The sequence below is a fragment of the Dasypus novemcinctus genome, chromosome 10 (genome assembly GCF_030445035.2).
Source record: "Dasypus novemcinctus isolate mDasNov1 chromosome 10, mDasNov1.1.hap2, whole genome shotgun sequence".
Lineage (NCBI taxonomy): Eukaryota > Metazoa > Chordata > Mammalia > Cingulata > Dasypodidae > Dasypus > Dasypus novemcinctus.
This window is the reverse complement of record NC_080682.1, coordinates 29,359,493-29,431,581: the sequence shown is the minus strand read 5'-3', so window position 1 is coordinate 29,431,581 and position 72,089 is coordinate 29,359,493. Positions and strand designations below refer to the sequence as shown.

At 37.5% G+C, this 72,089-nt stretch overlaps 5 pseudogenes; 1 reads left to right on the top strand and 4 right to left on the bottom strand.

The window, feature by feature from the left end:
* Positions 1-1,586: 1,586 nt before the first annotated feature.
* Positions 1,587-2,566, bottom strand: LOC105746903 (olfactory receptor 10AG1-like; annotated as a pseudogene).
* Positions 2,567-35,782: 33,216 nt separating this feature from the next.
* On the bottom strand, positions 35,783-37,026 carry LOC111766097 (olfactory receptor 5F1-like; annotated as a pseudogene).
* Positions 37,027-41,912: 4,886 nt separating this feature from the next.
* Positions 41,913-42,379, top strand: LOC101438763 (small ribosomal subunit protein eS19 pseudogene; annotated as a pseudogene).
* Positions 42,380-44,769: 2,390 nt separating this feature from the next.
* Positions 44,770-45,738, bottom strand: LOC105746904 (olfactory receptor 5F1-like; annotated as a pseudogene).
* A 1,471-nt stretch (positions 45,739-47,209) lies between these two features.
* Positions 47,210-66,191, bottom strand: LOC139436169 (olfactory receptor 10AG1-like; annotated as a pseudogene).
* Positions 66,192-72,089: the final 5,898 nt, after the last annotated feature.

Sequence of the window (72,089 nt, the reverse complement as noted above, 5' to 3'; positions counted from 1 at the left end):
AATGGGTTGACTTATTATAATGGAAATTTTCTTTATGCTAAAAGCTTAAAAATATGGAGCTATGAGATGTCCAAATCAAGGTACCATTAGAGATGCTTTCTTAGTAAAGTCAACTACTGTTCTTCCTTTTTCCCTGCCACATGATAACATGTTAGCTGATCTCTGTCATGGTCCCTGCCTTCCCCTACAGGATCTAAAGTTTCCAGGAGCTCAGCTGTCTTCTGGGCCTCATTTCTCCATCTCAGCTGCTCCAATTTTTCCTAAGTCGACCTGTAGGCTCTCAGGCACATGGATCCTCTCTTCAGCCTTGAGCTGCTCCATGGGCCCAGGCCTTCATGGGCCTCTTTCTGTGCCTCTGAACTCTGCTGATTCTAGACAGTGGGAAATCACTCTACCTCTTAGTGTATTTCTGTCTTTCTACAGCTATAGGTGATTCTCTACTTTCTCCTTTCTCTCACACGGCAGAATCCAAAACGGCAGCTTCCTTTTTCTGTGTATCTCTCTCTGTGTCTCTATATGTATAAAGCTCCAGAAAAAGGACAGAGTCCCAATCTAACTCATGTCTAACTGATGTATTCCAGTCAAAAGAGCCCCACATCCACAGGAATGGATTCGTGCAGTAATCTTTTCCTTTTTGAGATTCCTAAAATACTTTCAAACTGCCACACACAGTTACTGTGTATTTTCTTTCAAGTTTTATATATATTTGATTTCATTAAAATATATTCTCCCTGATTATCCCATATTTATAATTTCAAATAATACAAAAATGGAAAAATGTTAACTAGCTGTTTTTTACAGAAAACCTTTGCTAAACCCTGATTTTAAAAAGTACATTTAATTGTTCACAAATCTGTGGGTCAGCAATTTGGACTGACCTGAGGTGGAAAGTTTCTTCCATGCTCTCTGTGATATTTTCTAGACATATTCAAAGTTTGGTCTCAGTTGGGATAGCTAAGAAAACTCTCCTTTGTTCTTTCATCCTTAAGAATACTATATAGGCTACCCCTTGTAGTGCAGAAGAATTCACAACAATACACATCAGATATATTAAAGTATTTAACAACATGAGCTTTCATATTACCCATTTTATACTTAGCCATATGGTGCTACAATAACCATTGCTGAACACTCATTTAAAAATTATTTGTTCTTATACATTTATTCCTCTTAATTCATGCTTTTATTTCCATGAAAAAATTGTCCAGTAATAATTCTGTACAGCCTAAAGAGTATTTTAATGTTTTATTTAAATTTCAATTAAAGAATTTGGTTTTTAGAAAGATTTCCAAACAGGAATGAGAAATATCATGATTTCAATTATAGGACATAATATATATGTCATCAACTTCTTTAGGTATCTATCTCAATTTACCAGTTTATAGTGTGGGGGAAGATTTCTCTTTAAAAAGTAGCATTTCAAAATAAAGTAACAAAATTGGCATTAGTCTGAGGACATGAGTCCATAAAAAGAAAGTGGTGTCATAAGTCTATTTACAAATGAAATACAAGATTGAAAGGTAGGTTTCAGTTAAAGCTACATGTGAGTTAAATACATGAAGCAATAATTTGTTAGTCCAGGCATCTTACAGTGGTAATGATTTGGAAAGGGATTTTCTCAATGCCTCTGTCACATCTTTGTTCCCCAGACTATATCATAGGATTAAACATTGGGGTCAAAATGGTGTAGAAAATAGAGCAGCTTATCTATTCCTTCAGACTGATTTGATTTTGGTTTTAAATAGGTGATAGTAGCTGATCCATAGAATAAAATTACAACTATGAAGTGAGAAGAGCAGGTGGAAAGGCTTTGGTCTGTCCTGTGTTTGATGACAACTTGACGATGGTTGAGATAATTCTGCCCTAGGACACAAGGATCAACAGAAAGGGAACAGTGATGATACAGCAAATATATAGACCACCATTTCATTCACAGAAATGTCCCCACAGGCCACTTTGAGAATGGGGGGTAAGTCACAGAAGAAGTGGTTGACTTGGTGAGATGCACAAAAGGGCAGAGAGAGAATCTGGCATGTCTCCCTTATTTTGGTTGGAATTCTACTGATCCATGAGCCAGCCATCAGCTGGATATACATCTTTGGATTCATGACTAGAGGATAGCTCAGTGGGTTACAAATGGTCACATAGTGGTCATAGGCCACCACTGCCAGAAAAAGGCACTCTGTGGCTCCCAACATACAAACATAAGGTTGAAGCACATTTGTGTAGCACAGGCAAAAAAAGAAAAATTGCCTTTCTGGGTCCAAATATCCATGAGCATTCTAGAAATGGTAACAGACACATAACATATTTCTAGAAAGGAAAATTCGCTGAGAAAAAAAATGCAGGGGTTCTGAAGTGTGGAAATTACTCTTGCTATTAGAAGTATTATGCCACTGCCCATAAGGATAATCATGTAGATGACCAAGAATACTCCAAAAAGAAACCAGTTGATATTGGAAACATCAGAAAAGTCCAAGAGAACAAATTCCTTCATGGTACTGAGATTTAATTCTGTAATTTTCAATTCATTTTCTATCCATGTATTTACATTTCTTGGCTGCATTTTCCTCTTTTATAATTTGATTAGGCCATTAGCATTGGACTCATAATTTCTCAGTTCCTTCCTGACACTTGGTTTCTTTGATTCTGAGATATTTGATGTGAAGCCAGGAGCAGTGAATTCATCTGTAGATAAAATCAATTTAATCAATTAAATGAACGTAATAGATTTGTAATACTTGATTTGAATTCTAATCATACTAAGAAGATCCAGAACTGTATATTTTTATTCAATTTATAGTGTGAGAAGGGTAATACCGTGGAATATTTTCTCCCAGTCAAATACAGAATCATGATCCATTTCCTCTCCCCCTCATTTTCTTTTACCCCAGGATTTGCTCATTCACCCTCCCCTATCAGAAAGTAATCTCTCTATTTCTATTACTGTTCATCCTTTAAATCTTAACTATACCCTTGAAATTTTTTGTTTAACTTTTGCTTTAATTTATACAGAGTTTTAATCATTCTTACCATATATTCAATTAGAATTGTTTCTCCTTTCATTGTTGCTAAGGAATAAAGTTTCTACATTTTTGCTTTGTACATATCTCATCTTTTAAATTAAATTGTAAGCCATTTAAACCAGGTATTCCTTTACAAAGCTTTCCTTATCACCATCATTGATATGGTAACTATTATGTTTAGCATTTATTAATCTATACCTGAAGACATTTATCCAACACATTTATTTTATATTACTCAATTTTATTAATATTGCACTCTTTGCTGGGTTAGAATCAAAGTTTCATATTAAAATAACTTCCAATAACTACCTCTGACACTCTTTTCCTACATTCTCACCACAATAAATGTAGAGTCTTTTTTAAAGACAATCATTTGGTTTTCTGACCATGAGCAAGAACATCTGAATAATGTTCCAAAAAAATACACATATTGCTATGTTTTAAATTAGTAACCACAAATAGCAATCAGGTAATTATTTCTGCTTAAAGATCCTGTCAAATTTCCTTAATATATTTGTTCTAATTGTTCTCCAAATTTTTAACACAACTATGTAAAACAGTATTATCTCTCCTCAGAGTTGTCCCCCACCCATATCACCCATGCCTACTACCTGCTATTTGTATTAACTAATCATGTTATTTTATTGCTTGAGAAAAGCCAACACTAATTCAATACAGTCTTATTAACTGATGTCTCATCTACATTTATAATAATAAACTTCATTTTGTTTATCTTCCTTTTGAATTTGGATCAAGTTTTCTATTAGATATTTCTCAAAAGAGTCTCAAAGATGTGAGACATTCAGGGTGATTTATCCCTTCCACCCAATATCATTCTATCAACCTTTCATATGTGGTGTACCATAATCCTGTCATTAGAGTGAAGTAAACTGGTGGAGATTGATTTGCATGATTTGACATTTTAAGTGACCAAATTTCAAACTCTTGGAAATTGGTAAAAGCCAAACTGTCTACGGCATATAACTCACTGTTTCTGAAGCTTTAAAATGTGCTGCTGCTTCATCTCCAATGCTAACTCCTAGTTCAATCTATCTTCTCAGTCCTGGGATTACTGTAATAGCCTCACCCCACCACAGTTGATTCTGCTCAGAAAACACAGTATGAGCATTTAAAAGATGAAAAGCCCATCATTTTGCTGCTCTGTTGAAAATACCTTCATCAGTTCCTAATGTATGAAATAAAATTCAAATTCCTTCTCATGAGTTATGAACTGCTGTATAATTTGTCTTTGTCTATTTTTTTACCCTCATCTGCTAATATTCTCTGCTCATTTTTTACCCATACATTCAGTTCTTCTTTAGGCTTTTGTTCATCTCATAGTCTACAACTGTCCTTGCAGAGAAAACAGAGTTGATGAGCCCAGAGGAACCCAGGAAGTCTGAACTCTCACAGACGTCAGCAGCCATCTTGCTCCAATATGTAACAGTAGACTTTTGTGAGGGAAATAACTTACACTTTATGATGTGGTATCTGTAAGCTCTTGCTCCAAATAAATACCCTTTATAAAAACCAACCAATTTCTGGTATTTTTCATCAGCACCCCTTTGGCTGACTAATCAGCTTCTAAGAAGGTACAGTGTGGAGACTTTAACATTTTTTTCTTTTGCTTAGAAGTTTTTCACATGACTAATCTTTCTATTTAGGATCTAAATCAGATGTCACCTTCTCAGGGAGTCCTTGCAAGTTTTATGGTATAGATAATATTAGCACCATTGAATTATATCAGTGCCAAATTATTGGATACTGAGCACTTTCTCCAATCAAAATATACTTACAATTTCAAGTGTAAGACCTTATTTAATGAATCTTGGTGCTCAAATTAAAAAGAATAGTTCTGAATTGAAATAGAATATCAAAATATTGATAGTATATACTTACCTTATTCAGTTTTTTTAAAGTTGCTTCTTTCTCTCTAATGAAGTTTTTACATTTTTTAATCTAAATTATTTAACATCTATACCCATTTGCTTTTAAATTAGCCAGTGTTCTTTATAGAGGAAGCAATCACTTCTTCCCTGTGGGGATTTCTCTTCTCCCTCCTCACATCAAAATTGTTAGCTAAATGCTCCTGTTTATAATTAATGTTGTGTTTCTCCAAATAACTCTTTCATAATACATCAGACATTCTCTGCAAACTCTAACTGGAATATAAATTCATGTACTTTTCATTACCCAAATATTCAAAATTCATGTCCTAGAAGAAGACAAACTCTTAATTGCTGGTATTGCCTGTAGGAAAATGTTTCATCTATTGTTTTCTTTTTTTCTACTCTACCTCCCATGATTCTTCTGAATATACTTTTTAGCATATCCTAGCTCTTTTTAATACCATCTGAATATAGTTTATGTATTTTCTCATATTTAGGATGTACTAGTTTGCTTTGTAGGGGTAGGAATTTGCTCTCCTGGTGTAATATTTTGAAGAAAAAGGAAATTTTGGCTTTTCAGAAATTTAAGATTATTTTATTTATATTATATCTTCTCAGATACTATGGGAATCCCTGCATAGACAAACCTCACTTATCAGTGAATATTATAAACAAGAATTAAAAAAACATTTCATATCAAATAAAAATAAAAATTTCGCCTCCCATATTGCCACATTAAATGATTTAACATTTCCCAATTTCAGTTCCCATTCATGCACTTTTTGGGGAGGACTGTTCCAATCATGAACCACAAGTTTCAGCCCAATATGATCACCTTACTTTAGATTAAGTTTAGCTTCCATTTTATTTTCTTTCCTCCTCCCTACCTTTGTAACAGAGCAACTTTTCTTGTTGGATTCCTGCATGCCTTCCTCATACCAGGAGAATACTTGTCAATTTTTTATCCTTAGCTTTTTTCATTAGCCAGGAGTTGGTAGGTATTCCATCTCAATTCTTTTGCTACACTTAATATTTGGAGACAGTAGTTAGTCACCGTTCTCTGGTTTCCACTGGATGGAACTTAGTATACCCATCCCTAACTTTCCTGCAAGGAAGGCAGAATTAGACATAATTGACAAAATAAGAATTTTATATTTTCTGATGTCAAATAATGTGCCTTTTCACAAATTAGTTTCAGGGCTAATACTTTTAATGAGGGCAAACCTCTGTATATAATGCTTATTGGCAATTGGTTTTCTTTTTGCTGGAAAGAGGTAGTATGTAATTCAAGAGTAAATAATAGAATCTGAAGTTGACTGCATGGATTCCAATTAGATTCTATTAATGCCACCCACTCGCTGGGTACCTCTTGCAAATAAACTCTTCAAAACGTTCCTCTTTTGTATAAAAGGGTATCAATTTCAAAAGGATTGAATGGATTGTACACTGAGGAAGCACCTAGGGTAATGCCAGGCAAGTAATAAACACTTTTTTAAAGGTTTATTTATTTTATTCTTCTCCCCTCCCCGCTCGTCCCAGTTGTCTGTTCTCTGTGTCTGTTTTGCTGTGTGTTTTTCTTTGTCCCCTTTCTGTTGTTGTCAGTGGCACAGGAATCTGTGTTTCTTATTGTTGTGTCATCTTATTGTGTCAGCTCTCCGTGTGTGCCGTGGCGCCATTCCTGGGCAGGCTGAACTTTCCTTCGTGCTGGGCGGCTCTCTTTACGGGGCGCACTCCTTGCATGTGGGGCTCCCTCACACGGGGCTACCCCCACGTGGCATGGCACTCCCCGCGTGCATCAGCACTGTGCATGGGCCAGCTCCACATGGGTCAAGGAGGCCTGGGGTCTGAAAAACAGGATAGAAAGCCCATCCCCTCTAAGCACTGAGGTGAACCCATTTTTCCATACATAGGTGTGGGCCCACTTTTGGCCCAAGAAGATATCTTTGTTCAGTAACTCAGCTTCCATTGTTCTTCCCTTGAAGTGATTCTTCCTTCAATCAGTCTCTTCTCTGTCCCTTTAATTCAAGGCTAGCAGTGCTTCTGCTCATACCTTGTTGATTTGGCATGTGGTTCACAAGGCTCCAAATGATCCAAGAGAAGGACTTTCCAGAGACCACTCCATCATAACAGCTTTTCAGTTCTGACTTCCTTGAAATTGCTGACCGGTTCTATATTCAATTAAACCCTCACCTGGGGCCCTATTCTGGATAAGCTCAGAATTTTCCAAACCTTTCCTTTCTGTTGTCTTTGTGCCCAGGGGTTCAGTTCTCAGTTTCCTGAAGCAACAAGGAGAAACCAAGCTAAACATTTAGCTTGGGAAACTTCTCAGCTAATTATTTAAGTTCATTGCTTTCAAGTTCAGTTTTCCATCTCACATCAGAACTCAATTTAACAAGATCTCTGCCATGTTAAAACAAGGATTGCCTTTCCTCTAGTTTCCAAGAACACATTCATCATTTCCTTCTAAGGCCTTGTTGGCATCCATATTTCTACCAGCATTCTGTTCATGACAAATTATGTATTGTCTAAGATGATGAAAACTTTCTGTAGAGTTCTCATTCATTGTTAAGCCTTCACAGATCTTCTGTCCTCTAACCAATACCTAATTCCAAAGCCATTTCCAAATTATGATATTCGTAATAGCAGCACCCCACACTCCCATTACCAAAATCTGTTTTAGTTTCCTTGCTGCTCAGGCAAATATCTTGAAAAATCTTGGTCTTAACATTGGGAATTTATTCACTCACATTTTGAGTATAGGAAAAAGTCCAAAAAAAGGCCTCATAAAATTCTGGGGCTGACAGCTGGTGATCCTTGGTCCTTAGTTCCTCTGTCACATGACAATGCATATGGTGGCATCTTCTGACCTCTCCATTCTCTTTGCAGTTCCATTAAATTTCAGCTTCTGATTTCTTCCTGTGACACTTTTTTCTGAGTTTCATTTTTATTTATAAAGTACTCCCAGAATAGGAATAAGTTCCTTCCTGATTGAGGTGAGTCACACCTTAACTGAACTAACCTCCTCAAAATGTACTAATTCCAATGGCTTCATACCTAGAGGAACGGGTTCAATTTAACATGTCTTTCTGGGATTCATCACTCCAAACCACCACAGTAAGTATTCACCTTCTCTTCTATGCCCCTAAAGGGCCTCAATATTCACATTTAAAAATACTTCTCTCAAGTTCATTGAAATGATAAGACTAACTCAAAATTCTATCACTATTGTTTTGCAAACAGATGATATAAATTCCACATTACTCCCTCTTGAAACTCAAATTGAAAATATAGCTATCAGTAGTGCTCTTCCTATAAGACAATAGAAGAAAACAAAAAAAAATGACAAAAATATGAATGGATCTACAGTTGGTCATAAGGCCAATTTCAAAATTTCCATTACACTTTGCCAGAATCCAGGCTAGTCTGATTTCTTCATTTTCTTGGTTTATGGCTGTTTTGTTTTTAATTTGTTGTGTGTGTTTCCACACCTTCAAATCAAAGAATGTAAGTATTATTCACCCTTTGTTTATTAGACTTCTTAGCTTTTTGTTATTCATCACTTTTGGAAAAGGAGATACTGATTGTTGACCCACTAAAATCTCTGGGTCCAGACATGCTTCTCTTTGACCCAATGGTCAAAGCACCATTTTTTTTTTTTAATAGTATAGAAGAATCATCCTGGCCAGTTGAGTGATCTTCATTTCTTCCTCTTCTTAAACCGGTATTAGGGTCTCCAAAAAGCTGGAGGACAGTCATAATTTCTATTTTAATGGAAATGACATTTTAGTCAGTAGAATTACCCCTATCTTGAACAGTAGGATCTCAATATACAGTTAGTGTGGTGTCACAGGAGATGGAAGGAAAATTTTTTTTAGAATTCATTTATTAGGTGTAATTGTAATAGTAGTAGTGATTATTATCAATTTTATTTTTAAATGCCAAATCCAAGCATTCTAAGGGAGAGACAACCTATCATTGCATTAAAGCTAGTAGCTTAGTTAACTGTTGTTTCATTAGGCCATAGCATTAATCTGTCTAGCTAGATGTTTATGGGAGGTAGATAAAATGGAAACACCAGGGAATTCCATGATCATCAGTACATTACCATACTTTATTTTCAGTTAAATAACTTTCCCATTCAGTGATGATGTTACATGCAGTACAAGGCATTCTTGAATATTACTGGCAAATTTGTTGCTGTTATAGAAGGAAAATTCATATATGGAATACAGATCTATTCCCATGAGGAATGTATCTCACCTATTTCATGATAGAAAAGATCTGCTGTACACACTGCCTACAAATATGCAATACTGCTGTAAGAAGGGCTCAGATTGGCATTTATTGTGGCAGATATTCAGCAAGAAGTAGATCTTGCTTTGGTAAAGGGACATTGATAATGTTGAAACTATTCATTTTCTATACTGCCAACATAACCAATTTGTATGTGGACCCACTGAGCAAACACTGGGGTGGTGAGGAAAGACACTAACTGCCATCTGCAGAATGAATCATCTTGCCAACTGGATTATTATTTTAGGAAGTGTTACTATTATGGGTACTTTTTATTTTCACAATTGTAATGCTTATATTGAGGTACAATTGACACAATTATGTTTACACATTTAAAATGTACCATTTTATATATTTTCTCAGATGTAAACTCTTGTGAAACCCTAATCACAATAAAAATAGTGAATATATCAATCACACACAAGTTTCTTTATGCCCTTTTGTAATTTTCCTTTCCCATACATCAGTGAAACTTCTCTCCCCAGTGAATCACTGATCTGCTTTCTCTCTACAGAGGAGAGTTCATTTTCTGTAATTTCTACAAATGGAATCAGTATGTAGTACTTTTGCCTACCTTTTTTTTACTCAGCAAATTAGTTTGATGTTAAGCCATATTTTGATGCATGCATAGTCCACTCCTCTGTATTGCTAAATAGCAGTCCTTTTTCTGGGCACACTACAATATGTTCATTCATTCATCTATTGATTGACATTTAGTAGTTTCCAATTTGGAGCCTATTAAATATAAAGTCTTTGTAAGAATGTATGCTTTCATTATTTTGGGTAAATAAGAAATGGAATGACTGGATTATATGGTACATGTATCTTTAACATTTCAAGAAACTGCCAAACTATCTCCAAACTGGTTTTAACAACACTTGACATTCCCTCCAGCAATATATGAGAGTTTCAGTTTTTTTAGATTTTGCTAGTTCTTTGGAAGGTAACTTTCTCAGAGATCATACACCTTTGTCCCCTGAAGTCCATTGTTTTGAAAAAACTTAAGAAATTGTTTTATTTTTTATATAAGTTTTCTTTATTATTTTTAGTTTGTTTCAGGCAAAAAGGTAAATTTCTGTTAGAAGCAGAATCTGCAATATTGAATTCGATTTACACTATTAGCAGAGAGGAGGGAGGTCAGTTTTAGGAGCTCACATTCTCCTTTCTTACTGGAGTAACTTTGCTTCTGCTTGTCAAAGGGGTTCTGCATCTGGCAAATATATTATTTTAATTAAATTTCTGAGAATTGTGATTTGATACCAGTTCCCTTCATATGCACTGCACATGTTATTAAGCATATAAAGAAACCAGAATTCCAGTTATCTATTTATTTTTTTATTTCCATGGGTCTTTGCCTAGGGACCCAAGAAGACTGGTGATTTGTTTGAAAAAGAGCCTCAAGAATTCCTTCTATTCCTTTCAATTTACCTGTTCTCAGTGTGGCTTTTCTTCTCCTCACAGGAAAAATACAAGTGCATTTTTGTAATAAACTTTACTTTTAGAGAATTTTTAGATTTATTTTTCTCTACCTCTTGAATCTGAGATGGAGGTGCGGGTTTCTCTAATCAACAGAATGAAGTGCAAGTAATATTGTGCAAGTTTTGAACCTAGACTTAAAGGACCCTTACAGCTTCCCATTTGGATATTGCCACCATGGTGTGAAAATAGCCACTCTATAATTATAAAAGATGTTAGCCTATGTGTAATGAAAGACTCAGCTGCCAAGATATCCCTGCTATCACAAACGTAAGTAATCATCTATCTATTTTCTATCAGAAAAGTTTGTTCTATAAACTTCCTTCATAATATCAATCCTAATCAAAAAGGATAGATTTCATTTAGTTTACCAAAAATTTAATGACAGCTTTCACCAGTACAATCATTTTTGCTTTGATAAACAGACTGTTGTTTTGGCTCTCAAAAGAAAACAGTCAGCTATATTGTCACAATCATTTCCTAAATGATTCCGTCTTATGTGCTGGAATCATTATATCATATTCAATCCTCTAAATCTTTTTATCCCTTTCTGTTTAGTATGCCATGGCAGTTCTTGCAAGTCTATTTTATTTAATGTAGACCATAAACTTGTACTGAGTTTATAAGAGCAATTTCATGAGGAATGACCCAAGGGGCCCTTGTCAGTATGTTAATTCTTGTTATAGGAGAATGTCTCTATACACATAAATGCTTCATTATCCACTTTCATATTCTACCCTGTTGATCCAGTACCCTTAATTTTCACTCCTAAGCATAATCTCAGCTTCTGCTAGTTCATGTAAAAAATTTCCTATGGCATATAATCTCCCTCCTCTCATAGTCAATCAATGTTAACTGTAGTAGTTTGCTAAGGCTCTCATCACTCTTTGGTTTTGGTTTGGTTTTCAAAAAATTGGCATGCAACACTTGTACTTTTCACATATCATGCCTTCTGATACACTGTGGCCCACTAACTGCTTCTCATTTACCCAAATTAATAACAACTTTTCAACTTCCTGAGTGTTTGGGAGCACTACTTTGTTACTGCTTTAACTCTTTTCACAAAATCAGCCTTTTAAAATTGATTTTTTATTCTTAATGTTGGTAGAGACCATTGTTCTAGGCACACCATATTCCCGAGGAAGATCATTAATGCAAACACTGCTCTCATATTTACCTATTATTTCTTTGTTTTTGCTCAATGGGGTGCAAATTAGTTTTCTTTCCTGCTCAGCACTATCACTGATTATTTTCTTAGGATCCGTGATGAGAAAAAAACACACACAAAATTACACAAAATGACCACAGAAGCTAAGACCACCATGGGATATGCACAGCATAAGAGCTACCATGTGATTAATGCCTGACCCTTTGTTTGGATAGAAAGGGTAGTGAAACACAAGGCAACCAACACCAAGTTCTAGCTTGTGCATCAGGTAGCAAAAAATTATGAGTACTGGTACAAAATTTCCATGTCAAAATCCATCAAGTACCAAATTCAATGAGTTTCAATGCAGTTGCATACCAAGGTATGACAGTAATTCCTCTGTCTTACAGTCTTTTTTGGTCAGAGCTTAAACTAGGAAGTGCTTATTTTTATTTTTAATTATTTTTATGTTTTAGAACTGAGTTCTTGATAGCAATAGAGATGAATTGGTCATGATACAACAAACAAAACAAAAAAAGTATTTAGTCAATCAGAAGCTAAGGAGTGTAATTATAATACAGGGAAAATTGGAATAGGCAAATGGGAGAGGGGCATGGTCTTACAGAAAGTTACAAAATGGCAATCCCTAGGGACAAGGTAGATGGGAACCAACACAGGAATTGCTTAACCAATGAAATTAAAAGAAATCAAAGATGTAAAATGATGAAACTTAGGAGAGCCAACCTTCCCCCAAAAATATATATATTAATCCTGTAACAATTTGATAAAGTCCATAAATCCCAGAATTATATATTGGATTATGTTTATTAACTGGTTTGTGCCTGGACATGATTAAATTATAATTAGGGCTTTGATTGGGTCACATCAGTAGGGTGTTGAGTCCTCTCCATTGGTGGGTGGGAACTCACAGATAAAAGACATGGCAAAGGACAGAGATGGAGTTTTGATGTTGGAATCTTGAGCTGGAGCCCTTGGAAGCGAACACACAGAAGTTGTGAGGAAAGAGAAGCAAACCCTGAGAAGAGAAGAACCCTGAGCCCAGAGAGAAACAAGTCCTGTCAGGAGAAGGACCCAGGAAGCCTGAACCCTGGCAGACTTTGGTGAGGGAAGTAACTTATGCTTCATGGCTTAGTAATTGTAAGCTTCTACCCCAAATAAATACTATTCATAAAAACCAACCAATTTCTGGCATATTGCATCAACACCCCTTTGGCTGACTAATAGAGTCTCCAATAAAAATTCCAGTTTTTGGAGATCAGCCATTCTGCAAATTTGAAACCCAATGAAGAAAGGAGAGGTCAAGTCCTCAAGGGGAAGGTCCCAAAAACACCATATATTAGTGGCTGTGCCAATGAATCTCCTACTCTCCATCCAGTGTAGCTCAGGCCATTCAATCAAGAAACTATAAAGTGGGGAGAGTGGAACACTCAAACATTTCATGGACTATAGTGTACAATTGTAGTGTACAGTGTCTAATTTGACACTAATCTCAGGTCTATAGGTATCCTTATAGCCATCTAGCCAAGAAACACATGGTCTTCTGTCTTGTGTCTGGCTCATAGTGGATCCATTTGTTATAGAACTATTTAATTTCCCTTATTTCTGTACAGATCATAGAAATGAATATACTCTGTAGCTGATACAAATTACAAAGTTTCCCCTTGGTCTGTGGGGTAGGAGAAGTAGTTAAGACCAAGTGGAAGGTTTTGTAACTGTCCTGACCACACCACCTAAGATAATAAAAGTAATATTTCACCTTGGGGAAAATAATATCAATGAAGATAACTCTTGAAGAGCAAAGGAAACAGCAGTGGTAGAATATACTTTATCCCCTTTTAAATCACCAATCTGTTGAAAAATAGAAACAAATCCTGAAAATGAGGATGGATTACAGAATGACTCAAACTTAACTAATTACTTATGCCTATTGCAGCTGCCTTGACAAATTTAGCTTTACTAGAGCAGGTTAACATGTCCTCAGTATCACTGATCTACAGAATGGATTCTTTTTCATTCCTATTAAGATGGTGTGTTAAAAACAAGTTTGCAATCCCCTGGAATAGGTAACCATGTACCTTTCCAATTTAGCTCCAGGATTATAATAGCATTTGCCAAAATGCAGTCCAACAGGGTCTGGACTGTCAGAATATCAAGAGAGTAGCACACAGGCCCACTATATTGTTAATTTTACTCCAAGAAAAGAAGTGGCAACTATGTTGGAGGCTTTCATAAAAGTTCTAGTGAGAAGACAAACCCTATAAATATTGAGGGAAATACCATCTCATTAAGGTTTTTTTTTTTTTCAGTTTTATTTTATTTATTTATTTCTCTCCCCTTTCCCCCACTCCCCCTCAGTTGTCTGTTCTCTGTGTCTATTTGCTGCATCTTCTTCCTTGGCTTCTGTTGTTGTTAGACACAGGAATCTGTGTTTCTTTTTGTTGCATCATATTGTTGTGTCAGCTCTCCGTGTGGGCGGCGCCATTCTTAGGCAGGCTGAACTTTCTTTAGCCCTGGGCGGCTCTCCTTACGGGGTGCATTCCTTGCGTGTGGGGCTCCCTTACGCGGGGGCAACCCTGCGTGGCACGGCACTCCTTGTGCGCATCAGTACTGCACATGGGCCAGCTCCACACGGGTCAAGGAGGCCCGGGTTTTGAACTGCGGACCTCCCATGTGGTAGACGGATGCCTTAACCACTGGGCCAAGTCAGTAAAGTTTTTAAAAGCCAACAGTCTACAGCATGCTGGAATATACCCTCCAAAATACATGATACATTATTGAAAATCCCACTTCTCACAACTAAGAACACCACTGGTAGACCTTTTTACATTCATTAGTGGTGTTGAATGAATTACTATTTTATTCCATTTTAGTCTGGAATAGTATCCCCTTGTATGAATATATCACATTTATTTATGTTCACTTGATGATAGAAATTTGAATTGTTCCAATTTAGGGACATTATGAATGAAGCTACTATAAATGTTTGAACACTACTCTCTTTCATATATAGAATCACTTCATAAGTAAATAGAATATTTTTTTCCTTTCCAATATGGATGCATTCTATTTATTTTTCTGGTCTAATTTCTCTGGCCAGAATTTACTGTACAATGTTGAACAGAAGTGGTAAAATCAGGATCTTTTTCTTGCTCTTGGTTTTAGGTTGAAAGCTTTCAGGTTTTCACAACTGGGCATGATAGCTGTGGGTTTTTAAAATATGACCTTGATCACGTACAAGAAATTTCCCTCGATTTTTGTGTGTTTGGTTGTTGTTTGTCTAGAGATCGTCTTGGTTCCCAGCTGTGTTAACAAATTCCACACAAAGGTTTGGTTTAAAAACAGGAATTTATAGACTCCTGGTTTCAGATGCTTGAAGACTTCCTTCCTCCCAGGGTGAGTAGCATTCTGACCAGCTGTTAATCTTTGTGTTCCTTATGTTTTCTGTTACATGGAAATATCCCCTAATTTCTCTTTTAGGTTCTGTTGAATTTGAGATTTTTCTCCTCCAAGAAACTTTCAATTCATAAAACTGAAGCAGTAAGGTTTAGGCCGAACTTCATTCTGTTGGGCCTCACCCAAAAGAAAATAATATCTTCAAAAGGTTCTTTTTACTGTGGGTTCTTTCGCCAGGAATAGTTAAGATTAAGATCACGTTTTGGTGTTGTTTCTTTAACTGGGATAAATAATTGGACCTACCACAGTGCCTTTACTGGATTATCTAATCTAATTCCTATAGTGCATTGTCACTGGTGTTTGGACTCATTTAACTCTGTAGTCAGCTAATGAATGGCCAGAGATTTTCCTAAAGTCTTTGAGTAAGTAAATCTTTCATCACTTACCAAGTAGCTTTATGTGTGTGTGGGAGGGGTGGGGGGGGGCAGTGAGTCCCAGGCACTAGCTACCCCTCCCTAAGGGGAATTCAGCCCACCAGCAGCACTTAACTACCTGCATGCCTCAGTACACAAGTTAAAATGTAGCAAACCTCCCACAGTGAAACAATCTGCAGAAGGTATTGTAAATTGTACTCTTCTCTTCTGAAAACAATACACTCCCTTTTTGTGATAACATTGTTAGAACCCTTCTGCAGGTTTCATTTTACCTTAATATAATCTCTGCTTTCATATCTAATGGAATTCTTTGTCTTGAAACAGTTATATGACCCCTCATTTTCCCACCTTTCTGCAGACTGCTACTTTCATTCTCTGAACTGCTACCATCAGAGACCGTTTTCTGTTTGTAACTCCTAATAAAGTTCATGTCTGATTCAATGCCAAGTGCATTCTTTGGTCTTGCATCTGCCTAGACCTGTGCCTCCAGGAGCTGGTTTGGAGCAAATAGTGAGTCTGCCAGGGGGCCTTAGGATCACTGGAAGTGACAAGTATGAGCTCCAGGAAGGGAGAATTTGTGGGGGAAATCCCAGGTGGGGAGAAGTGGCTGCCCTTCTGGACTAGTGGGGATTGACTTTATGAGGATGTCCTAAAAACCCCAGAAGTTATATTGGCTGTGATACAGCAGGTAATAGAGCAGTTGCAATTAAATAAAAAGGAGACCACCAAAGAGCAGCAGCTGTAGCATGGCCATTGTTAGGACTTGTGATTGGCTGCTAAGGTTGAGCAAGTGGTAACATCTCCCTACACTGCTTAGAAGAGGAATTAAAGCTAGAAATAGATACAGACCTGGTACAGGCAGAAATGAAATATTGTTTATTCAATCTACTGTACCAAATCGACAACCATGTAGAAACTCTGGTCTGTAGATATGTTCAGGCTAGGGGCAGCAGGCTGACTCTGTTCAGGTCTGAAGATTATTGACCATTCCAGAGTCAGACCCTAAAACATGGGACGTTATGGACTCCTCCCCAGATGAGGAGGAAGAGGAAGAATGGGAAGTAGAAGTGGAGGAGGAACCCTCTTGGGTGTGCCCCCTGACATAACAAAAGTGGAAGTTCTCACAAGATCAGCCACCTGGGATCCAGTATCTCTGACTCCCAGTAACTACAAGGGACTATACTGCTGCTGAATTGGGAGATTTGGGGCAAAGATACAGGCAGAAATCCAGAGAGACCCTGCTTAACTGGCTTCTAAAGTTATGGGGCACAGAAGCAGAAGGAGTTGTATTATGGGGGTAGAAATAAATAAATTAGCAACTATCACCACCCACTCTTTTTTACACCAGTGTTCATATACCACCTCTGGCAAATCAAGGACAGCATCACTATTAGTATGATTAGTGCTGGATGGAAAGCTGCCTGGCCTAGTGAAGGAGATATACATCATACCACCCACCATTGACAATCTATGGAAGAGTTACAGGATGTTTTGTGGGGGGTGGAAATAAAACATGTCATTTACTCTGCCAACTTTTTAGGTCCTGATGTCAAAGCTCTTACTGCAAGAATGAAAGATACCATGTTGTACACTGTCCCCAGTCATTATTATGGGCCTTTGGTATCAATTTACGTCTCCTTGTAGGGCAACCTGTGTTGCAAGCTGCACAGGCTATAGCAGATTTCGGGGAATCAGAATTCTGCTAAAAAGAGGGCAGGGGTCCAGGGGATAGGAAAGGCACCTCAAGGGCATGATGGCACTAATTGCATGTCCTGCAAGCACATGTGGTATATCTTATCACCCTGGGACCACTGAGTTAGAAACAAATTGGCAGCCCAATGCTGTTGTAGTGAAGCTGGGAAACAAGCTTCCAAAAAACAAAAACAAAAACAAAAAACACGACTTCATAAACTGCCCCTCAGAGTGCTGGGGGTAAAGGAAAAGGAAATAGAGATCTGCCTCTCCAAATCCAGGAATCTTTTACATCTTGACCAGTACCCTCCCCCTGCCCTAGGAGAGGGGTCAAGATCCTGGGTGAGAACAGTAACCAGGTTCCCAGGGGATGGGAGGCCGCATGTAGAATTAACCAATTATTGGTCCCCTGCCAACCAACAAAAGGTGCTAGACTTTGTAGACACAGGAGCTAAGTGCAATTTAATTCATGGCAAAGAATTGTAATTCTATGGGCCAGAATCTGTTTATGTTGAAAAACAAAATTTAGTTTTACAAATTGGAAATTTACCTCCCAAAAAACATATGTTTTATATTTCCTCTATACTGATTTTAGTTTAGGAATTGATGTTCTCCAAAATATCACATTACAAACTACCATAAAGGAGGTGCTAAAAGTAAAATCTAAGTGGTCCCTGATGAAGGTGGCTTCACCTTGAAATTTATAGCAACTAAACCATATATGCTCCTGGGAGGGCAACAAAAAATTATGGCTACAATCAAAGAATTGGAAAAGATGGGAATAATACTACTACTCATAGCCCTTTTAATCATCCTAGATGGCCAGTGTGAAAGCCCGATGGAACATGGCACATGACAATAGATTATTGTGAATTAAATAAAGTAATACCACCACTGTATGCAGTGGCCCCAAACATTGTGTGACTTATTACAAGAAATTAATACCATTAATACCTGGTTATGTCGCTATCATTTTATTTGGATCTTGCTTTATTTAGTATCTCCTTAGACAAGTCCAGTCAGCCTGATTTTGCCTTCATGTGTGAAGGCCAGTAATGGATTTTTACAGTGGTTCCCCAAGGCTATGTGCACAGCCCAAATATTGTGACGGCGTCCAAGGGAAGGACATAGCCATATGGAAGAAACCTGAGGCTGTAACTTTATTTTATGATATTGATAATATTATGTTAACAAGTCACTCTTTTACAGAATTGAAAAAGGACATACAGACAGTCACATAGACTGTAGTTTCCCCAGCTGAACCTTTCCTTCTTACAGTAACATCATGAGATCCCGTTTAGGTGCTTCACGTGACCCTAGCAGAAAATCTGTTATGAAATTGCTTTGTTCTGAGATCCTGTATATTGCCCCTCATTCTCCCACCTCTGGGTGGAGCACTACCTTCATTGTTCAGTCTGCCACTGCTGGAGATCCTCTCCTGCCCATAAATCCCAATAAAGCTCATGTCTGACTCTTTGCTGCATGTGGTCTTTGGTCTTGCAGCTGCCCTGACCCATGCCTTCCAGAAGCTGGGTTGGGACAATGCGTGTGTTTGAGCATACTTTCTATGCTCTGGCAGTTCACAAGTCGACTTGAATGCTTTCCCTCTGCATGTGCAGAGCTTTAGGTCAGTCAAGCATGAGAGACTGGTACCTTCTCAGGTCTTTCCTGGGCAAGTGCACATCCCTATGCATGGACAGGCCATGTAGATCTCAAGGGATATTCTAAGACTTTTCAAAATCCCTAAGAACATCTAATTCTTAAGATCTTCCATTGAAGTTTGGGGCCAGGCTCTTGCTTCCTCCATTGGGTATTACAGAAGCAGGCAGTTGTGATGCTAAAAATTGCTGCTGTCTTTCTTAGATAATTACCCTGTGAATAGGATTATTCACACAAACTGAGCTCTGACTCTGTTAAAGTAATAATAACACACTGTTACTGGAATTTTCCATGGAGTAGCCAGACAGGCCAAATAATATCAATGCTGTTATGCATGGGTAGGAAAGACATCAAGATAGACATAACTGCAGAGAAGGGGATGTGTCAAATTACAACACCATACACTAGTTCTTCTCAGCAAAGTTGAAAAACATTTTATTGGATAAATTCTCCTCAGGTTGTTTAAAATATTTGATTGTTTTAAAGAATTCTGTACAAGTGGATTTGGAAAATTTTCATCAGTGTTTGCTTTGCTTTATCAAAGGGATGGGATCACAGATACATTCACAACATTACAAAAATTCCCCATATTTCTACTTTCCTCCATCAAAAAGTAGGGATTGCTTATTAGGATAATAAGGAAATATCACACAGACCTAAATATTTTGGTCCTATGGGCAGCAAGACACTTGAGTAATCATTAATGGAAATGTCTTTGTATTTATATTATTATTATGTATAATTTCTTATAAGTTTATGGCGTGATAAAATTTTAGGGAGACTTTTTGCCTTTATCCATTGCAGGGCTTTAACATTTTGCAATTGGAATACGAACTAAAGTGAACATGACCTCTAATCCATGAGCAACCATTGATATTCAGACCAGTACTTTAGAACACTGTCCTGTGAGAGTAAAGAAGTCTCCTAGAGTACATTCCAGACCTACCACTTCTGTTGTCCTGGCTTTGATGGTTAAACATCTGTGTTTTAACAAGGTCTTCCAATTGAATCAAACATACACTGACCTATGATAAACAGGTTTCTGAATACATTTCCTTCCAAACACACTTCAGTTATCTATGAGAGTCAATCTGCAGGATTGTTTTCCTGGATGAAGATTGTTGATGAGGGTGGAGCACTTAAGTGTGCAGAAAGGAACAGAAAAGTTTGACCAGTGGTGGCAATTGAAGAGAAATATGTGAATAGCTGTTATATGAGCACATTTAGCTTACTTCATGGTGTTATTAAGGAAAATTACTCTTTTAAACACTTCCTGTTAAGAATCTATGAAATGAAAATTATTCAGAAGTTAATGATGGTATAAGTAAATGATAGTCCCAAACACATTTTCTTTTGATTAATTAAGGAGAAAAAGGACAGGAAGCAGAAATATAGAAATGTTTCCCTATGTAGTCAAGGCATTCATATCATTTAAATATTTTAGAACTCAAACATAAATTAGTGGAGTAGTATTTATAATTTATATTGCTTATTTTGATTAACCCAAATATAGTATGACGTCAATAACAGTTTGTTTTTAAGATCTCAGCAATTACAATTCTCAAAATAAGCAGTAATATACAAATGCATCATTAGTAACATCATTACTTTACCCCTTATCCCATTTCCAAATCTAAGGATGCAAAATGCAAAGTATATTTGAATCAAGGTAAGAGTTGATTGGATCATTCTATAAAGATCAAGAACTTGAACAATGCTATTTACTTGCAAATGGAATCAGTCTGCACCTTGGATATGATAAATTGAAATTAGGGACAATTTGATATATAGGCATTTGTTGTGTGTGTACCAAAAATAACCTTTTGGACAGTTTTCTGTCAGTAACTCAGATTTGGTATCTAAGGTCACAGTAGTCTACCAGATTTTAAAATGCCATGGATTCTTCCATATAAATATGTTATGTGGGTCCAAACTCATCAATATTAAATATCTAACTCATATGAGTCTCATATGAAAATATCTGCCTTATCCCCCAGGAAAAATATAATATATATGAACTTTTAAAGGGAAAAAATAAAAAATAAGAAAAAGGCTATTGTATTTTGAAGATTTGTTTACAGTTTGGAAAAAAAATCACTGACAATGGCATAGTTAAAAATAAAATGTATTGCATGTTGCTCTACATCTAATATCTATTTTTACTCTTTTATGAGTCCACATTAGGTGGCTCTATTGGGTACTACAATTGAAGAATGAAGCTATGTCATTCAGTGAGTCATCAATATATCTAAAAGCAATAAATTATATAACCCATTGACTTCATCTCTGCTTTCTGATGCCGCACGTTCCACGTGATATCCATTCTGTTCTCAGTACAGCTAAGACATCCTTCCTATATTCCTGCTCCACAGATTAAATATTCCCATATCAACAAAACTGTTTTGCATTTGATTTTTTAAAAATATAGCCATTTTGGGTATTATCTTCTTGACATAATATTGTTCGTCTTTGTTCTCCAAAACACATTGACTGTGAATTAACGTGCTATTGTTGATTTTATTTGATCAGTTTGAAGTAAGTGGGGCTGTTACTTCAGTTTTAATGTGAGCCCAAGCATTATATTACTACTGTTTATAGAACACAACTTGTCATAACATAATAATTATTTTGTACATTTTAGTTGACATTTAACAAAGTAATTCTAAAACTATTTTTACATATTAGAAGCGAATCATTTGTACACTTTTCAGTCTAAATGCAGCACTTCATTTATAAATAATATCATATTGTGTTCAGTTTATTTCATGGATCCAAGTCATTATCCAGTTTTGATTCCTTGCAACTTGTTAGCTGATTTTTCAACTTTGTGATCACAAGTTTTGTCAACAAGCCTCTATTGAAGTAATGAACATACAAGAGTCTAGCTATACAGAATTCAAAGCCATATCATTAATTTTGATGAGATAATTACTTAAAAAGTAATTGAGCAAGGGAGGGGATGTGAATCAAGTGGTTGAGTACCTGCCTCCCCAAGGGAGGTCCCAGGTTTGGTTCCCGGTGGCTTCTGGAAACAAAACAAACAGCAAGCAAAACAAACCAAAAATCCAACTCAGGAATGCTGAAATTGCTCAGTGGTTGTTGCCGGCTTTCCACATACAAGGTCCTGAGTTCAATCCCAGGCCTCCACTACCTCAGGAAAAAATAAGAAATAAAAAAGGCATTGAACAAAGGCAAAACATTTACTGATTCCTATATATATTCTGGAAATAGAGTAATATCAAACACCCAAGTGAAAGAAAAGACTAGAGTAACCAGAAAAATAGAAAATACAAAAATAGACAAAAATGATATATCATTTCAAAAGGAGAGTTAATAAATATTGTCATGTGTTAAGGGAAGAAGGAAATGAAGAAAACACATGCTCTATAATAATTAGTAATTTCTGAGGGGAGGCAAGATGGTCGCTGAGTGAACTTGCCTTTGCGATAGGTCCCGGGAGGAGACGGTTGGGCGCGGCTGCAGGCTCTCCAAGGCCGGGCTTTTTCGGGATTTTTGCAGGGCAGAAGTGCCTGGACATCGATTGGGTGGAAAGGTAACGGAGAGGATTGGTCTAGTAGATATAGTTTGGGTTCTATTGCCTGTGGGTGAGACCCACGCGCCCGGGCTCCTCCCTGCTGCGGGTGGGGGGAGTCGCGGTTCAGCCCAGCGGCACCGCTTTTACACGGCTCTGAGCTGTCGAGGAGTTCACGAGCTCTGGGCGAGCTGTGCACGGGTTGATGCGACGGGTCGCCTTTGCAGTGCGATTTGGGAAGATAGACGGTGCTTTGTTGTGAAGCGAGAGAAACTTGTGATTGCGAACATAAACAATAGTGCTTACGCCTGAAGCCCCGCCCCCAAAAGCCCGGCAGCCGGTCTCCGACCCAAATAGGCTGTAGGCAATAAAGAGACGTAATCGGAAAGTTGTATTAGGCTGCGGCAAGGGAGGGGGATACGTCTGGAAGCAGATTAGGGAATATTTTGTGAAGCTTGAGAAATCCGATTTTCGAATCTGTTTTCGGCGTCACAGGCCGGGCTTTAGATCTGTACTAGCAAAGTGGCTGCGGTGTAGAGGCGCCCTCTAGTGGCAGAGGTTTGGAATCACAGGACGGGAGCTGTCTAAAAGCTGAAGTGAAATATACTAATGAGCCCAGCTAAGTAAATGAATTGCAGGGTTCAGTCATAATATAGAGTTTGCGGATCTGACTTCCCCCTAAAGGCTGGCACCCAGCTGAGGGGATCCCTGAGGGCTGTGTTACACTGCGGGGCTCCCAGGCTTCCTGTAGACCAGATTGGAGGGTGCCAAGTCTGAATTCCCTAAAATCTGGTGGCCCACACCACAGAGACTCACATCTCCTGAGACCTCAATATCTCAGACTTTCCATCCCTGAATCCATCACGCACTGAGGTCCATCTGAGGTCCTTAAATGCCCTAGCCTTCAACGTTGGCGTTCTTTCCTTATCGTTTCATTTTCTTTTGTTTTTATTTTCATTTTGACTTATTCTTTACTTTTTTCAATTTCCTGATTGCTAACACCGCATTATCCCCGAGTCTTCTCTCACAGCGTATCCCCCAAAGTCTTTCTTTTACTCAGTTATTTAAGGCTTTTTTTCGTGGTAGGTGCTGTGAAGTGGGTGTTTTAATTCTGGGTTGTGCATATCTGTTTTTTTTTTTTTTCTTTCCCCTGTCTGTTCCCCACCCCTTGCCCATCCCCTTCTACTTTCTTCCTCTCGTCCCTTCCCCCCACTTTCTTTTTTTTTCTTTCTTTCTTTTTCTCTGTTGTCTCTCTCCCTCTTGTCCCTCATATTCTACTTAGTTTATTTTAACTCAATTATAAAATAGATGCGGCAGGAAACACCTCACATTCGCTGGGGTTTTCTCATTCTCCACTGCCTCATTTCTGTGTGAACTGATTTAGCCTACCTGCACTATCCTCTTTCCCCTACATCTTGATATCCGCCACCATCTACTGGCTCTCCCATATTCCACCTCCCACCTCCCTTTCTTCGATTCATGAAGGGTCTAAGTCTTAATTTCTAATACCTATGTTTTGTTTTCTGTCTGTTATCCACTCTTGAAACTATTACCATTTTTTTTCTCTTTCCCTCTCTCACGAAATCAATAGCTTGTTAGCTCATACCATAATCCTTCCATATTCAATCACCTACCTCATAATAGGTACTCTACCTACTGCTATAACTCTACACAATTTACATAAATCTAACCTCCATCCCAGATCTCATATTCTTGCTTTGTTAACATATATCACCAATATTACTTTACACTTTTCCCTTGCTTACACAATTGCCTTCCCCCAACACTAATACTTTCCTTTAAAGTGAACTTAACCAACAACAAGAAACTAGAATAAGAAGAAAAAAGTGACAAAGAGAAGATATAACACCTATGCAAAAATAATAGCTAATTAACCTCCAAGAGGAGACAAAGAAGCTAAGGAACTGATTAAATCCGTCAAGATAAAGAGATGACCAGAAAGCAACAAAAATCTACAAACCAAACCAGTAATCACATGGCTGAATCCAATCAACAAACCAATAATCACGAAGGGGAGCAAAACTTGGCACAAGCAATGAAAGATCTCAGAACATTTATCACCGACAAATTTGACGAAGTAATGAAAGAGGTTAACAACATGAAACATCACTTGGAGGGGAAATTGCAGACATACGAAAAAACATAACAGATATGATGGGAATGAACACCACAGTTCAAGAAATCAAAAATACACTTGCAGCAAATATCAGCAGACTAGAAGAGACAGAGCAGAGAATTAGTGATGTGGAAGACAGTACTTCAGAAATCAAACAGATAGTAGAAGGGATCAATAAGAAGATAGAAAAAATCCAATTAGGATTTAGGGACCTGAATGACAATGCAAAACGCTCAAACATACGTATTATAGGCATTCCAGAAGGTGAAGAGAAGGGAAAGGGGTCAGAAGGAATGTTGCAGGAAATAATGGCTGAAAAATTCCCAAATCTACTGAAAGAGACAGATGTACATATCCAAGAAGCACAGCGCACTCCACAAGTCATAAACACCAACAGGCCCACCCCAAGACATATACTTGTCAAATTATCCAATGCTCAAGACAAAGAGAAAATCCTAAAAGCAGCAAGAGAAAAGAAAACCATCACATACAAGGGAAGCTCAATTAGATTAAGTGCTGATTTCTCTTCTGAAACCATGGAGGCAAGAAGGCAGTGGTATGATATAGTCAAGGTACTAAAGGAAAGTAATTTCCAACCAAGAATACTCTATCCAGCTAAATTAGCATTCAAACATGATGGAGAGTTCAAAATATTCGCAGACAAACAGAAACTGAAAGAGTATACCAACAAGAAACCTCCCCTTCAAGAAATTCTAAAGGGAGTTCTACAGGAAGAAAGGAAAAAACAGGAAAGGCAGAGTTGGAGGAGAGTATAAGACCAACAACAACAACAAAAAAGACAAAAAAAATATATAAACAAAATATGACAAACACAAATCCAATCAAAATATGGCTAGCACAAATAATTCCTTGATAGAAATAACACTGAATGTCAACGGATTAAACTCACCTATCAAAAGATTCAGACTGGGACATTGGATAAGGAAATATGACCCATCCATATGCTGTCTACAAGAGACATATCTTAGACCCAGAGACGCATGGAGACTGAAAGTAAATGGCTGGAAAACAATCATACAAGCTAACAATAACCAAAAAAAGGCAGGAGTAGCTATATTAATATCAGACAAAATAGACTTTAAATGTGAAACAATTGTGAGAGACAAAGAAGGATACTACATTTTAGTGAAAGGGAAAATCTGTCAAGAAGATCGAACAATCATAAATATCTATGCCCCTAACAAGGGTGCCTCTAAATACGTCAGGCAAACGCTGGAAAAACTAAGTGAAAGAATAGATACATCTACAATTATAGTGGGGGATTTTAATACACCACTATCAACTCTGGACAGAACATCTCAAAAGAGAATCACCAAAGAAACAAAACATCTGAATAGTATATTAGAGGAGCTGGATCTAATAGATATATATAGATCGCTACACCCAAACACAGCAGGATATACATTTTTCTCAAGCGCACATGGATCATTCTCCAAGATAGATCATATGCTAGGCCACAAAGAAAGGCTGAACGAATTCAGAAAGATTGAAGTCATATAAAACATTATCTCTGACCACAGTGGAGTCAAGCTGGAGATTTGCAAGGGAGAGAAGCCCAGATTTCACACCACGATTTGGAAATTAAACAGCACACTCTTAGAAAAACAGTGGGTCAAAGAGGAAATCTCAAAAGAAATCAATGACTACCTTGAAAGAAATGATAATGATAACACAACATACCAAAATTTATGGGATGCAGCAAAAGCAGTACTGAGAGGGAAGTTTATAGCCATAAATTCATACATCAAAAAAGAAGAAAGAGCAAAAATTGAAGAACTAACTGCACATTTGAAGGAATTAGAAAAACAACATAAAGTAACCCAACAGGAAGAAGAAGGAAGGAAATAACAAAGATAAGAGCAGAACTAAATGAAATAGAAAATAAGAAAGCACTTGAACAGATAAACAAGACCAAGAGCTGGTTTTTTGAGAAGATTAACAAAATTGACAAACCTTTAGCAACACTAACAAAGAAAAAAAGAGAGAAGATGCAAATACACAAAATAAGAAATGAGATAGGTGATATCACCACTGACCCCACAGAAATAAAGACTATCATAAGAGGATATTTTGAAAAACTATATTCCAACAAAAATGACAATCTAGAGGAAATGGACAAATTCCTAGAAACACATAAGCAACCCATATTGACAAAAGGAGAAATTGATGATCTTAACAAACCAATCACAAGCAGAGAGATAGAATCAGTTATTAAAAATCTCCCAACTAAGAAGAGCCCAGGGCCAGATGGCTTCACAGGTGAATTCTACAAAACATTCCGGAAAGAACTGACACCAATCCTGCTGAAACTATTCCAAAAAATCAAAACAGAAAGAACATTACCCAACTCCTTCTATGATGCCACCATTACCCTAGTACCAAAGCCAAACAAAGACATCACAAGAAAGGAAAATTACAGACCAATTTCTCTAATGAATCTAGACGCAAAAATACTTAACAAAATACTTGCTAATCGTATTCAACAACACATTAAACGTATTATACACCACGACCAAGTGGGATTCATCCCAGGTATGCAAGGATGGTTCAACATAAGAAAATCAATCAACGTAATACACCATATAAACAGATTGAAGGAAAAAAATCACATGATTATATCTATTGATGCAGAAAAAGCATTTGACAAAATACAGCACCCTTTCTTGATAAAAACACTCCAAAAGATTGGAATACAAGGAAATTTTTTGAACATGATAAAGAGTATATATGAAAAACCTAAAGCCAATATTGTTTACAATGGAGAAATCCTAGACTCCTTCCCTCTAAACTCAGGAACAAGACAAGGATGCCCACTGTCTCCACTCCTATTTAACATTGTCTTAGAAGTACTTGCTCGAGCACTGAGGCAAGAACCAGAAATAAAAGGCATTCAAATTGGAAAGGAAGAAGTCAAAATTTCATTATTTGCAGATGACATGATCCTATACATAGAAAACCCTGAGAGATCTACAACGAAGATTCTAGAACTCATAAATGAGTTTAGTAAATTGCAGGTTATAAGATCAATGCGCAAAAATCAGTAGCATTCCTGTACACTAATAATGAGCAAGATCAGGAGGAAATCAAGAAACAAATACCATTCACAATAGTAAATAAAAAAATCAAATACTTAGGAATAAATTTAACTAAAGAGGTAAAGAACTTATACACCGAGAACTATACAAGATTGTTCAAGGAAATCAAAGAAGACCTGAATAAATGGAAGACTATTCCTTGTTCATGGATAGGAAGACTGAATATTATTAAGATGTCTATCCTACCAAAACTGATCTACACATTCAATGCAATCCCAATAAAAATCAATGCAGCCTTCTTTAAGGAACTAGAAAAACTAACTATGAAATTTATTTGGAAAGGAAAGAGACCCCGAATAGCCAAAGACATACTGAAAAAGAAAAACGAAATTGGAGGAATCACACTACCTGACTTCAAAACATACTACAAAGCTACGGTGGTGAAAACAGCATGGTATTGGCATAAGGAGAGACACATAGACCAATAGAATCGAATTGAAAGCTCTGATATAGAACCTCACATATACAGCCACATAATATTTGATAAAGCCACCAAACCCTCTCAACTGGGAGAGAGTGGCCTATTCAACAAATGGTGTCTGGAGAACTGGATAGCCATATGTAGAAGAATGAAAGAGGATTACCATCTCACACCTTATACAAAGATCAACTCAAGATGGATCAAAGACCTACATATAAGAGCCAAGACCATAAAAACCTTAGAAAGCAGTGTAGGGAAACATCTACAGGACCTTGTAATAGGAAATGGATTTATGAATATCTCACCAAAAGCACGAGCAGCAAAAGAACTAATAGATAAATGGGACTACCTCAAAATTAAAGCCTTCTGCACCTCAAAGGAGTTTGTCAAGAAAGTAAAAAGGGAGCCCACACAGTGGGAGAAAATATTTGGCAATCATATATCTGATAAGAAACTTATAACGTGCATATATAAAGAACTTCTATATCTTGAAAATAAAAAGATAAACAACCCATTTAAAAAATGGGAAAAAGACTTAAACAGACACTTCTCCAAAGAAGAAATACAAATGGCAAAAAAGCACATGAAAAAATGTTCCAAATCTCTAGCTATCAGGGAAATGCAAATTAAAACTACAATGAGATACCATCTTACACCCATAAGATTGGCAGCTATGAAAAAATCAGAAGAATACAAGTGCTGGAGAGGATGTGAAGGAAGGGGAACACTCATCCACTGCTGGTGGGAATGCAGAAGGATCCAACCGTTCTGGAGGACAGTATGGCGGTTTCTCAAAAAACTAGCCATAGATTTGCCATATGACCCAGCAATACCACTGCTGGGTATATACCCAGCAGAACTGAAAACAAGGACACAAACAGATATATGTACACCAATGTTCATAGCAGCATTGTTCACTATTGCCAAAAGTTGGAATCAACCCAAATGCCCATCAACAGATGAGTGGATCAATAAAATGTGGTATATACACACAATGGAATACTACTCGGCTGTAAGAACAAACACACTACAAACACATGTGATAACATGGATGAATCTTGAGAATCTTATGTTGAGTGAAGCAACCCAGACATTGAAGGACAAATACTACATGACCTCAATGATATGAAATAAACAAGCTGCCTTGGATAGCAAGAGACTGAACGATAGGCTTACAAGAAATCGGAGGGTGGAGGAAGGATATGAGCCGATGTCTGCAGGGGTGGAATTTAAGATGAGATAGTGGTAAGTATGAACACAAAGAAGAGATAAAAGGGGGGCAAGAGGTTGCCTTTGGTTGGGGCTTTACGGGTTTGAGGGTGGCTGGGGAGGGACGGATGGGTAACATTGCCCAAAAGTGGGGGGAGGGAGGGGTAGCATACGAACACAGGAGAGGGTCAGGTGTTGGTGGAGAGTAAAATGCCAAGAAAATCATATCAAAATATAATAAAGAGGGTTACCTGTATAGAATGCTCGGAGGGGAGGGTCTGATGCAGAATGGGCTCCTGGGGAATGTCTAAATGCTCATTCTGCCAGAGTGGGTGTCACCATGGGGTAGAAACCCAAGTAGTAAGAGTGGGGGTGGACCCACATCCTGGGGAGGACTAATGCCACCAAATAGAGGGAACTGTATCCCTCGAGAGAAAGGGTGGCTCCCAGGGCATTGGGGCAGTTGAGCAAGTTAGGCCCTGAACACTATTCCATCTATCTCTGGAAGTGGCTCCTCAGGAAACGGAGGTTGGCTGTCACTGTGGGCACCAAGGTGGAAGGGAAAATGGACGTTAAATGTGTGGAACCAAGGTAAATGGGGGGTAAGAGAGGAGTTTCTTGAGAGTACACAAGGATGGATATAAAACATGTAATATTTCACCATAACATATAGGAGATGACAGACTGATAATTTCAACCATAATGTAAAACATAGGATAACTAAGAATGTAAAGAACTGTGTATCCTAAAGTATGCACCATAATGTAAGCACAGATGTCACCTTGTTAGAAAGCTAATGTCTCAGACTCTGTACATCACGTTAAGTAAATATGATGTGAATAGGGTGTAAGAGTATCGCTGTGGAAGGAAAAAGGTTTTGTGGTGGATGTATGGGAGTGCTGTATATTATATATATGCATTGCTGTGGTCTAGGACTCCTGTGAAGAGAAGCTGAATAATTAGGGGGGAAAAAAAAAAAAGGATGTAGAATTTTTTCAAGTCAACATTCTCTAAGTTCTTTATCTAACTTTATCCAAGTTCTTTATCTAACCTTTAAATCCATCGCTATATGCCATTCCCTAGTAAGGGACCATGACATTATATTGGGCTTCAAATTTCGGGGAGTTCTGGATCACAGAGTGTTTCAACAATGGCAATGGAGGGATACTGGTATGGGATACCAATAACAGGTGATATATGGCTGACAGGGAGCTGTACAGAACATATGTCCAGGGTGCATGGTAATGTTTGGATATACTCATAGTGGCAACAATTAAAAACCACAGCAGGGGGGGTACTGGGTTCCTGGCCAGTGGTGCTCTGTCGTGGTCCCTAGGGGAGCAGCGACAGTCTCCCAGGTACAGCGGCGGGGACCGGGAGGGAGTGAGGGTTCAACAGTGAGCCCCTGATGCTAATGACTATGCTTGTGAGCTGATAAGCCTAAAATAAGAACAAGGCCTAGAGCAACATTGTGCCTGGGAATTTCCTCCTGTCAGCCTTCATGTTACTCAAATGTGGCCAGTCTCGAAGCCAAACTCAGCATGTAAATGCAATGCCTTCCCCCCAGCGTGGGACATGACACACGGGGATGAGCCTCCCTGGCACCGAGGGACCACTATCAACTACCAACTGATGATGCAACTGGAAAATGACCTTATACGGAAGGTTCAACGTGGATCAGCAGAATATCCCTGTCTACATAAAATAACATGACTTTAAAATGCTGTTTGACCTAAAGTATGGGGGAAATGGAAAAGAGAAATGAGTTCATATGGCTACGAGTTTCTAAAAAAGAGTCTGGAGGCTGGCAGAAGGATTGCCCTCATGCACAACTGAGCAGAGTCAGAGAGACAGATAAAGCAGATACAACCCCCAGATATCGGTTCCTTCGAGGGCTAAAGAGACCCATGGGAATTATGGTCATGGCCGATGGAGTTAACTACCAGGTCAGATGGCCCCTTTTTGGAACTGGTGTTTATGTGTGATGAATCTGGACTCAGATGGGATCTTCCTTCATAAGACTTTCATGCTAATGTGCTGGAGGTGCAGTTAATGTTGGGGTTTAAGATATATTTAGGGGATTTGAATCTCTGGACTGACAATGTGATAGCCAGGTCCTGAGCCTCAACAGACTCCAGCACCTACAATATGATTTATTGGACTTACCACACTCAGCTAAGATGGAGTTGAAGAAGGACAACCACCACACCATGGAGCCTAGAGTGATTACAACTGAAAGTGGGAGGATTGCATCCAGTATCCCTGTGGAATCTGAGCCTCCTCTTGACATAGAGGTGCAATGGACACAACCAATCCGATGTCCACATAGAAGAGGTGGCATTGGATTGGGAAAAGTGGACATGGTGGCTGATGGGTATGGGGAAAGGCAGGAAGAGATGAGAGGTGGAGGCGTCTTTGGGACATGGAGCTGCCCTGGATGGTGCTTCAGAGGCAATCACCGGACATTGTAAATCCTCACAGGGCCCACTGGATGGAATGGAGGAGAGTATGGGCCATGATGTGGACCATTGACTATGAGGTGCTGTGGTGCCCAAAGATGTACTTACCAAATCCAATGGATGTGTCATGATGATGGGAACGAGTGTTGCTGGGGGGGGGGGGGGAGAGGTGGGGTGGGGGGGTGGGGTTGAATGGGACCTTACATATATTTTTTTAATGTAATATTATTACAAAATCAATTTAAAAAAAGATTCAAAAAAATAATTAGTAATTTCTTATTACTTTTAAGAGTAAATTTGTTTTTTATTAAATAAATAATTTAAAACTTTCAGAACATTTTTCATGAATAATAAGCAAGAAAATGTGAAGATTAAAAATACTATTTTACAAATGATTACTTAACAAACCATCCAAGTGTCCTGAAAAACACATACATTTGATGAATTTAAAAGGAATCAATGTCACTAAGTGGTAACAACTTCCAAAATTGTTTATATTTGTAAACGTTGTAAATGAGGCTAATTAGGCCTAGGAGAACTGAACTAGAGCAGAAAATATTGTCTCAAAGTAAAATAAGTCAAACCCCAAATCTCAAAATAACTGATTTCCTTTAAAAAGCCCTTTCTCTTCCTAAGTTTTACAAGGAAATGGATATAATATTAACATATAATGGTGCACTATTTTGGTTATTCCATTAACACACACCACACAATGTAAGTGAAATTTCTATATGTACCTCAATATTAATAACATTTTCATTTAATATTGAGATGGATTTCAATTATTTTTTATTACCAATTGCTGGAAGTCTTTTACAAAGAGGAAAAACCATGAGCCAGTAAATGTGGGTCAAAGACAACCTAGGGCTCTTGTGAAGAGAAGTTCAATAATTAGGGAAAAAAAAAAAAAGAAAAAGATAGGATGTAGAATTTTTCCAAGTCAACACGTATTCTATATCTAACCTTTAAACCCATCGCTCTGTGCCATTTTACTAGTAAGGGATCATTACATTATATTGGGCTTCAATTTTCAGGAAGTTTTGGATCGCAGAGTGGTTCAACAATGGCAGCAGAGGAATACTGGTATAGGATACTATTGACAGGTGATATATGGCTGACAGGGAGCTATACAGGGCATATGTCCAGGGTGCATGGTAATGTTTGGATATACTAATAGTGGCAACAATTAAAAACTACAGCTGGGGGGGTACTGGGTTCCTGGCCAGGGGTGCTCTGTCGTGGTCACTAGGGGAGCAGCTGTAGTCCCCCAGGTGCAACGGTAAGGACCAGGAAGGAATGAGGGTCCAACAGTGAGAGCATGATACTAATGACTATGCTTGTGAGCCTATATGCCTGAAATAAGAACAAGGCCTAGAGCAGCACTGTGCCTGGGAATTTCCTCCTGACAGCCTTTATGTTACTCAAATGTGGCCAGTCTCAAAGCCAATCTCAGCATGTAAATGCAATGCCTTCCCCCCAGCGTGGGACATGACACCCGGGAATGAGCCTCCCTGGCACGGAGGAATCACTATCAAGTACCAACTGATGATGCAACTGGAAAAGGACCTTGAATTGAAGGTTCAATGCAGATCTAGCAGAATATCCCTGTCTACATATAATAACATGACTTTAAAATGCTGTTTGACCTAATGTAAGGGGGAAATGGAAAGGAGAAATGAGTTTATATGGCTACGAGTCTCTAAAAAAGAGTCTGGAGGCTGTCAGAAGGATTGCCCTTATGCACAACTGAGCAGAATCTAAGAGACAGATAAAGTAGATACAACCCCAGGTATTGGTTCCTTTGAGAGCTAAAGAGACCCACGGGCTCTATGGTCATGGCAGATGGGGTTCACTGCCATGTCAGATGGCCCTTCTTTGGAGCTGGTGTTTCTGCGTGATGAAACTGGGCTCAGATGGAATCTCTTTTCATAAGACTTTCATGCTACTTTACTGGAATTGTAGTTGGTGTTGGGGTTTAAGATATATTTAGGGGATTTGAATCTCTGGACTGACAATATGATAGCCAGGCCCTGAGCCTCAACAGACTTCAGCTCCTACAATCTGATTTATTGGACTCACCTCACTCAGCTAAGATGGAGTTGAAGAAGGACAACCACCACACCATGGAGCCTAGAGTGCCTACAACTGAAAGCAGGAGGATTGCATCCAGTATCCATGTGGAATCTGAGCCTCCTCTTGACATAGAGATGCCACAGGCATAACGAATCCAAGGTCCACAGAGAAAAGGTGGCATTGGAGTGGAGTGGGAAAAGTGGACATGGTGGCCGATATGGTTATGGGGAATGGCAGGAAGAGATGAGATGTGGAGGCGCCTTTGGGACTTAGAGTTGCCCTGGATGGTGCTGCAGGGGCAATCACCGGACATCATAAATCCTCCCAGGGCCCACTGGATGGAATGTGGGAGAGTATGGGCCATGATGTGGACCATTGACCATGAGGTGCAGAGATGCCTAGAGATGTACTTACCAAATGAAATGGATGTATCATGATGATGGGAGTGAGTGTTGCTGGGGGTGGGGAGTGGTGGGGTTGAATGGGACCTCATATTGTTTTTTTAATGTAATATTTTTACAAAATCAATTAAAATTACCATTAAAAAAAAAGACAACCTTTGAACAATTTTTTAAAATATTTATTTTATTTATCTCTCTCCCCTTCCTCCCTCCCTCCCAGTTGTCTGTTCTCTGTGTCCATTTGCTGCGTGTTCTTCTTTTTTGTCCACTTCTGTTGTTGTCAGTGGCATGGATATCTGTTTCTTTTAGTTTTGTCATATTGCTGCGTCAGCTCTTCGTGTGTGTGGCACCATTCCTGGGCAAGCTGCACTTTCTTTCCCGCTGGGCGGCTCTCCTTATGGGGCGCACTTCTTGCATGTGGGGTTCCCCTACGTGGGGGGCACCCCTGCATGGCACAACATTCTTGCGCACATCAGCATTGCATGTGGGCCAGCTCCACATGGGTCAAGGAAGCCCAGGGTTTGAACCATGGACCTCCCATGGGGTAGAAGGATGCCCTATCCACTGGGCCAAGTCCGCTTCCCGTCAACCATTGAACATTGATCTAGCTCCTCTGGAAAAAGATTCCAATTGAATTCTTTGAAGCAGCTGAGTATGTGTTTGCATAGCTCTGTGTAGGTCTGAAGGTGACTTTTGTGTGTGTGTGACAGTCTGTGAAAGAAAGGGAAAATAGAGACTGGAAAGTTTGAGGGGAAGAAAAGGAAAATAAAGGTGAATTTTATGTGGTACTTTCTAAATAGGAAGTGATTTTCCTGGTGGCATATTTTTGCACAAACTAACATTTATTCTTTCATGAATGTATGTGCACATTGTTCAGGAAAGAGAACTAAAAGTTGAGGAGTTTAGAGTTGTCATAAAACTATAGTCCTGAAATTTTATTTAACCATCCTCCTCCAGGAGATATAGCAATATATAAAAAAGGAAAATCACATATTACTATAAAGCATGTCTGACATATTTTACATATGTGATAATCTTATAAAGGTGTAAAGAAATACATAAGGAAAAAAGTAAGTGGCTTATCTAAAATCTTTGATAAAGTTAATTTCATGTGACATTGCAACTTTTGTCTCTAAACACTTATGCCTCTTATTTTTGCAGGCAAGATTTTGTTATAAATGCGCCCTAATTTTTGAATGCCCAGGGAAGATATAGAATAATTATAAGAGAATTACCCTTGGTCAATTATTAGCATGGTAATCCACAGTAGCAATAATTGGATGCAGATACTTAAGTATTAATAGAAAGTGTTTACTTTGAAAATATTGTAATAAAAACCTGCATGCTTAAACTAGGGTTTGAAAGTTAATTAAAGACATTAGTTCAGAAAACTGACCAAAAAAATCACAGAAATGAAGGGATTCTTTTCCTGGTAATTACATTCCATAAAGCTTTCTTTACTTCTTTATTCCTGAGGCTATAGATCAGGGGATTCAACATGAGGATACCCATTGTGTAGAACTCAGAACCCACTTTGTCCTGATTCAGGGAATAGCTGGAACTAGGTTGTGAGCTGCTATTCCAAGTTAGCAACCCCTGCTGTGGGCTGCTATTCTAAGTTAGCAACCCCTGCTGTGGGCTGCTATTCTAAGTTAGCAACCCACAAGGACCGGGCGGGCTTCCACGGCTCGGCGGTGAGCCCCTAGGCCAGCGCGTAGGCCTAGGTTCTCCAGGCGTGGGGGACACGTGGTAAAAACCACGGAGACAGCCTGTGAGAATGAGCTAGTCTACTTTATTGCGGAAACACACTTGATTATATAAGGTTGGGTCAAGGGAGGGGTAGGAATTGGGGCGGGTAAACTACGGGGCGGTAGTGGATAGGCGGAACTGTGCAGGCAGCTATGAAGTAGGCGGTGATTAAGAAAGGGGGCAGATTATGAGTTGGCTAAGTGGACGGGACTGGCGGGAAGGATAGCAACGGCTGGAAAAGGGAGATAACAAAGGCTAGGAGGAGGGGTGAAGGGAGGCAGCAACACTAGGCCTCCATATGTATAGATAGAGGTGGGATAGAACAGCATGATAGCCATTATGTGGGAGGCAAAAGCTGACAACCCTTTATGTCTCCCTTCCCCTGAATGCATATGAAATATATTGAAGAGAATGTAAGAGTAGGAGGTAAGAATCACCAGGAAAGACCCAGCCATATTCGCACCAGCAAAAGAAGAAACAATGATTTCACTCATGCTTATGTCAGAGCAAGAGAGCTTAAATAATGGAGGGCTGTCACAGAAGAAGTGATGGATAACATTGGAACCACAGAATGGCAAACTACTTACATAACTTGTGTTAACCATGGAGTTCAGCAATCCCACTGCAAAGGCCTAGCTTCCATCCTAAGGCATACTATCCTGGACATGACAGTCATAGGTCATTAACCCAAAGAGGATGCATTCAGTTGTTGACAAGGCAATGAAGAAATACAACTGCAGAAAGCAGCCAGCAAAGGAGATGGTTTTCTTCTCTGATAATACATCTACTAGCATCTTTGGGGTATTGGTGGAAGAATAACATACATCCACAAAAGACAAATTAGCCAAGAAGAAATACATGGGTTTGTGAATTCTGTAAATTCTGATTAGGAGAGTCATCCTAATATTCTCCAGAACTGTAAGTGTGTAATCTGTTGTTCCATGGATTCTGCCAGTCCCAACAAGATGAAGTCTGTCAGTGAAGTATCATCTTTTTCTGGCCATTTACTACAAACGTATTTAATTGAAACTTTGTATTAAGTGCAAATATTTCCTTCTTCAAATCTTTAGAGGTGTAAGTAAAATTGTTAATAAGGATATACACAAATTCATGAAAAACTACCTAGATTAACATGGCATAGTAAGTCAAATGACTGAATTAGATAGAGTTTAGAAGACACATGGATAATGCATTTGATTGAAAAACAATGTCTGTATTGAATTTGGTTTATGAACTTCCCGAATCACTGGTCTAAGTCCACAGACTCAACTTGAAATTTCACAAATTTAACTTACATTTTTCTCCACCATTCTCTGAAAAAGTATGTGGCTTTAATTCAAAGACATCATTTTTTTGTTCCATGAATATCACTCCAGAAAACATTCACCTCCAAAGTTTATACGTTGTTCTGAAAATCTATCATGCAAAACCCAAGTAGTACATTTTATGACAGTTGTTAGGTAGGTAATATTTTGTTTATCATTAAAAATGTTTTGTTTTAATAAGAATCAAACACTTGTTTTAATTATGAGGCTGGTACACTTACATATTAATGCCATGTAATAGAAGATTTGGTATCTATCCAACCCAGTTAATAGAAGTTACAAATCTCTGTACCTTTCCTTTCAGATAAGTGCATTACCTCTGTGGTCTACTTTCTTTTTTATCAGAAGTTCTCAGTTGGAGACTGAAAAATAAAAAAGAAGTAAACTTCATCTTCATTATCTTCATGTTGAATTACCAATTTTTAAATATTGAGAGACTGTCATCAGTAAATATACTTTGCAGCACTTTAATTTGTTGTTCTTCAAGAAAATCGGGTGTCTGTGGGAATTAGATAAAGGTCCCAATTATAGAGTCAAGTCTCTAAAGGCAAGAACTCCAGTCTCCAAAGAAAAAAGACATGACACTGAGCAAGTGTGAATGTATTTCAAAGCTATTGCAATCAGAAATTATGTTAAGTTTGAATCAAACCTTTTTCTGTTTGCTGTTTAAAGTAGATTTAATCATTTTAATTGCTCTTATATACTGTCTTTATCAGAAATTTTAGCTTACCAAGAGAATACATAGCCCTTAGTCAGTGGACATGTGTATGTGTCTGTCTATGTGTGTGTCCCTCATTTTGTCTGGGTAAATTTCATAATCAATCTAGGTTTGTTCCTGAGTGAAATAAATATGAAGTAGAAACTACCAAATATTTTTGACATAATGTTCAAGAAATACTGTTTTGTGAATAATCAGGAAAACAGGTAAGCACAACTAATTCTTTGTTATTATTTTAAAATTTGTTTTATTTTTTGTAATTACTAGCTGTGATTATGGTCCTTATACTGCAGATGAAGCCAAATGTTTGTCTGGATCAAATTGAAAAGTAAAAGAAGCTGAAATAAACTATATTGGATATTCATATGCAAGGAGAAAATTTTCATAGAAAACTCACAATGCGTCAGATATCATATTAAGCTCTTCCATTTAAATTCTCAATTAATCCTCTACACTACACATTGTGGATGGCAATATTATTTTCTTCATTGTGCAGATAAAGAAATCAAGGCTTAATGGTGTTAAATGACTTTCCAATAGACAGACTAAGAAAGGAACAATTATCTTGAATACAATCTTAAACATCAAGAATTAATACTTTGCTACCTACCACGTTAACATAATAAAAATATTAAATCAAGATAAATACATTGTGAAAACTTCCAGGAAAATGGCACTAGAGTAGGTGGTCAGAGTCTGATTCTCTCACAGAAAAAGTGGAGAGGAGACAGGGACGTATCTAAAGGAACTGCTTTGGATATAGATAGAACAAGAAGGTCTCTAAGTCATCTAGGAAGGTACTGCAAAGATAAAGAAGCCAAAGGAAAACCATGAGTTGTTCGCCCTTGTGGCTGGAAAGGGTGCATATATCCTGCCCTCAGGGCAGGGCAAGAAGCCTCAGGGGAGCCTCTGACTCACTTCTGCCGAAGACTGGGAGTGGGCACTCTCTGGGAGGAAAAGGGATCTGACAGAGGGTAGTGAGTTTGGCCAGCTGAGCTCCCATTGACTCTCAGAAGGGAACCCAATTCAATGGGGAGAGGAGAGAGGATCTACTCAGGCAATGCTGTCATGCCCAGCCAACGTGGGAGAGAGAAGAACCAGATTAGAGAGGGGGCAAGGACAGATGCCTAATCAGCAGTACTCTACCAAACTGTAGAAGTCTAAAATGCCTGAGGGAAAGGCTTTCGAAGCCTATTTAACTTAAGGAGACAATTTAGCTCAATGGAGGAACTCCTGCCTTGCATATATGAGGCCCCTGATTGTATGCCTGGGTCTCTTCAGACAAGTGATCAAGAGAGTGTTCCACTGGGTTATTAGGCATCCGGCTGGTACCTTATGACAGGGAACATATAGACATTCTTTTTGTTTTAGGCTTTCTTGGGTCTGCTATTTTTTTAAATTAAAAATATCCCCTTTTTTTCCTTATCTTACTCACAAAAATGCAGGCTGCAGTCTGCAATGTAATTGACAGATGAACAACAGCAGCCCAAGAAGCTCCTTAAGGGTCTAAGAGGGAAAGTTGTTTTTCCTCTTTTTTTTTTTTTTTCCAATGTTGCTATTGTTTTATTTCTGGTTTGTTGTGTTTCCCATTTCTTTGCTTTCTCCTCTTTTTTTTTTCTTTTACCAATTTTTTTGACCTATGCTATTTCTTTTCTTCGCTTCATTTCTCTATCTTCTGTTTTCTGTTTGTTTTTTTCATTCCACCTGTTTTGTTTGGTGTTCAATTTTCTTTTTTGTTGTTTTTATTTCTCTCTAATTCATTTTTTTCTCTATTTTCTTTTTTTTCCCACTTTTTCTTTTTCTCTCTTCTCAACATTCCTGGTGAGGAATTAGTTAATTCCTTCTATATATTTTTCTCTAATTTGTTTCTCAATTCATTTTTTCAATTCTACATTTTTTTGTCTTTTTCCTCTGTACTTCTTCTGTTTTTACACTTATTATTTATTTTCCTAGGACTTGTATGGCTCTCTTCAGCCTTTTTAACTATTACTACTATTATTCCTTTTTCTCTTCTTATCTCTTTCCTTTTCTTTCATCCTAATTTTTTTCCAAAGGAACATAGACAACAGCAAGGAAATAGACTTAGAGTAATGAAGTGTGCAAATAAAAACCACACACACAACAACAACAAAATAAAACCCTAGAGTAGAAAGAGAATCTAGTCAACCAAATAAACCCATTAGATAACCAGATGCCTAGTCACCAGCAAAAATTTACAATCTATATTAACAAACAGGAAGACATGGCCCAGTTTAATGAGCAAACTAAAAAATAGGAGGAGATATAGACATGGAACAACTAATCAGGGATGTCCAAACAAATATAATGAATCAAGCTAATGAAATAAAGGAGGAGATTAGGATATTAAGAGGACACTGGGAGAACATACTGAAGAAATTGCAAATATGCATAAAAATATAACATATATGATGGTGGTGAATGGAGCGACACAAGAAATCAAAAATATGCTTGATGCATATAACAACAAATTTGAACAGGCAGAGGAAAGAATCCGCTAAGTGGAAGACAGTACATGTGAAATTTGAGATTGTAAAATAGACAAACAAAAATATTTTAAAAATCCAGCAGAGACTTAGGGACTTGAATGACAACATGAAACACAGAAACATACACATTATGGGCATCTCAGAGGGAGAAGAGAAGGGAAAGAGGGTCAAAGGATTGCTGGAAGAAATAATGACTGAAAACTTCCTAAATTCTACTGAGGGACATGGACATACATGTCCAAGAAACACAACAAACCCCAAACACTATAAATCCTAACAGGTCTAGCCCAAGACATATACTTGTCAAATTGCCCAATGCTCAAGACAAAGAGAAATTCCTGAAAGCAGCAAGAAAAAAGAGATCCATAACATCAAAGGGATGTTTGATAAGATTAAACACTGATTTCTCATCTGAAACCATGGAGGCAAGAAGGCAGTGGTATAACATAGTTAAGGTGCTAAATGAATACAAAGCTTCCAGACAAGAATTCTGTATCTAGCAAAAATAGCATTTAAAAATGCCAAAATATTCACAGATAATGAGAAATGAAGAGATACTGTCAGTAAGAAACCTGTACTTCAAAAAGTATTAAAGAAACACTGCAATTGAAAGGAAAAAGCTGGAGGAATGTATAAGAATAACTAAAAAATTAAAAAGAAAAATAAAAACAACATATGGCCTACATAAACCTAAACAAAAAAATATGGCTAATGTAAGCAATTCCTTGACAATAATAAGATTGAATGTTAATGGATTAAACTATCCAATAAAGAGACTTGGATTCATAGAATGGTTAAGGAAATATGACCATCTATATGTATTCAACAAGAAAATAACTTTAGACCCAGGGATGCAAAGAGGCTGACAGTGAATGGTTGGAAAACAATTTTACATGCAAAGAATAACTAAAAAAGGGTTGGAGTAGTTATACTAATATCAGACTAAATAGACTTTAAATGCAAAACTATTTAGTCAAGGCCACTATATATTAATAAAAAGGGTAATCAATTAAGAAGAAAGAACAATAACAAACATTTATGCATCTGATCAGGGAACCTCAAAATACATGAGGCAAACATTGAAAAAACTAAGTGGAGAAATAGATGCTTTTACAATTAAATTGGGAGACTTTACCATTATCACCAAAAGACAGAACATTTAAACAGAGAATCAATAAAGAAATTTATCTTTATTTTTATTCTTTTCCCATGGCTGGCAGCCTGGAGATTGCACTATGCCTGAAGTTACTGTAAAAGACGTGAACCTGAAAGAGTTTGTCAGAGCTCTGACAGCCTTTCTCAAAAAGTCCCAGAAGCTGAAAGTTCCCAAATGGGTAGATACCATCAAGATGGTCAAGCATAAAGAGCTTGCTCCCTACAATGGAACTGGTTCTACATACAAACTGCTTCCACGACACGGCACCTGTTCCTCTGGGGTGACCCCGGGGGTAGCTCCATGACCAAGATCTATGGCGGTCGTGAGAGAAACGGTGTCATGACCAGTCACTTCAGCCGAGGCTCTAAGAGTGTGGCGCACTGGATCCTCCAAGCCCTGGAAGTGCTGAAAATGGTGGAAAGGACCAAGATGGTGGTTGCAAACTGACACCTCAGGGACAGAGAGATCTGGACAGAATTATTGGACAGGTGGCCGCTGCCAACAAGAAACATTAGAACAAATGATGCCGGGTTAATAAACTGCCTCATTCGTTAAAAACAAAACAAAACAAAACAAAACAAAACAAAACCCTAGACCTTGAATAACACATAAGAGGATCTGGACCAAATAGACATAGTTAAAATTACTTTGTGCATGTTAGTTAACACTTAGCAAAGTAAATCCAAAATTATTTTTACATATTAATAGTGAATCATTTGTACACTTTTTCTTTTCAACCTTAATGCAGCACTTCATCTCTAAATTATGTCCTATTATTTTTAGTTTATTACTTGGGTCTATGTGGTTCTTTAGTCTTGATTCCTTCCTTCCTTCCTAACTGTTTGCTTAATTTCCAAGCTTTGTGATGTTCACTGATTTTGTAAGCAAGAGTCTATTTAACTTCATCCAAATACTGATGAAGATAGTGAGCCTAACTAAGCCTAGTTGCACATAGTTCAAAGTCACTCACTAATTTTGATAAGTTAGTTGCCTAAAAAGACACTGAACAAAGGCAAACATTGACGATAGATACTTGCTGGAGAAAAAGTGGTATGAAATTCCCAGTGAAAAAATTATGGGGAAAGTAGAAAAAAAGAGAAAGTAGACAAAAGTAATATTTCATTTCATGAAAAAGAGTTAATAAATATTGTCAAATACTAAAGAAAAAAGGAGATGGAAGCACACACTCTATAGTAATTAGCAGTTTCTTATTTCTTTTAAGAGTAAATTTCTTTTGCATTAAAGAAAATAAATAAAAAACATTTGGAACATTTTTCATAGACATACAGTGAATAATAAGCAAGAAAATGTAAAGTTTAAAAATACTTTTTTACAAGTGATTATGATTTAGACAAATCATAAGAATTTCCATAAAAGCACATACATTTGGTGAATTAAAAAGGAACCAACATCAGTAATTGGTAACTGACTCCAAAATTTTTAATAGTTCTAGACATTGTAAATGAAGTTATTTAGACTAGGAGAACTGAATTAGAGAGCAGAAAACAAGGCTAAAGTATGACATGTGTAAAACCTCAAATCTCAGAATAACTGAATATCATTTACAGAGCTTTATTTCTATCTCTATGTTTTACCTTGGAAAAGATATAATATTTAATGGTACACCATTTTGATTATATACATGTATGATTCTATTAAAACATAATGCAAATGAGCCTTCTATATTTATATCTATATTAATAATTTTTGAAATAATATTGAGAGGGATTTCAATTATTCTTTAATGGCAACTGATAGAGTTCTTCTATGAGGAGGAAAAGTATGAGCATAAAAATATGCATCAGAATCACACATTGAACATTGATCTAACTCCTTTGGAACCATATAAAAATTGACTTCCTTGTAGCAGTTGAATATGTATGCTTTTGTGCTTCTGTGCATGTGTGCCACTGACTCTGTGTGTGCAAGAGAAAATATTCTGAGAGTGAGAAAGCAGGGAAAGGAATGGGAAGTTTTGAGAAGAAGGAAATGGAATGAAAGGGGAGTTGTAAGTGGTATATTCTAAATAGGGAGCAATTTTCCTGGTATCTATTTTTGCACATACACACATTTAATTTTTAATGAATGCATGTGTGCATTGTTGGGGAAAGAGAAATAAAAGGTGAGGGGTTCAAGTTATAATAAAATCTTAGTCCTGACATTTCATTTAAGTATACTCCTGCAAAAAATGTATCAATAAATTAAAAAGAAAAATCATGGGTGTATCTCTGTGACATGAGCGCCTGATTTCCATGTACAAGATTCTGAGTTCATTATACAATACACCACCCAGAAAAAGAACAAAAAGAGGGAAATTCCATATTAAAGCATTTCTGAGGTATGTGACATATGGCATCATGCTAGTAATACAACAAAAATTGAAAAGCAAAATGAAAATGAGTGGTATGTCTAAAAATTTCTATATGATTAATTTAATTTGACATAGCAACTGTAGTTTCCAAACATTTAATCCTCTTATTTCAGCAGTAAAGATTTTGTTACAAATAACCCTTAATTTTTGAAGGCCCTTGGAAGATATTGATAATTACAGGAAGTTCCCGTGGTTATGTATTATTCTGGTAATACACCTTATCACTGACTGGATACAGATACTTGAGGATTAACAGAATGTGTTTCACTTGAAAATATCTCAATGAACCTGTATGCTTGAACAAATTTTGAAAGTAAATTAAAGATGCTACTTAATTCATAAAATTAGCTAAACAATCAAAGAAGTGAAGGGACTCTCTTCCTGGTAATTACATTCCATAAAGCTTTCTTTACTTCCTTATTCCTGAGGCTATCGATCAGGGGATTCAACATGGGGATCAACATGGTATAGAACACAGAAGCCACGTTGTCCTGATTCAGGGAATAGCTGGAACTAGGTTTCCGATATTTATAGATGGAGGTGGAATTGAATAAAATTATAGCTGTCAGGTGAAGGACACAAGGTGAAAATATTTTAAGTCTCCACAGAATGACAAACAACTTACCTGGCACATATTAACCGTGGAGTTCAGCAATCCCACTGCAAAGGTGCCAGCTGCCATCTTAAGCCACACCATCCTGAACATGACTAAGGAATAGAGTAGTTGGTTACATATGGCCACTTAACAGTCATAGGCCATTAACCCAAAGATGATGCATTCAGTTGTTGACAAGACAATGAAGAAGTAAAACTGCAAGAAGCAGCTGGCAAAGGAGGTGGTTTTCTTCTCAGATAATAAATCTATCAGCATTTTTTGGGTAATGGTGGATGAATAACCAACATCCACAAAAGACAATTTAGCCAAGAAGAAATACATGGGCATGTGAATTCTGGAGTCAATTCTAATTAGGAGAATCATCCCAATATTCCCCAGAACTGTAAGCGTGTAAGTCAGAAAATACAGCAAAGTGAGGATAATCTGTTGCTCTGTGGATTCTACCAGTCCCAACAGGATGAACTCAGTCAATAAGTATAATTTTTCTGGCCATTTATTACAAACATATTTAATTGAAACTTTGTATTAAGTGCAAATGTTTCCTTCTCCAAATGTTTAGAGGTATAAATAAAATTGTTAATAAGGATACACACAAATGGGTTATAAACCACCTAATTTAATATAGCAGAGTAAATTGAGTGACAGATAAGATAAAATTCAAAGGACAAATGGACAATTTTATTTAACAACATTTTATTTAACAACAATGTCTATAGTGAATTTGGGTTGTGGGTCTCTTGAATCACTGGTCAAATTTTACAAACTATACTTCAGTTTCTGCAAATTTAACATATGTTTTTCTCTTTTTCAGTACTGAACTCTCTTCCATTTTCTGAAAAAATATGTGGATTCAACTCAAGAATATAATTTTTTCATTCTGTGAATATCACTGCTTAAAATACCTTCAAAATTATACATTGTCCATGGAAATGTCTCATGTAAAACCCAAGCAGCAAAATTAATGACAGTTTTTAGGTAAGCAATATTTTTATGTTTAATAGTAAGAATTTTTTTTAATAAGAATCAAACAGTTGTTCTAGCTATTAGGCTGGTACACTTACATATTAATTTCATGTAATGTAAGACTTGGTGTCTTCTCTCCAAGCCAGTGAATAAAAAGCTCCAAAATTTGTACCTTTCTTCTCGCATAGTGTATTTCCTCATTAGTCTACTTTCTTTTTTATCAGAATTTCTCAGTTGAAGAAAAAAATAAAAATAAGTAAATTTCATTTTCACTGTCTGTAAAGTTGGATTACTTATTTGTAAAGTACTGAGAGACTGTCTTGAGTAAATATATGTTGCAGGACTTATTTTTCTTGTTTTTCAGGAGAATTAGGTGTATAGAGGAATTAGACATAGTTACTAGTTGTAGAGTCAATTCTCTAATGGTAAGAGCTCTAGTCTTAAAAGATAAAAAAAAATGACACCAAGTACATGAAAATGTATTTCAAAGCTGACACAATCAGAATTTATGTGGTACTTTAATCATACACCTTTTCCTGTTTGTTAGGTTATTTTAAAGTTTTTCATTAAAGCTAGATTTAATCACTTTAATTGGCTATTTATACTGTTTCTATTAATAATTTTAGCTTATTTGAGGATGAATACAGAGCCTAATATCAAATTCTTATTCTTCTCCTTAGTCAGTGTGCATGTGTCTGAGTGTGTGTAACCCTCATTTTGTCTGGGTAAATTTCACAATCAAATTTGGTTTGTTCCTGAGTGAAATTAATGAGGAGTGGAAACTACCTAAAATCTTTTGCCACACTGTTCAAGAAATACTGTCTTCTCAATAATCAGGAAAATAGATTAGCAATATTTTTATTATTGCAAATTTTTTTTTGTTTTATTACATTTATTAACTGTGATTCCCATCCTTATACCGGTGATGAAGCTAAATATTATTCTGGATCCAAATCCAAGAGTAAAAGAAGATGAAATGAGCCATATGGATGTTCATATGAAAGGAGAAAATTTTCTTATAGAACTCACAATGCATCAGGTATCATATTAAGCTTTTTCTATTTAAATTCTCAATTAATCCTCTACACTTGTCAAGATGAAAACATTTATAATTAACAATTACCAATATTGAGAAACAATAATAACAATAACTATCTTTGATGACTCCAATGGCATATTTAAAATACTTACAAACTTTAGATAGGTAACTGAATTTCCTCCATAATAAAATTAATTATTGGAATTAATTTACTATGTGATTATAAAAGCTGAGTTGACTTCATGGAAAAACAAAAATAATATGCAGTCACTCACTCAAAATAGTTAATATTTCTAGGAGTATATGAGAAAGAACCAAAATAATATACGGAGACTGCTATGTAATAAATAAAAAAGAAAGAACTTTAATCAAGTCATCTTTTTTGAGTTATACCATAACCCATTTTGGTAGGGATTTTCTCAATGCCACCATGATATCTATTCCTCGAAAAATATATCATGGTTTTAAACATTGGTGTCACAATGTTATAAACAGAGAGAAGTTTGTCCATTGCTTATAAATGATTTGACTTTGGTCTCATATATGTAATGATGCCTGATCCAAAAAACAATATCACAACTATGAGGTGAGAACAGGTGGTAAAATGCCTTGAATTGCCTAGTTGCTGATGGTAGCTTTAGAAGGATCAGAATTATTTCCATGTATGGTCCAACTATCAGCATAAAAGTAATAGTGACAACTAGCACTACAATCACATAGATTAACATCTAGATCATAAAAGTGTCCCCAAAGGTAAAGCTGAAATACTGGAGGTATGTCACTGAAAAAAGTGGTTCAGCTGATTAGGTCCACAGGAAGTTAAAGAGAATGTCTGGTCGGTGAATCCTATGTGGACTGGAATTCCACTGATTCAACAGCCTGCTGCCAATTTGATACACAGTCTGTTGATCATAACAGGAGGAGAGAGTAATTGGTAGCAAAAGGCCCATACCTGTCATAAGCCATTCCATTCAGAATGAAGCATTCAGTGGCTCCCAAGACCAGAAAGAAATACATTTGAGTAGCACAGTACCACAAAGGAATTATTTCCATTTTGTCTATAAAGATCTGTTAGTAATATAGGGACAGTGACCAACAAATAACATATTTCCAAGAAGAAAAAGTTTCCAAGTAATAAATTCATGGGGGTTTGAAGAGAGGGAATAATCCTGGTTATTATGATAATGAGGCTCTTTCTTATCAGGATAATCATGTAGTTTATCAAAAGTACCCTGAAAAAGGAATCCTTGGAGGACAGGAACATAAGAAAGACCAAGCAGGATGAATTTCACCAACGAAATGAGATTTCTCTACTCCTTTGGTCTGACATATTCTGATTTCATTTGTAAGAAAAATTATTTCAAGATTTAGAAGCCACTATGATCTCTGTGTCCAGCTGCAAAATGGAACACATCAAATGTTTTAAGATGGACACTGTTTTAAGATGGACATCCAGTTTTGTGGTTATTGCTTGGTTTTCTTTTGTAATATATTTCAAATGCTACATCATAAACCCCAGGTATAAAAAGAGAAAGTAATCTTAAATTCTTTTCTGCCTTAATAAAGATCATGGACACGTGAATAACAAAACAGTAAGCAAACCACAACAAAAAAGAGCAAAACCTGTCAGCTCTCTTATCCTCATGATAAGAGTTGTTCTAGTTTGCATTTGCTATTCTTTAATGAGAACTGTTTCTCCTTCCTGATATCTCTCTACTCTGTTTGGTTTTTATTTGCATTTCTCTGCCTACCACCTTCTAATTTACCAACTGTTTATATGATTTTGTCATTTTTGGCTAGATGTGTTCCCCTGCATCTTGGATAACCAAAGGGCAAGATGACCAGTAAAACTCTATCACCATGTTCAATTCAAGTTAACATGGGCATCGGTGCCATGGGACCACTCATTGTCTGGGAAAGACACTTATCAGAAAAATAAGGGATGTTTATTTGTCCTGTTATAGAACTACGTCTCATTTAATATATCATGCAAACTTTTTTAGAAGTGATGCATAGCAAATCACGTATACACTTGAAATTTGGAACGTAAACTAAGTAAAATTTACTTGTATTGTGTCTTCATCCCTATCACATCCTCCACCAATTTTACAATTACTTATATTCTGAATTTTAGATCTTTACAGAGAAAATAGGTAAGTTTAAGACTTTACTGAGTAACTAAACAAGGCAAAAGGAAAAATGCGCAAGAAAAGATGTTGATTGTGAGGCTCTCAGTTGACATCAAACAAGAAGTTAATCTTCTTTCTTGTAACTTTTTTTATGCCTCTAACTATGAATAACTGTCTGTTCAGAACAACCATTAAAAAAACATAGAGTAATGCAGTGCAGACTGACCTTAATCAGCTCCTTCAAGAAATTAAGCGTTTCTATCCCACAGATGTTTTATCTCTTCTCCATTGTATTGAACCCTTGGCATTGCTTTTTGGTATTTCAATCAGTTCTTGTTTCCTTTATTAATGCTGAAAATTGACTTTTTTTTTCACAGATTGTCACATACTCTAAAATCCACATTGTGACAAGATTTTTAATTCTCGCCTACATTTCCCAGAATCTAATTCTTCATTTTGTACAAATAACAAAATCCCTTTTTTCTTCAAGATACCAAGCTCCTCTTCCCACTGACAAATCCCACACCACTGAAACAACTTATATTTTCTTCTTTCAGTTTCTTACTTCTCACTAATTCTTAGCTCCTTCCTTACTTGAGTGAACACTCCATTCTAACTTTCGTTTTTTCATAGCACACCATAAAGGTAAAAATTCCATTCCTCCCCTTCTCTGTTTACAATTCACATATGTCTAGATAAGGGATCAAAGACCTGGAAAATTTCAGTGAAAATATTTTCTACGAACTGAAACCTAGTGCACCTCCATAAAATTCCACTTCCTTTTGCTCTCTCTTTCAGGAACCTTCTTTTTTTGTTCCTCCTCTTTTCACGTTTTTACAGTTATTGTTCCATTTCATATCTTCTCACAAAATTAAAAATTTTAATCATCTCCCCTCTACTTTTTTCCCCCTTTAACAGTAATACATTATGAAATCTACTGGAACAAATAGAGAATTTGATTTCTAGGGACCCAATTATGTATGAAAGAATGCCTAACACAGTAAACCAATTCATGTGTTTTAGTATATAGTGTAATTTACTATGGACCATGCAGTGTATACCTTTAGTATACTGAAAGTAAGAATTGTGGGCTCTGCCTTTACATAGGTTAGGGGTCATTGGTGAGGTCAAATCTCCAAGTAGGGTATTAAAATTGAATACAAAGAGTCTATTTATAAAGAAATACAATATACATGAGAGGCTCCAACAACTATACAAGGAAGTAACATTTAATATGAGACTGAGAGTATTAAGATTGAGTCACAGAACAACTCATCTTTACTTTGGAGAAAAGGTATATATTCTAGGAATATATTCTAGGAAAGTTATGTCCTCATCCCCTTCTCATTCAGTATTTTTATTCCGATACGTAATCAAGTGCTCATATGGGGTAAGTGCTTTAAAAACATTTCATGAATGAGTATTGACATGAATAATATCTCTCCACTGATCAATCTCAGCAACAATGCTCCATTTAACCTGAACTTAAGTAATCACTGTCAAAGACCTTGACATAAACTGACTGAAAAAGGAAATTACAAGTATTAGGATGATATGGCCTTACTTAAATTATTGGAGCTTATTCTCTGTTTGCAAACTGTGTACACTAATAATCTTTACTTTAGGGAGTTGTTTTGGGAATAAGTAGTGTAATATATGTTACACTATTTGACTTAGAATAGGCAGTTTGTGTTAGGCATTGTGGTTATGATAATCATCGTTGTTATTTGTCATTAATTTACTTTATATCTCTTTGCTTTCCCCTTGAATTTTGCACATCTTTTCTCTTGCTCTGGAGAATATAGGAGAATAGAGAATATACAAAGAATTATCTTTACAGGAATACTATAATGAAAATTAGTAGACTGAACTCTACTTGGAATGGACAGAAACCAGTAACAGTATCTAGGGAAAAACCACTCTAATTAATGATTTTAATTTATTTTCCTTATTCATGCGAGCCTTTTAAACTTGTACTTAGGACACAAAAGAGAAAGTAGATTTTGTTAAAGAAATATAAGTAACTTTAAATTTAAAGCTCCAATTCAAATCTTACTTCTAAGAAAACATTCCCAGAGATAACTTTTAGTGATTTCTCTTCTGAACTTGGTCTATACTATCCCATCAGGTGTCAGTAGTACTTTGGCAGTTTTAGCATGAAACTTCCCTTCCTCCTATATCTTCGATGAAAAGAGAATCTTTTACCTCATGGGTGCATTTCCCTTTACTAATTTTACTCTTTTAAATTCTAGGTTTGTTTTTTTTTTTTTTTAAAGAATTATTTATTTATTTATTTATCACCCTGCCTTACCCCGGTTGTCTGTTCTCTGTGTCCATTTGCTGTGTCTTCTTCTTTGTCCATTTATATTGTTGTCAGCAGCACAGAAATCTGTGTTTCATTTTGTTGTGTCATCTTGTTGTGTCAGATCTCTGTGTGTGTGCGACAACATTCTTGGGCAGGCTGCACTTTCTTTTGTGCTGTGTGGCTCTCACGGGCGCACTCCTTTTGTATGGGGGCCCCTACGCAGGGAACACCCCTGTGTGGCACGACACTCCTTGAGCACATCAGCACTGAGCATGGGCCAGATCCACATGGGTCAAGGAGGCCCAGGGTTTGAACCACGGACCTCGCATGTAATAGGTGGATGCCCTAACCACTGGGCCAAGTCCACTTCCCCTCTTTTAAACTCTGTTAAACCTCAGAGACTAACATAGAGACACTAAGGAAAATGGAAAGGCTTGATTAATTGAAAGTATATTTTATTGCTGATGGTTTTCAATGTTATGGGCTAAATGTCATATTAATAACTTTAACTGTATTAAATGCATATAGATGAAATACTGTTATGCATATTTTACCTGAGGAGCATAGTGAAATCAAATAATATGCCAAATTCATGAAGCTAGTATATGACTTCAGTGACTTACAACTGACCAGTTTAATATCAGAGTCAATATTCTCAATCAATATCTCAGAGAATTTTATATAAATTTTCATGGGGAACATTATTTTGAATTTAACATTCTAATATCCATAATCCCCTAGGAAATATGAAACTCTTCACAACAGCACAATTATTTCATGTCATTTACTATCATAAAATGAAAGAATGTTTCTTTCCAATACTGTCTGTATATTTCAAACTCAGAAGATTCATCTCATGAATAAATCTGACTGGATAAAGCATTTTCTTTGGTGGCTTTTGATTATTAAGATTAAACAAGGGATGTGGATGTGGCTCAACTGATAGAGCATCTGCCTACAATATAGGAGGTCCTGGGTTTGATATCCAGGGTCTCCTGCTCCAAGTGGTAAGGTGGCCCACATGCAGTGCTGCCGCATGCAATGAGTACCATGCCATGCAAGGGTGTCCCCTATGTAGGTGTGCCCATGCTCAAGGAGTGTGCTCCCCAAGAAGAGCCACCCAATGAGAAAAGCACAGCCAGCCCAGGAATGGTACCACACACATGGAGAGCTGACACAGCAAGGGGATGCAAGTAAAAGAGACACAGATTCCCAGTGCCACCTGACAAGAATGCAAGTGGACACAGAAGAACACACAGCAAATGGACACAGAGAACAAACAATGGGGTGGGGAGAGGGAAGAGAAATAAATAAAATAAATCTTTAAAAAATAAATAAAAATTCACTCCAATAAATAAGCAGGGGAGAATAAAAACTACTTATCTTTTAACATGGAAAGAAATCAGAATAGCTTGCTTTTTCTATAAAGAAAATGTTTTTAATTTATATAAATGTTTACATTTCAATTATTAAGTTGGCAAAGCTAGCCATTCTCATTTTTCTCTGAAACACATCCTTCACTTTTAAATCAAGTAATACTTTTTACATGTGAAATTGCTCCCTTATTCACTGTGGGGATGTCTTCTTTCCCTGCCACGTTGAATTTTTATATTTAATAATCTGCTCATCACGTTATTTAGTTCCCTATATTCTATATGTGATTTAACTGTGACCTAAAACTTTTTCGAAGACATAATAATAAAAAAAGTTGTAGACACTGAATTAGTCAGAGTTCTCTAGAGAAACAGAATCAATAAGAGACATCTGTCAATAGTATATGATTCTATAAGAGTCTCTCTCAAAGCTATGGGGATGGACTAGTTCAGGTTCACCAGGCAGGCTGCAACCAGGGTCTGCAATGAAAGTCCAATGAAGGCTCTTGACGATTTCTGGGAGATGTTGGCTGTCCAAAGATAAGCTCTTAATGCTGGAATCACTTCCCCTTTTAAGGGATACAACTGATTGGCTTTAGTGTCACTAATTGCTGATGGCAATCTCCCTGATTAATGTAATTATAACCAGCTTTCTATGATTTTCCACTGCAGCAAAGTCAATAGTGACTAATGTCCATAAATGCCTGTGTATTACCGTTAGTCCAGTGATTGCTTGACCAAACAATTGGGCACCTGGCTGTGTTGGCACAATAACCTAACCATCACAGTCCACCCCTTGTCAACTTAGCAACCATACCCTTTGCCTTAAATCATACTTAGTCTCTAAGTAAAAACAATAATAGACAAGAATATATATATATATATATATATATATATATATATATATATATATATATATATATATATACATTTCACCCTAACAATGTTCAACTCTCCTGTGTACAACCAGAAATGCATTAATTCCATACAGAATAGGATGCAAGTTATTGGCTAATATTCACCCTCAAACTTCACATCCTCAAATATTATGACATGGAATGGATATAACTTGCTATATGATATGGGGACAGTTTGTGGAAGAAGACAAAGAAATTTGTTTTGTGTATACATATACAATCATCATAATGCAACAAGAAAGAAAGATTCATGACCATTATAGTCCTCATTTCTGTAACTGGTCACATGGTCTAAGTTCATATTTATCACTACCTTCTTTCACTACCCATTCCATGTTTCCATTATCCTCAGCAGGCACTTTAGCTGGCCGTGGTTCTTTGCCTGGTGGGGTGACCCAAACTTTAATTCCTGAAGATTCTGGAAGGAAGATCCTGAAGATTGTTAGTCCTTCTTGGATTGGGTTGTGGCAATTTTCCATTGGTTTTGGCAAACTCTTCTTTACTCCCATTATGAAGATTCAGTCCTATTTCCCCTTGATAGTCAGGATCAATCACCCCAGCTAGCATGGTAATTTCCTTTTTTGACTGTTGATTCAGAGGCAAGAGGACCCCAAGGTGGCCAGGTGACAGTTTTAACATTCAGTTCAATGGAATCCTTGTTGTGTTCCCTGGTGACAGCTCTCCTACTTTTGGGACTAAACCTTGTAGACCTGCAGAGTTTGAGGTTGCAGGGACAGGAAGCAAAAATTTTCCTAGTGGGTCCCAAGGGGTAATAGTGAGTAGTGCCACTCCCATTTCCACCCCTGGTTCCTGGACCCATGGATCCTGGTTATGGGAGAAACAGCACCACAGAATGGATGCTGATTTAGAGCATACACAGCCTCCTAGAGAACACTGTCCCAGCCCTAGAAGGTATTTTCACCTAGTTGATGCCATAATTGAGTCTTCAAAAGGCCTTTCCACCGTTCTATCAATCAAGCTGCTTCTGGGTGATGGGGATCATGGTAAGACCAGTGAATTCCATGGGCATATGTCCTTTTCTACACATCGATTGATGTGAAATAGGTTCTTTGATCAGAAACAATGCTGTGTAGATTGCCATGGTGGTAGACAAGACATTCGAGAAGTTCACAGATGGTAGTTTTGGAAGAAGCATTGTGTGCAGGAAATGAAAACCCATATCCAGTGTATGTGTCTATTCCAGTTAAAACAAATCACTGCCCCTTCTATGGTGGAAATGGTCAAATATAGTCAACCTGCCACAAGGTAGCAAGGTGGTCACTTCAAGGAATGGTGTTATATCGAGGGCTCAGAGTGGGTCTCTGCTGCTGGCAGATTGGGCACTCAGCCATGGCTGTAGCCAAGTTGGCCTTGGTAAGGGGAAGTCCATGTTGCTGAGCCCATATATAATGTCCATCCTTACCTCTATGGCCTCTTTGTTCATGAGCCCACTGGGCAATGACAGGAGTATTTGGGGAAAGAGGCTGAGCATTAACCACAGAGTGGGTCATCTTATCCACTGGATTATTAAAATCTTCCTCTACTGAAGTTACTCTCTGGTGAGCATTCACATGGGACACAAAATTTTTCATATTTTTTGCCCACTCAGAAAGGTCAATCCACATACCTCTTCCCCAGACCTCTTTGTCACCAATTTTCCAATCATGTTCCTTCCAAGTCCCTGACCATCCAGCCAAACCTTTGGCAATAGCCCATGAGTCAGTGTACAGAGGCACCTCTGTCCATTTCTTCTTCAAAGCAAAATGAACAGCCACGTGCACTGCTCAAAGTTCTGCCCAGTGGGAGGATTTGTCCTCACCACTGTCCTTCAGAGTTGTCCCAGAAAGAGGCTGCAGTGCTGCAGGTGTCCACTTTTGGGTGGTACCTGCATATCATGCACAACAATCTGTAAGCCAGGTCTGAGTTTTCTCTTCCCCAGTCAACTGATTGTAAGAACTCCCCAAAAGGCCAAAGCTGTGGGCTGGGAAAGAGAAGGTAACATGGTAGGGGTGGTGACCATGGGTATTTGGGCTATTTCCTCATATAATTACTCATGCCTTTCAGGACCCTCTCAAGCTCTATCTTGTATATACCACTTCCACTTCATTATGGAGTGCTCTGTGCATGTCCAACATTAGTTTGGTGGGTCAGTCAATACCCAACTCATGGTAGACAACTCTGGTCTCATGGTAAGTTGATGGCCCATGGGTAAGGATTCAGTCTCTGCTAAGGCACAGTAGTTGGCCAAAAGTTGTTTCTCAAAAGGGAAGTAATTATTTGCAGAGGACGGCAGGGCTTTGCTCCAAAATCCTAAGGGTCTGTGTAGTGGTTCTACAATAGAGGACAGCCAAAAGCTCCAGACAGCATCTCTATTTGCCACAGAAACATTCAGCACCATCAATTCTGCTGGGTCATTTGGCCCAAGTGGTAGTGCAGCTTGCACAGCAGCCTGGACCTGATGCAGAGTCTCCTCTTGTTCCAGTCCCCAATCAAACCTAGCAGCTTTTCTGGTCACCTGGTAAATGGGCTAGAGTAGCACACCCAAATGAGGAACGTGTTGTCTCCAAAATCCAAAGAGACCAAATAAGTGTTGTGCCTCTTTTTTGTTTATAGGAGGAGCCAAATGCAACAGCTTATCCTTCACTTTATTTTTTTTATAGATTTCTTTTTTTTTCTTTGTATTTTTTGTCTTTGTTATTTTTAATGTTACATTGAAAAAAATATGAGGTCCCCATATACCCCCACCCCCCCCATGCCCCCCTCCTTCCTCCATAACAACAACCTCCTTCATCATCATGAGACATTCATTGCATTTGGTGAATGCATCTCTAAGCACTGCTGCACCTCATGGTCAGTGGTCCACACCATAGCCCACACTCTCCCACAGTCCACCCAGTGGGCCATGGGAGGACATACAATGTTTGGTAACTGTCCCTGCAGCACCACCTAGGACAACTCCAACCCCCAAAAATGCCTATCCTTCACTTTAGAAGGAATATCTCAACATGCTCCACACCACTGGACACTTAGAAATTTTGCTGAGGTGGAAGGACCTTGTATTTTATTTGGATTTATCTCCCATCCTCTCTCACAGAAATGCCTTACTAATAAATCTAGAAACTTTTCTAATTCTTTCTCACTAGGTCCTATCAACATCATATCATCAATATAATGGACCAGTGTTATGCCTTGAGGGAGAGAAAAATGACCAAGATCCCTGTGGAAAATATTATGACAAAGAGCTGGAGAGTTGATATACCCCCAAGGCAGAATAGTGAAGGTATACTGCTGGCCTTGCCAGATGAAAGCAAACTGTTTTTGGCGGTCCTTACCAATATCAATTGAGAAAAAAAGCATTTGCCAAATCAACAGCTGCATACCGGGTACCAGGGATGTGTTGATTTGCTCAAGCAATGATACCACATCTGGGACAGCAGCTGTAATTGGAGTCACCACCTGGTTAAGTTTATGATAATCTACTGTCATCCTCCAAGATCCATCTGTTTTCTGTACAGGCCAAATAGGAGAGTTGAGTGGGAATGTGGTGGAAATCAGCACTCGTGCCTCCTTTTATCCTTGATAGTGGCACTAATTTCTGTCATCCTTCCAGGAATCCAGTATTGCTTTTGGTTTACTATTTTGCTAAGTAGAAGCAGTTCTTGTGGCTTCCACTTGTCCTTTCCAACCATAATAGACCTTATTCCACAAGTCAGGGATCCAATGTGGGGATTCTGCCAGTTACTGAATATGTCTATTCCAATTATGCATTCTGGAACTGGGGAAATAACCACAGAATGCATCTGGGACCCACTGAATCAACTGTGAGATGGACAGGAAGTAAAACTCCATTAATCACCTGACCTCCATAAGCCTCTACTCTGACTGGTGGACCACAGTGATGATTTGGGTCTCCTGGAATTAATGTCACTTCTGAGCTATTGTCTAATAATCCCCAAAATGTCTGATCATTTCCTTTTCCCCAATGCACAGTTATTCTGGTAAAAGCTATAGATCTCCTTGGGGAAAGGTAGGAGGAAGATTAACAGTATAAATTATGGGCAGTTTAACATGATCCTTCTCCAAGGAGACCTGGCCTCCTCTTAATTCAAGGGACTCTGGGTCTGTAAACTGTCTCAACTCTGGTAACTGATTAAGGGACCGTGATTCTCTGTGTCTTAATTTGAGATAGGGTTTTGTTCACTTAACCCAGAACTCTTCTGTTTATACAGATCCCAAAGAAATTTAGTAGACTGTCCATCTATTTCACTGTTAGGTACCCCATGATGTATTAGCCAACACCATAACTCTACAGGACTCAGACTATTTTGAGTGCCTTTTTGAATCTGCCTTTCATTGTGGTAGCCATGCCCACCTTGAATTTGGTGATTAATTGCAGATACTTGTCTTTACCAGACTGAAATCCAATCATTCCCATAATGTTTAAGGATTCTAATTTCATCACAGTCCTCCCTAGAGTAATATCTGGACTACAGAGAAGAGAACCACAGAGCTCTTCAGGATAGATGGAGTTACCCTTATAAATTTATTCCTCACAGTCATGATTAAAGGTGTGTCCTCTGGGTATTCCTGGGGTGGGTGGGCAGTTCTCAAATGGTAAGTTCATTCTAACATTCCAATCTCCCTAAGACTTTGAATTCCCTCTTCTACTGTGTACCAGGGCAAATCGGGCATCTCAACCTCAAATATGCTAGGCCATCTTTTGGCCCATGTTTCAATCAGCCATCCAAACAAACTGTTAGAGCCCTTTCTAACTCCTCAAGCTACAGTGTTGAATCCAGAATTTCTGCTTAGTGGACCCATATCAATAAATTCAGCCTGATCCAACTTTATTTTCCTTCCACCATTATGCCATACCCTTAGTATCCATTCCCACACATAGTCCTCTGATGTCTTTCTTTCCATATACCTTGCTTCCTCATGGGTCACAGTTTGCATTTCACCTTTGAGGGCTTGTGGTTTTAGTCTAGTAATAGGTCTGTAAGACAAGAGAGGTGGTGGGGGTGGGTAAGGAGAAGGATTAGAAATGCCTTGCACTCAGATATAACCTTTCTACACCTGTCTCTTCTGTTACTTTTACCAGATTTGTGGTTGGCATTTGGGTTGCTGTATACTCAGGGGACATGAATCTCTGAATTGTCCATGTGATGGCCAGGCCCTGGGCCTCTGCAGACTTGCAGCTCATACCCTCTGATTTCTTGGACTTACCCTGACCTGATGACAGGGAGGTGAAGAGGGTCAACCACCATACTAGGGAGCCAAGAGTGCCTACAGCTTCATGCAGGAGAATTGTATTCATCATCCATGTGGAATCTAAACCCCCTCTTGATGTAGAGGGGGACTAGACATAGCCATTCCAGGACCACAAGATGGAGGAATAGAGTATGGATTAGAGTGGACTTACTTGTGTTCTGCTGGGGAACTATTGTGATTAGTAAAGGAAGAAATTGTGGTAGTGATGTGGAGAGGGTGGCCACAGTGGCTGCTGATGGTCAGGGGAGGGAAGAAGAGATATGGTGTGGGGGCATTTTCAGGATTTGGAGTTGCCCTAGGTGGTACTGCAGGGATGGATGCTGGATGTTGTGTGTCCTGTCGTGGCCCACTGGGTGGACTGGGGGAGAGTGTGGCTACAATGTGGACCACAGTCCATATACTGCAGTGGCTCTCCAGAATGTATTCTCCAGGTACAGTAGATGTGCCACAATGATGGGAAAGTTTGTTGATGTGGGAGGGGTGGCATGGGTGGGGTGGGGTGGTATATGGGGACCTCATATTTTTTAAATGTAAAATTTAAAAGAAAAGAAGAAGGAGAAAGAGAAGAAGAAGAAGGAAGAAGAAGAAGGAGGAGGAGGAGAAGAAGAAGGAGAAGGAGAAGAAAGAGGAGAAGAAGAAGAATGAGAAGAAGAAGAAGGAGAAGAAGAAGAAGAAGAAAAATGCCTTGCAAGCTAGGCAGTGCATGCTAGAGTTTTGGTGGCACATGGATCCGGGCTGGGAGAAGTCCCAGACTCCCTGGGACAGACTGGACCCTGGGCAGGTTTCAATTTTGCTGGTACCCACCTCAGGTCTGGAATCCCTGGGCAAAGCTAGAGACTGGATGATACAAGGTTGACAAGGTGTGGTCTGGACAGGACAGGGCATGGCAGGCTTATCTGGTAAATTAGCAGCAGAATTCAGGGTTCTGATATCTCCATCAATATCATAATCATCCCTTATGTCTCCACCCCAATTCTCTGGACTCCACTCTTTTCTAATCCATGCCTTCACTTCAATTGCAGAAATCCTGTGTGATTTTAGTCTCCTTCATAACTCCACTGCTCGTACAATGAGAGTCTGAGTTTGGCTCTCAGCTATGTCAAGCCTTTGGCTACAGGAGACAAGATTTTCTTTCAGAGCATGCATAGAAAACTTTGCATCATCCATTCGGTGTTTAAGTTTCAAATTTGAAGTCTTTAACTCATCTCTTTCTTGTAACAGTATCTAAAGTATCTAGGAGGAGCCATCCAACATCATTATACTTTTACTGTTTGACTCCACAAAACTCTGTTAAGGAGTTTAAAACCCTCTTACTCAGATCCTTACTTCTTATAAGCATGGAAGTAGGGGAATCCAGTGATGCTATTTTGTGTATTTCAATTGCCAACTCATGCCACGGACTGTTACCAGTCTCTTTGTTATTGGTTAGGGAGTCATCAGTACCCTTGAGTCCATTTAGGGTAGAGAAACAATTGCAAAACTCCCAGAACCACCTCAGGCACCCCATGTTTAAGACTCCGTTCCTCAGGAAACACTTCTGGTACCAAGCTGTTTTAGTCAGGGTTCTCTAGAGAAACAGAATTAATACGAGATATCTGTCAGTAGTATTCAATTCTGTAAGAGTCTCTCATGCAGCTGTGGGGATACACAAGTCAGGTTCCCTAAGCAGGCTGCAACCACGGCCTGCAATGAAAATCCAGTGAAGGTTCTTGATGAGTTCTGGGAGATGCTGGCTGTTCAAACATGAGCTGGGAAATTCTCTCTCAATGCTGGAATCACTTCCCCTTTTAAGGGATACAGCATATTGCATTAAGTGTCACTCATTGCTGATGGCAATCTCCCTGATTGATGTAATTATAACCAGATTTCTATGATTTACCACTGCAGTAAAGTCAATAGTGTCTGAAGTCCATAAATGCCCTTGTCTTACAGTTAATCCAATGCTTGCTTGACCAAACAACTGGGCACAATTACCTGTCACAATAGCCTAACCATCACAAACACTAAGGAAGAAATGGAAGAGATTGACTTGCCACTGTGCATACAGGATAACATCTATTATGCTGATGAAAGACAAAACTTAAAGACTTTTTTCTTATGTTTTACATTTTTTAATACCCTAATTTATATTTTACTTAGTTTTATTTTATATAAATTATTATATATTGTTTCTAATCTTTAGACCTATCATTATCATTTCATTTATCTATTAATTGAATTTGAAAATATATTAGACTTCATTTTGAATAAGTTTTGGATCACAGAGGGTTCATCTATGGCAGGGGAGGAGCACTGATGTGAGGGGTTATTGATGGGGGATGCATGGTTATGAAGTTCTTGAGGGCATGCACAAAGGGCATATAGATATGTTTGGATGTTCTTTGGGTATTGACAGAGAAGGTAGAATTTCACATGACAACTGAGACACTGCTGAGTTCCCATTCCAGGAAACTCTATTGCTTTCCCGAATGGAGCAGCAACAATCCCCCAAGTACAAGGGCAAAGACCAGTGAAGAAGGAAGATCCATCAAGATCTCTTGATACTGATGACTATGCTTATGAGTCTGCGTGCTTGAAATTTCAACTAGAGCTGCAGGGTACCTAAGAGTTACTTTCTGAGAGCCTCCATATTGCTCAAACGTGGCCACTCTTTAAGCCAAACTCATCATGTAAATGCATTACCTTTCCTCCAGCGTGAGACATAACTCTACTCGTGGGGATGAGCCTCCTGGTGTGCAGAGATTACTACCATGCACCAGCTGGTGATGCAACTAGAAAAAGACCTAGAATAAAAGGTGATAATGATAAAGTGAAATTAGTTTATATGCCTAAGAGACTTCAAAATGAGTTGGGAGATCATCAGAGGGATCACGCTTATGCACATCTCAGCAGGGTCTCAGAGACAGTAAAAATAGATACAACCCCAGGTATTGTTGTGTTCCTGAGGGCTACAGAGATACCTAGGCCCTACAGTCATGATATATAGCTCTGGCGTTCAATGCCTTGCCAGTGGGCCCTACTTTGGAATATGCACTCCTAGGTGTGATGGAGTGAGACTCAGTCACTTTTACTGAACCTCTGGTTGGCACTGGGGTTGGTGTATACTCAGGAAACTTGAATATTTGGACTAGCCATTTGCCAGCTGGGTCCTGAACCTCAGCAGAGTTGCAACTCCTACTCTCCATTTCTTTGGACTTACCTAGGCCAGCTAACAGGGAGGTGAAGATGGTCAACCACAACAGGGAACCAAGAGTGCCTACAACTCCAAGCAGTAGAATTCCTCCATCAGCCATGTAAGATTGAAGTCCCCTCTGAATTTAGAGGTGGAATGGACATTACCATCCCAGTGTCTTTAGGATGGAGGAATAAAATAAAATAAGAGTAGACTTACTTCTATTCTACTATAGAAATATTGTGACTCTAGAAATGGATGAAATTATATCATTGTTATGGAGAACATGACCACGGTAGTTGTTGAAGGCAGGGAAAGGAAAAAAGAGATGTGACATTGGGATATTTTGGGGACTTGGAGTTGTCCTAAATGATATTGCAGGGACAGATATGCAGGACACTACATATCCTGCCATACCCACTGAATTTAGTTGGGGGAGAGTGTAAATTACAATGTGAACTATAATCCATATGGTGCAGCAGTGCTCCAAGATGTATTCACCAAATGCAATGGATGTGCCACAATGATGAAGGAGGTTGTCGATGTGGGAGGAGTAGGGAGGGGGGTGTTGGGTATGTTTATATTTTTCAACGTAACATTTTTTTGTGATCTATATATCTTCAAAAAATACAATAAATAATAAATGCTCAAAATGAACTGTAACAGTGATGAGAGATAGTATCTAGTTAAGCTTTTAAACATTGTAGATGATTTCATGCACAAGATAAAGAGCACATGAGGAATTAGACAAACAGGCTAAATCATATAGGCTTATAAACAATTTAGCACACATTTTTTTCTTTTGCAATCTCTTCATTCACCTATTTATCAAGATTCTATGATTTATACCTTTATAAAAATGGCAGTGTCATTAACAAAGATGCCAACCTTCTGTGCACACAATAGGAGAATTACTTTTCCCTCAAATCTCTTGTGCATTTAAAGGTCCACGTGCCAAGAGTCTTACAAATGGTTTAAAATATACAGTTAATATCAGCTTCTAGTCATTTATCTCTCTTCACTGAAGATAGCCATGGAAGAAACTTTGCAACAGCTAGATTTCTGATTATAAACCAGAGATATCCAAGTCAAACAGTCTAAATCAAGATGGGAGAACATGTTACCTGAATAATTGGGTGTTTCATAGGACTCACATAAAATGCAAGAGACTGAGTTCAGTACTGGACAAAGGGAACAACTTGAAGTAAGGGTACACATATAACATAGCACAATATCTCCTTATCTCATCTCAGCTACTATTTATGCATCAGGTTTTTTTTCTTCACAGTGTCCCTAAAACCAAGATTCTACCGTTTTTTCAGTCAAAATACAAGAAGATATGCCAATAATTCCAAAGCTATGGAGGACAGAATATTTTGATTTTTATTCAGTAATATGGAAGGGTGATAATTGGTCAATTGTGAGTATGTCATCCACTGTTGAACCAATCTATTGTGACTAGGTATATGCAATCACATTGTATATAATAACAATGTGCAAGGTAGGGAAAGAGAGTGAAGGGAAGTTGATAGGTAATGCACGTACGGGTTGAATAGAAAAAGAAATCTATCTACATTGTTAGTTTAAGCTAAATTGAAAACTATGAAACTTCTATGATTCTAACATTTTGGGGTTTTAATGAATAATCTAGGACAGGGGTTCTAAGTCTAATACTCCACTCTAAACAATCACTCAGGAACAGGTGGCTTTACCATTTTCCACAGGTGACTTCCATGGTTTGTTCTGGTCATCCTAAGGGGAGCCAGCCAAAGAGGTAAGAAGTGGGAGTCCAGTAGGGGATGTCCTCTTAAGTAAGAAGTAAATTCTTCATGCATTGCTTTTTCCCTCTCTTATTGCCAAGAATTAAGTCATATGGTCATTTAACCTGCAATAGGGGCTTCAGAATATAGCCACATCCTAGCTACAATTGTATTATTATCAAAATAGAGAAGAAAGGAATTTAATAGAGGGTTATCAGTCAATGAACAATATAATCAATCACAATTTTTTCTTAAGACAGAAGAATATATAATCTACTAATTGTCAAGGAATACAATTTCATTGTAACCAGAGAGAATCAACAGTTTCAAAATGTTTTTAAAATAAAAATATATTTTCCCTTAATCCTCACAAAATCTTCACTTTTGGAGCTCTCCTAATAGAAGACACATGCTGTTTCTTTGTGTAAAAAAATCTTTTTACAAAGTAATGGAAATGATAAGACAAGATATATTAAACAGAGACCTTCTGGCTTTTTTCCTCTATATCCTCACAGAGCCACTGATGACTATCTGCAATAAAATAATTAAGTTTCTGATTTTCTGTATCAAGAATCTTATTCTTTGCTGTGGTAGAAATACTATCTGACCACCCTGAAGGACAGATGTTTTGATGGTCTTTGCATTTACATTGCAAGCGGAGTTTCTTCTGCTTGAGTACTTTTGAATTTTATTTAATTTTATTTATTTTTTTGAATGCTACATTAAAAAAATATGAGGTCCTTATATAGCCCCCACCCCCCTCACCCCACTCCTCCCACATCAACAGCCTTTTTCATCATCGTGACACATTCATACTTTTGTGATATACAGATAGAAGTCGCAGTACAGAAAGGCCTGGACTACTGTAGCCACACAGCAAAAAGGTCAAAGAAACCTTCAAAATAGAAGTGCCAGATCCAGTCGAAGAGATAACAAAGCACAGGAAAGGCCCAAGAAGAACAGGTAGTGGGTGGTGATGGTCTCCACCTTGCCCATTTCTGGATCATAAAGAGCTGTGAGGCTAGCCACCAACTCAAGGTAGATGGAAACCATAAAGTTATTTAAGGGGTGAAAAAAATGATTCAATTTAGATAGTAGGCTAAAAAAAAATGTCTCTCTTGGAATAAGAAGATGAAAATGGGGGAGCACTGAAAATGGAGAATAATTTTTGAAAAATATTTTAGTTCATAAAGAAATAATAAGGATGGGGGAAAAGGAAGTTTACATGGAAATGGAAAGAAATTAGTGGAATTAATTAATACTAAGAAATAGTCATCATGATATGTTGACTGGCAGAGAAGATGTGTAAAATATGGAGAATGTAAATACGTCAATTATGTATCACAGACATCTTCTGTGATAAAATTGAGAATTAAAAATGGAGAAAAATTTTGGGCAAGCTCTTAACTTCTCCAACTTGTATTATTGCAATAACCATATCAACTGCTCTTCCTGCTTCTACTCATAAAATCTGAGGTACATTGTGTTCTTTTTTCATATTACTTTTCAATAATATCTTACTCAAGGATACCTCCAGGGAAAAAAAAGTTAAGAATCTGATTAATGACTTAGAAAAATTAAATTATATGGGCATAAATTCCTGGGTCCCCAAGAAATGCCAGAGTGCTATATATGCATGGTCTCATGCCTGGACATGAGTGTGCATCTGTAAACAAGACAAATGTCCTGTTCGTAAGTAATTCATGGGAAGGAGAGAAATTTGGGGGAAAAAAACTTACACTTAATATCTGGAAGGTAAGAATAAAAATTATGCTGGAAGGCTGGAAACACTGCATTAGAAGTATCTAACTCTGCCTGTGGGTATAAAAGGTCACTTTTCATAAGATATGAAATACCAGTTGATTCTAAGAGAGAGCACAAGCTTGACAGACAAATACCGAGACAAATATATAGGGTTCAGAATTTTCTGGGTCTGGTTATCATAGTACCTCATAGATTTAGATGCTTATTGAAGCTTCAATGAATAGAGAAAAAAAATGAATGCATGCATTATTTTACATAAGCTTAACACAAAGATTCATAACTATTTTCTCTCTCCCATTTGTCTATATTCCTTCATAATGTCATTATCCCATCATCACCTTTTAGCTATAGAAAATTCTGAAACCCAGTATATAACATCCCTTTTTCCAAACTCCACAGTTTTTATTCCCCTCTTATTTGAATATTTTTAAATACAGATTGATTTTTCATGGCAAAAACAGAGGCCCTTAATACATAAACAATCTTGCCGATGCATAAATTCCAGCTCATTTCCATGTTACATTCTTTGTGATTAAGACGTGGCATTTTGATGGCAGCTCGGAAGGCTTTAAGAAGGGTGGTCTCGGGATGCTGTCCGAAGGCCAGGGCGGCGACGCGAGCCACGGCTCCAGTACAGGAATCTGCATGGAACGTCAGATATTTAACTTCCTGTGGCATTTTGATGAGCAGAACTCTTCCACTTCATTCTTCAGTTGTGTCTAAGGAGATGTATGCAAGAACATTCTTCAAAATTGCTGCACCATTATAAACAAAAGAAAAGAATATTCAGAGAGGAAAATCATAGTGTATTCTATACAGGAAATCTATGATGTGGTATCAGGAGTGGAAGATTATAAGCATTTTGTTCCTTGGTGTAAAAAATCAAATGTAATATCAAAGAGATCTGGATACTGTAAAACACAATTAGAAATTGGGTTGCCTCCTGTCTTGAAACGATATACCTTAGTAGTAATCTTGGTGAAACCACATTTGGTAAAGGTAATGTTTTGTTTTGTTTTTAAATACTCCCCAATGTTGATTAAATCAAATTTGTTAAATTTTGTATATGTTAAAGTATTAGCTTAGAAAGATTTGCCTAAACTAATAGAAGGAGGGAAAAAAAGAGAACCATTTATTGTATCTCTTAATTGTGTTACTTTATACCATAATAGCATTTTTCTAAGTAGATGTTTGACTAGAAAATAAAAATTGGAAACTTGTTCTTTTTCTCTTTTTTCTTTCTGTTGACTCCTCATCCATAAGGAAAATTAATCTTGGACCACACCATTGAGAAATATTTTAACCTTTGCACTATTTTAAAATAAAAGTATCAAATGCTTTACTATTGGGAGAGGTTAAGAAAGAAGACATACAATACTGTTTAAGAAATAAGTAAAAAAAATTAAGGAAGGGAAAGTCGTAAAAGGATGAAGAAAGGTAAAAAAGATATAAGTGTGTAGAACACTGACATTGTTAAGGTCATCTGCCATGTACCAGGTACTGAAATACCAGGGACTATTATATGCATTATATGAATTATCTTGCCCTTGCTAGAGGAGAATACATATATAGAAAAGGTTCCCAGACTTAAATACACAAAAACAGCAAAATTCCACAGAGTAATAGCATTTCTTTTTTTAGGAGGCACTGGGGATTGAACCCAGGACCTCATACTTGGGAAGCAGGCACTCAACCATTTGAGCTACATCTTCATCCCAAAACATTTCTTTTGAAGTCCTAGTGCATGATGGCAGAAGACTTTTAAAGGTGAATTGTTTTTGTGCCCACAGGATTAAATGGTGGTATCATTTCTTGGTTATTGACCAGAGCTAAATGTCTTAGTCAGCTCTTCTGTCCAGTACTGAAGGGGGTTCACCTCCATACCAGGACTACACTACCCAGTGTAACCTTGGAGTCTGCTCTATTCTCTGCCTCAAAACTTGTACTTCACTAAAAAGGCTATACCCCACTCTGGGGCTTTGCCATTCTAGAGAATATTTTCACCAGTTGAATCCATAGTTTTGGAGTTTTTAACCACTCCACTGCACTGCCTGTCATATAATAACTAATATTTATGGAGCCTTTATTAGTGCTTTATTTGAATTGCCCATTAATCTTTTCAACAGTACTCTGAGGTTCAAATATATATTCTCCACTTTATGGTTGAGTAAACTAAGGCTTAGAACTAGCATTAGGGAGGTGGATGTGGCTCAACTGATAGAGCATCCTCCTATAATATAGGAGGTCCTGGGTTCAGTACTCAGGGCCTCCTGGTCCGTGTGGTGAGCTGGCCCACATGCAGTGCTACCGTGCGCAAGGTGCGCCGTGCCATGCAGAGGTGCCCCCCACTTAAGGGTGAGCCACGCACAAGGAGTGCACCCCACAAGGAAAGTCACCACACACGAGAAAAGCGCAGTCCACCCAGGAGTGGCGCCACACACATGGAGAGCTGATGCACCAAGATGACGCAACAAATAAAGACAAAGATTTCCTGTGCCACCTGAAAAGAATACAAGAGGACACAGAAGAACAGACAGTGAGTGGACACAGAGAGCAGACAATGAGGGGTGGGAGGGTAAGGGGAGAGAAATAAAAAATAAATATTTTTTAAAAGTGGTATTTTATTCATTTCAAATTTAGCGTTCTCAGATTTCATATATAGATATGGCTTGACTCTATTTCCTGTTACAATTTTAAGACTGTGAATGTCTTATACAGTCTTTCTATTAGAGAATTATTTTACTCTCCAGAGGTGGAGAGGATGGGAAAAACATGCAGAGGAGTGGCTGAGAGGTTAGTGCTTCCCATAGAGAAAGAAACTCCAAACAGAGACAGCCTCACAGTGCACAGGATAACCCCTGTAAAAGAATTACATGATCTAAAATATCAACAGTGCTACTTTTGAGAAACTTGGGGATAGATGAACTCTTAACAATTTTAATTGTTTATAAATCCATTAGACTTGAGTTAATTTAAGCTAATTTATTTCAGAAATTGAAAAATAAACTTTACGTTTGATAGCTCCCTGTTAAAGAAGATGATGAGCTATTTCTTAAAATTTGATGACCCTTAACCCAATGAATGAATAGTCAAAGAGACCGTGTTTCTAACAGGAGAGTACACTAAAATTGCAAGAACAGTTCAAAATACTTTATAAATGTCCAGGACTACTGAAAAAAAGAAAAAAGAAATAACATTTTCCAACTCATTGGTAATCTGAAAAAGTTTTCTTAGAAGGGTGAATAATTAAACATGACAAAGACTGACTAAACTGAATTTTCAACTCTGGCAACATCCCAGAATATTTGGATTGCTTTATAGATACTCAGAAAATGTGTATTTCCTTTTAGGGAATTAAACTTTGAATGTTTTCTTAGAAACAAGTATTAATATAGTAGTGATAAAAGAGCCAACAATTATATGCTATTACTATGTGCCAGACACTGTTTTAAAAGCGTTACTTATTTTCAAGGATATTTAAACATTTTAATTTGTTTAATCCTCTAATTATACATATGCTAGTAGCTTTACATTTATTAGTTCAATTAGTCTTCAAAACAACCCTATTCACTCAGCAGTATCTTGTTGCCGCCAGAGGAAACTAATACATTCAAATATATGATATTTCATTTCCATACCAAATTTCTTTTGTTAATTTTTCATGTTACATTGACAATGGGAATATATTCATTATAACTAATCCAGTCATTTATATTTCATAGTCACTGCAAAATGTACAATATTACACATTCAGAGATTTAATAAAAGAAGTTATTGCTTCAACTCTGTAAAACAGAATAAAAGTAAACAAGACTGTAGAATCAAAATTAACCTCAGAGAATATCAGATAATTTCAAGATCAACAACATTGTAGAGTTTAGTTCAATTGGTTTGCATTATCCATTTACACAATAAATTTATCAAAGCAATTTTTTACCCCTTCTTGAATATAGAACCTCAAAGAAAATGTAAGTAATACATATGTGGAAATAGGAATTTATGAAGTTTATAAGCTTGATGATCTTCACAGTCTTATTTGATTTTCATAAATACCCATTGTAAATAGAAAAGTCTGGATCTCTTCCAGTAAATCATTCCATAAAGACAGATAATGTCCAGATCTTCACTCTGGCCTAAAATTATGCTATGTACCTTTTCTCTGATTTCCTGAAAGCCAATGAACTCCACCCCCCACCACTACCACCACTACCCACCATAGGTAATCAACCTTTCCTGATAATAAGTTTTCTGTAAGTGCAGAACACAAACTCAGAAGGCTAGATCTACCCATCCATGCATACATTCATCCATACACTCATTCTTCCTTCTGTCTAACATGCATTAATGAGGACATGCAATGTAACTGATTTTTTAAAGGTGGTGGAAAATAAGCTGATAATACATGTCCCATGCTACCATGAATGTTCCAATCTAGGCAGGTTAACAGACAATGAACTAGACGTAAAAGACCTATATGGAACATTATACCCCAAAACAGCAGGATAGGCATATTGATCCGGTACACATGGATAATTGTCCAGGATAAGCCACATGTTGGGTCACAAACAAATAAATTTAGAATGATTGAAATTATACAAAGAAACTTTTTTGACCATAATGGAATGAAGCCAGAAATCAATAACAGACATAGAACCAGAAATTCAAAAATTACATTGCAGTTAAATAATACACTATTAAACAATAAGGACAACAAAGAAAAATACATATAAGGGAAATCAGTAAATACCTTGAGATAAATGAAAATGAGAACACAGCATATCAAAACATGGGGATACAGTTAAGGCAGTGCTGAGAGGGAAATTTAAAGCTCTCAATTCTTACATTAAAAAAAGAAGAGGGAAGTGGACTTGGCCCAGGGCATAGGGCATCTGTCTACCACATGGGAGGTCCATGGTTCAAACCCCGGGCCTCCTTGACCTGTATGGAGCTAGCCCATTCATAGTGCTGATGCATGCAAGGAGTGCCGTGCCATGCAGGGGGTGCCCCCCATGTAGGGAGCCCTATGTGCAAGGAGCCTCATGTGCAAGGAGTGTGCTCCGTAAAGAGAGCTGCCCAGCATGAAAGAAAGTGCAGCCTGCCCAGGAATGGTGCCGCACACACGGAGAGCTGACACAACAAGATGACGCAACAAAAAGAAACACAGATTCCCTTGCTGCTGACAACAGAAGTGGACACGAAGAAGAACACACAGCAAATAGACAGAGAGAACAGACAACTGGGGCAGGGAGGGAAGAGGAGAGAAATAAATAAAATAAATGTTAAAAAAAAAAAGAAGAAGAAAGTTAAAATCAAAGACCTTACTGCATACCTGGAACATCTAGGAAAAAAAAACAAACAGCAAACTAAACACAAAGCAAGCATAAGGAAAGAAATAACAAAGATTAGAGAATAATTAAATGAAATAGAGAATGAAAAAACAAAACCAAAAACACAGTAGAGAACATTAACAAAACCAAAAGTTGGCTCTGTGAAAGGATCAATAAAATTGACAAACCTTAGCTAACCTGACAAAGGAAGAAAAACTGAAAAGAATAAAGTCACAAATGAGGGGTATATAACTACTGACCCCACAGAATATGGGAAATTCCTATATTTTTTTAAGAAACATTTTGTGTGATTTATGTATCTTTAAAAATAAATTAAAACTATATTTAAATATTTTTTAAAATAAAGGAGGATTATAAGTGGATGCTATGAACAACTGTATGCCAACAAATTAGACAATATCATGAAATGAACAAATTCCTAGAAATACATGAACTACCTATACAGACTCTAGAAGAAAGAGATCTCTACAAACCATTTATATTTAAAGAGATTGATTCAGTCATTAAAAACTTGCCAACAAAGAAAAGTCCAGAACCAGATGGATTTATGGCTAAATTTTACCAAACATTCCAAGAATTTATACTATTCTTGTTCAAACTCTTCCAAATATTCTAACAGAAAGGAACAGTATCTAATTCATTCCATGAAACCAACATCACCCTAATACCAAAGCCAATTAAAGATACCACAGTAAAAGAAAATTTCTCTAATGAATATAAATGAATATCATCAACAAAATATTTTCAAATCAAATCCAACAGCACATTAAAGTAATTATGCACCATTATCAAGTAGTTTTATCCAAGGTATGCAAGGGTATTTCAACATAAGAAAAAGAATTAATGTTAAGACACTACATTAACAAAAGAGAGGGGAAAACATATCATCTCAATTGACACAAAAAATCATTTGACAAAGTCCAGCCACCTTCTTGAAGAAAATACTTAAAAAATAGGAATAGAAGGAAAACCCTTAATATGATAAAAAGTGTATATGAAAAAATCACAGCAGACATACTCAATGGTGAAAGATCTCAAAACTTTCCTTCTAAGAACTGGAACAACAAAAGAATGCCAACTGTTACCACATTATTCAAAATTCTACTGGAAGTTATAGACTGAATTGTTAGGCAAGAAAAAGAAATAAAAGGCCTCCAAATTGGAAAGGAAAAAATAATTCATTATTTGCAAATGACATGATCTTATGTATAGAAAGTCCCCAAAAGTC